General features: G+C 39.2%; 2 long non-coding RNA genes across 4 annotated transcripts; both read right to left on the minus strand.

The window, feature by feature from the left end:
• Nucleotides 1-4,523: 4,523 nt before the first annotated feature.
• Nucleotides 4,524-18,130, minus strand: LOC133068993 (uncharacterized). Its single transcript, XR_009695748.1, has 4 exons — nucleotides 18,104-18,130; nucleotides 7,921-8,006; nucleotides 7,402-7,510; nucleotides 4,524-5,738 (listed from the first exon to the last, which is right to left on the minus strand). It is a non-coding gene; the product is annotated as an uncharacterized LOC133068993 (long non-coding RNA).
• A 462-nt stretch (nucleotides 18,131-18,592) lies between these two features.
• LOC133068992 (uncharacterized) lies at nucleotides 18,593-27,789 on the minus strand. Of its 3 annotated transcripts, none has more exons than XR_009695745.1 (7): nucleotides 27,701-27,788; nucleotides 25,969-26,039; nucleotides 23,816-25,516; nucleotides 23,335-23,359; nucleotides 21,543-21,613; nucleotides 21,020-21,128; nucleotides 18,593-18,661 (listed from the first exon to the last, which is right to left on the minus strand). It is a non-coding gene; the product is annotated as an uncharacterized LOC133068992 (long non-coding RNA). The 3 variants fall into 3 exon arrangements; XR_009695746.1 differs by lacking the exon at nucleotides 27,701-27,788 and adding an exon at nucleotides 27,650-27,690; XR_009695747.1 differs by lacking the exon at nucleotides 21,020-21,128 and having other exon boundaries at nucleotides 27,701-27,789.
• Nucleotides 27,790-72,089: the final 44,300 nt, after the last annotated feature.

Here is a 72,089-nt window from a genome sequence, read left to right on the forward strand (position 1 = left end):
GAGAAATCAAAAGCTTTCCAGACTAGCAAAACTTAAGAGAATTTCACACCATAAAACCAGTTTTACAACAAATGCTAAAGGAACTTCTCTAGGAGGGAAACACAGGACAAGGAAAAGACCTACAGAAAAAACCCAAAACAGCTGAGAAAATGGCAATAGGTTTCTAATGAGCAGTCATGTTTAAAAACAACTGGACTTTCCTTTGTAGTGCAAAAGCTTTTAAGTTTCATTAGGTCCCATTTGTTTAGTTTTGCTTTTATTTCCAATATTCTGGGAGGTGGGTCATAGAGGATCTTGCTGTAAAAGCTTTTGCACTACAAAGGAAACTATAAGTAAGGTGAAAAGACAGCCCTCAGATTGGGAGAAAATAATAGCAAATGAAGAAACAGACAAAGGATTAATCTCAAAAATATACAAGCAACTCCTGCAGCTCAATTCCAGAAAAATAAATGACCCAATCAAAAAATGGGCCAAAGAACTAAGCAGACATTTCTCCAAAGAAGACATACAGATGGCTAACAAGCACATGAAAAGATGCTCAACATCACTCATTATTAGAGAAATGCAAATCAAAACCACAATGAGGTACTATTACATGCCAGTCAGGATGGCTGCTATCCAAAAGTCTACAAGCAATAAATGCTGGAGAGGGTGTGGAGAAAAGGGAACCCTCTTACACTGTTGGTGGGAATGCAAACTAGTACAGCCGCTATGGAAGACAGTGTGGAGATTTCTTAAAAAACTGGAAATAGAATTGCCATATGACCCAGCAATCCCACTTCTGGGCATACACACTGAGGAAACCAGATCTGAGAGAGACACGTGCACCCCAATGTTCATCGCAGCACTGTTTATAATAGCCAGGACATGGAAGCAACCTAGATGCCCATCAACAGACGAATGGATAAGGAAGCTGTGGTACATATACACCGTGGAATATTACTCAGCCATTAAAAAGAATTCATTTGAACCAGTCCTAATGAGATGGGTGAAACTGGAGCCCCTTGTACAGAGTGAAGTAAGCCAGAAAGATAAAGAACATTACAGCATACTAACACATATATATGGAATTTAGAAAGATAGTAACGATAACCCTATATGCAAAACAGAAAAAGAGACACAGAAATACAGAACAGACTTTTGAACTCTGTGGGAGAATGTGAGGGTGGGATATTTCAAAAGAACAGCATGTATACTATCTATGGTGAAACAGATCACCAGCCCAGGTGGGATGCATGAGACAAGTGCTCGGGCCTGGTGCACTGGGAAGACCCAGAGGAATCAGGTGGAGAGGGAGGTGGGAGCAGGGATCGGGATGGGGAATACGTGTAAATCCATGGATGATTCATATCAATGTATGACAAAACCCACTGAAATGTAAAAAAAAAAAAAAAAGACTCCCAGGTGAGCTACAATTGATAGTGATTGTTGGTTGTCACTGGAATAGGGGAGGCCAGATCTCTGTGGAAAGAGTCTTCAAACTGAACTGTTGGTGAACCCAACACAGGGCTGTGATCTGGCCCCCCTTTTTTCTAATTTGTTTATAAAAAGCACAAAACTTTGAAAAAAAAAAAAAAACAACTGGACTATATGATGATCCTTTTTTTTTTTTTATAATTTTTTTTTTTTATTAGTTGGAGGCTAATTACTTCATAACATTGCAGTGGGTTTTGTCATACATTGATATGAATCAGCCATGGATTTACACGTATTCCCCATCCTGATCCCCCCTCCCATCTCCCTCTCCACCCGATTCCTCTGGGTCTTCCCAGTGCACCAGGCCCGAGCACTTGTCTCATGCATCCCACCTGGGCTGGTGATCTGTTTCACCATAGATAGTATACATGCTGTTCTTTTGTAATATCCCACCCTCACATTCTCCCACAGAGTTCATAAGTCTGTTCTGTATTTCTGTGTCTCTTTTTCTGTTTTGCATATAGGGTTATCGTTACCATCTTTCTAAATTCCATATATATGTGTCAGTATGCTGTAATGTTCTTTATCTTTCTGGCTTACTTCACTCTGTGTAAAGGGCTCCAGTTTCATCCATCTCATTAGGACTGGTTAAAATGAATTCTTTTTAACGGCTGAGTAATATTCCACGGTGTATATGTACCACAGCTTCCTTATCCATTCGTCTGTTGATGGGCATCTAGGTTGCTTCCATGTCCTGGCTATTATAAACAGTGCTGCGATGAACATTGGGGTGCACGTGTCTCTCTCAGATCTGGTTTCCTCAGTGTGTATGCCCAGAAGTGGGATTGCTGGGTCATATGGCAATTCTATTTCCAGTTTTTTAAGAAATCTCCACACTGTCTTCCATAGCGGCTGTACTAGTTTGCATTCCCACCAACAGTGTAAGAGGGTTCCCTTTTCTCCACACCCTCTCCAGCATTTATTGCTTGTAGACTTTTGGATAGCAGCCATCCTGACTGGCATGTAATGGTACCTCATTGTGGTTTTGATTTGCATTTCTCTAATAATGAGTGATGTTGAGCATCTTTTCATGTGCTTGTTAGCCATCTGTATGTCTTCTTTGGAGAAATGTCTGTTTAGTTCTTTGGCCCATTTTTTGATTGGGTCATTTATTTTTCTGGAATTGAGCTGCAGGAGTTGCTTGTATATTTTTGAGATTAATCCTTTGTCTGTTTCTTCATTTGCTATTATTTTCTCCCAATCTGAGGGCTGTCTTTTCACCTTACTTATAGTTTCCTTTGTAGTGCAAAAGCTTTTAAGTTTCATTAGGTCCCATTTGTTTAGTTTTGCTTTTATTTCCAATATTCTGGGAGGTGGGTCATAGAGGACCTTGCTGTGATTTATGTCGGAGAGTGTTTTGCCTATGTTCTCCTCTAGGAGTTTTATAGTTTCTGGTCTTACATTTAGATCTTTAATCCATTTTGAGTTTATTTTTGTGTATGGTGTTAGAAAGTGTTCTAGTTTCATTCTTTTACAAGTGGTTGACTAGTTTTCCCAGCACCACTTTTTAAAGAGGTTGTCTTTTTTCCATTGTATATCCTTGCCTCCTTTGTCAAAGATAAGGTGTCCATAGGTTCGTGGATTTATCTCTGGGCTTTCTATTCTGTTCCATTGATCTATATTTCTGTCTTTGTGCCAGTACCATACTGTCTTGATGACTGTGGCTTTGTAGTAGAGTCTGAAGTCAGGCAGCTTGATTCCTCCATTTCCATTCTTCTTTCTCAAGATTACTTTGGCTATTTGAGGTTTTTTGTATTTCCATACAAATTGTGAAATTCTTTGGTCTAGTTCTGTGAAAAATACCGTTAGTACCTTGATAGGGATTGATCTTTTATTTTTATCTAGCTTGTTTCACTTTTTTCTATTTCATATTCAGTGATCCTATATCATTTAATTTATGTTTCCCAGTATTTCCATGTGTTCTTTTTCAATGTTCTCTCTCAAGGCTTCACCAAGTGTAGTAGAAAAACCTGTGTGTGTGTGTGTGTGTGTGTATGTATGTATAATATATGTATTTTAGAAAACATGAATTTTTGCCCAAAAACTTCATGACATTTTGATTCCTGTTGTTTGACTTGGCATGAATAGAATGCTAGATTTCTAAGTATAAAATAGATATGCAACAAGAAACAAAGGTTAACTGTATAGCCCAGGGAACTACAGAACTACAGTCAGTATCTCATAATAACATATGATAGAAAATAATATCAAAAATAAATATGCATATATGTATAGCTGAACCACCTTGCTGTGCACTTGAAACATTGTAAGTCAAATATACTTCAATTATATATATATATATATATACACACACGTGTGTGTGTGTGTGTGTGTGTGTGTGTGTGTGTGTGTGTGTGTATTGGTCAGTTCAGTTTAGTCGTGTCCAACTCTTTGCAACCCCATGGACTACAGCATACCAGGCCTCCTTGTCCATCAGCAACTCCTGGAGTTTACTCAAACTCGTGTCCATTGAGTGGGTGATAACATCCAACCATCTCACCCTCTGTTGTCCCCTTCTCCTCCCACCTTCAGTCTTTCCCAGCAGCAGGGTCTTTTCAAATGAGTCAGTTCTTCACATCACGTGGCCTATTTTTAAAAGTTTCAGAACAGAGAATATCATTTGTCTTTTTGGAGATTTATAAGAACACTGATCACACCTACATGGACAGCTACATTCTGGTACCAAGAAGTTTACAACAACCAGCAATACCTCTTCCCCCTTTAGTATAAAAAAAGCCTGAATTATAAATTGAGTAAGATGGTTCTTTGGAGTTAAACTAGTTCATCACCTTCTCCATCAGCTGGATTTCTGAAGAAATTTGTTATTCCTCACTGTAACAACTTGTCTCTGGATTTATTGTTCTATTGTGTGGTGAGCAGGATGAACTTGGTCTCTGTAGGAAAATCTACACTTTTATGCATTCCCACAGATTCTGTGTCTCTTTTCTCCATAATTTGGATTTCTAACCTTTATCATCCCAACTGAGCCAATAACACCAAAACAAATTTGCTTTCTAATCAAAATGCTTTAATTAAAATTGCTTCTACAATTTTTATAGGCATTTAAGGGTCACTGTAAATAATTCAGTTACAGAAAATAGCAACATTAGGTATTTGAGTGCATTATTGGGTAACATCTTAAGTTATATACACTAAGTACAGAGTTTTCAAAAAAAATTAAAAATAAAAATACCATAAGATCCAGAAATTCCACTTATGGGTATTTTTTCAAAGCATGTATCAAGAGATGAACAGACAAGATGTGGTATGCATGGATTATTACTCAGGCATAAAGAAAAATGAAATCTTGTCATTTGAGACAACATGGATGGACCTAGAGCATATTATGCTAAGGAAAATAAGTCAGAGTGACAAATACAGTGTGATGTCACTTGCATGTAGAAACCAGAAATCAAAATCAATGAACCAAACTACAAACAGAAATGCAGTCATTGATACAGAGAACAAAAGAGCAGTTACCAGAGAGGACAGGGTTGAGGTGATAAGAGAGCTAGGTGAAACAGACTGACTTACAAACTTTCCTTACAAACTAAATGAGTTTGGGGGACAAGACTTACATCATAAGAATATAGACGATGAGAACAGTCCTTTGGGCAGCTGGAATAAAAGAGCAGGAGAAGTATAAGGGAATAAAGACTAGAATTTTAAGAGGCTTTTTGGAGAGAAATTTTCTGTGTTAGAAGAAAAGAGAGAAACACATTTAAGTTGCACAAGAAGATCAATGATGGATCTTGAAATTTTTATCCCCAAAACAGACTGAGTTTCAAAAAATCCTGACGTGCAAGTCATGAAAGAGCTAGGATAACATTGATCTCTTATGACTAGTGGAGTGAGCAGACATGAGAAAACAGAATTCTTGAAGACAATGACATAAGGACAGATGTAAATACCTGGCTAACAACAATTCATTAAGTTCTCCTTCTGCTGAGGGTGCTATTCTATACATGTGTGTTTTTAAAAACAAATATTTTAAAAATAACAAATAGATTTTAAACATTTAATGCAAAAACTTACATATAAATATGGAACATATAGATACATATGGCACATGTAGATAAAAATAATGCTAAATCTATACAACATAACAATTGAAGCTGTACTAAATGAGGACCCTCAGGAGAGAAGCAGTGAGGCCTCCCCTGGTCTGGTCCAGAGGAGGCTCCTGGAGCTGTGGGGGCTCCATCCCCTCTGGGATCCAGGATGGGGTCCAGGTCCAGGTCTTCATGGGTTCAAGTCAGAGCCTGAAACAGCAACACAGGTGATGGAGTCCCTGGGAGGTGCAGAGTCAGACGGAGGAGGGCACCATGGGGAGGGTATGCAGGACCCAGAAGACCTACCGGGATCTAGACTTGGCTTTGGGACTCAGATCTGCAGCGCCCTGGGTCTGTTTGCTGCTGTTTGCTGAGGTTGTTTTCTGTGAGTGGGAAGTGTTTAGAAATGTCCCACAGGAGCAAGTACACTTGGGCATCTGGCAAGCAATGTTCAACTGATGGGTCCCCTGGACAGTGAGACTCAGGCGGAGGAACAGGGGACTCTGGGATCCAGGACTGAAAGCTTGGGTCCCCCCCCCGCCCCCCACTTCCCTCTAGGCCCTGGGCGGAGCAGGAGGTCAGATAACACAGAGGGTAGGAGAACCTGCCCACCCACCCTACACTCAGTACAGCTGCTCCTGAGACCTGAGCATTGGAAATGGACAGACACCTAGGGTCTCTATTTTCCAGAATAATCATTTCTAACCCCCAGCCAAACTCTCCTGAGGTTTATGATTTTAGACTGTTATTATGTTGTTATAATAAAAAGGTACATTTTATTTGTTTAGCATATTACCACATTAAAATTTGAGAGAAGACATTGCTTTTTAAACAGTAATAAAACAAGATGTGTTATTAAGGACAGAATTGGAAAAATAAAAATAAAAGGAACGTGAGTGAGTGAAATCCTGCCACTCACCCCAAGTGCACTGCTCAGACACCTCACTCATGTCCGAGTCTGTGCAACCCTATGGATGACAGCCCACCAGGCTCCTCGGTCGCTGGGATTCTCCAGGCAACACTGCAGTGGGTTGCCATTACCTTCTCCAGTCTGTCTTCCCTACCCAGAAGTTGAACTCAAGTCTCTTGTGTCTCCTGCATTGGCAGGCAGGTTTTTTACCACTAGCACCACCATCCCAAGTGCACACAGCACTGACTTGCTTTCTGGTAATTCTTAAGTTGGAGTTGGACACATACACAGAAGAATCTACAGAACCTCTACCTTCAGGTTGAGAAAAGGTACCTGAGCTGACCCAGGAACCCAGGGTTCCAGATCCTGAGGGACCGCAGACTTGGGCACCCCCAGGCTGGCTGGGACCCTCAGGATCAGGGAGCACCCACAGGGATGCAGAGCTGCCAGGTCACCCCCTGCAGGAGCTCTGGGCGCCTGTGTCTCCTTCACTCTGTTCCCAGGAGCCCAGGGCAAGGGAGGGCAGGGCCACCCCAACCTCTGTCTGCAGCTGGTGATGAAGTATGGGTGCCCCTGCTGCTTTTGGGGGGTTGGAGGGCAGAGCTGGGTCCTGCAGAGGGAGATGAGGAAGCCCCCAGGGGGGATCTTCAAAGAGAAGACTCTGGAACAGCAGCTCCTGGACTCCTGCACATGGTGGCCCCACAGTGCCCCAGCCTCCCTGCAAATGTAAGAGCTGTTGGAGGAGCCAGCCCAGCAACCTCAGGGGCATCTGTGGATGGGACCTGTGCCCTGGGGAGACGTGCTCAGGGCATCCTCCACTCGTCTGCATGGATTGTGACCACCTTCTTGTCTCCACTTTTTGGTCACACTCAGCAGCAGATCTCAGGGTTTTTTCTCATGTTTCTGAAGCACCAACAAGCGAGTTGGGGTCATGATGGAGACATGGACCCTCGTCTGCCTCACCTTTTCAGCTCAGGCCACACATTCACACTTGTTCCTCCTGGTCTTTTTCATCATCACTGATGACATTTTTGCCATTCTCCAAAGAGATGATCAGAGAGTTGTCTGACATCTGGAAGGAAGAGATCAGTCAGGCAGGTCCCAGAGCAGGAAAGGAATCATATGGAGTAGCTCAGGGCAGTGAAAACTTCATGGAGCCCCTTCAGCTGTGTGGGTCCAGACCTGGTGACTCCAGCCTCAACTCCTGTTCAGGCCACTCATGGTGACAAAGCCAGGTTCAAGGGTGCAGACGTGAGGTCAGGAGACAGGGCAATGCTAAGAAAATGGGGGAAGAGAGCTGCAGACAGATTTCATAGATTTTATATAAACTTCCAGGACCCTAAGTGCCTACAAGAGACCAAGTCCTCCAGAGGGTTAATCAAAAAAAGTTGGAAAGAGGAGATAGGAAAGGGTTACAAGGAAGAGTCCATGGATCAGAGAAAGAGAAAATTTTTGAAAGATATGAAAGAAGAAATAAATGACCTCAGTATTCTTGCTCTCCTTCTCTGAATCTTCATTATCTGCCAGGTAGTCTTCTGGTGTTAGCGGGTAGCAGTCATGTGGAGAGGCTGTGGGAAAACAAAGGGGAGACTTAGAGTCAGGATGTGACCGTGGGACTCTGGTGCTCCTCACAGCCTGGCCTTGGGACCCCTGGTGTACTTGCCTCAAGGACCTCCAAGGGCCTCAGTGTTTCACCTCTGCAATGAAAAAGTGGGCCTCTGACCTCCAACATCCTGTTGCCACCCTCAACTTGTCTAACGGCCAGGAATGAGGCCGTGACAACCTGTTCCTCCTCCAGGCGGTCACTGTCTCCATGCATCTCTGCCCACGATCTTGCTTACCTCCTTCTCCCGCTGCTTCTTCTCTACTTCCTTCCTCATTTCTCTCCTCTAGTCACTGTTCCTTTCCTTCCTCCTTGAACCTCCACCAACCCTAGAGTTTTCCAACATGGGCACATTGGAAGAAGGACCATGGGTGTATGACCAACATCTCCAATCAGTCCATTATATAATTAATCAATCCATCCCTCCCAGGGAGGACTTGGCATGGATCTGAGAGTGTGTTGAACCCTGGGAGAGGAAAGGGCAAAAATTCCACACAACAGAGACTCTCCTGTTGACTGGGGTGACCTGAGTTACCTGGGAGATGCTTAATGCTCACAAAAACACCTCGAGTTGCACAGACCCTTAGAGAGGACAGAGGCAAACACTTCCAATCTCATTTAGCCAGAGTGATGTGGCAAGCGTCCTCCATAAACACTTGGTAGCTGCCGGGTTTGCACCGAGACTTGGAAAATTGGAGGGATGAGACCTGGGAAGGTGTAAGGAAAGGAGAGAGGATGGGGCAGGCCTGGGACTGGGGAGAAAGGGCAGGACTGTCTGGATGGAGCAGTGGGTTCTGAGAGCAGCAGTGACCCCAGGACCAGCTGTGCTGGGACTGCTCAATCCCAGGAGACCAGGTTATCAGGGCTGTGAATGCAAGTGTGTGAAGAAGCCCAGTGGCCCCTTCACAGACTCTAGAATCTGCAGATATGGAGGGTCTCTAGGAGCAGCTGGACATGGACCTCTCACCCGGAAGCACCTTCAGCACATCAGCCTTGGCTGCTGCAGAGGCTGTGATGAGTCCCAGGAGACTGAGCCCAGGCAGGGACCCCAGGGCCTGTGTGCCATGACTCATCCACCCCTGGGAGCGCCCTTTACATGAGGAATCAACAGTGAGGACAAACACGAGGAGAAGTCACAAGTCCTGAAAGCACAGGAGGAGAGAGTTCACGTCTCACCCACCACCTCACATGCACTGCAAGGACGCGGTCTCCAGTGTCAAGTGACAATGAGAGTTTTGTGCCCACTAGGATATGGTCATCATAGTTCAACATGCAATAGAAAACAGCCTGCAGTGCACAATACCTGAGATGTGCTGACCAGAGAGCAGGCTTCCATATTAGTGGAAAAGCAGAAAAGAGCAGCTCTTATAGGAAAAATAATTTTTGAAGAGTAAAGCAACAAAAGGTGATTATAAACAGAGCACAATGCAAGTCCAGGACACTATTTCTCTATCATATCATTAAAATATGAAAATAGTAAGTCAGAACTCTACACACACTTCATTCTTCCTAATTTCATGTTCACCTTCCTTAGTCTCCAAGCAGAGGGTTTAACACTAAAGTCCCAGGAACCTTCTCCCAACTGAATGTTGGGATCCCAACTAAGTGTTGTTTCCTACTTGTGTCCCTTCCTCACCACTGCACCAAATGCTCTCCACAAGGCCTTCCATAGAAACACAGCCAGGAACAACAAGGTGGTTAGAATGAGCGACCCACCCACTTCTGCTCCAGCTGAGGCCCTGCTGGCTCTCACAGCATCAGCTTAACCTTTTCCCCAGGGTCCTGAAGAGACACCCACTGTGTACAACAGATGGCAGTCATCTGTGCTCTGTGCAGTCAGAGCCCTTCAGTAAGACACTGATCTCAGTTGCAAACCTAAAGACAGAGATGCTGAAAGAGTCAATATTCAACCTCTCACTTCTATAGGACCATTAGAGCTCTCACCTTCACTAAACAATCTAAAATTCCAAGTGTTTTGATACATATAAAACATGCCTTTAAGCAATTATAACAGTCACATCTGGCTAGTGGCTTCCACACTATAATACTCAGCAACCACTATATATGTTTACATATGCGTGTGTTTAATCACTCAGTTGTGTTGGACAATTTGTGACCCCATGGACTGTAGCCTGCCAGGCCCCTCTGTCATGGAATTCTCCAGGCAAGAATACTGGAGTGGGTAGTCATTTTCTTCTTCAGGGGATTTTCCTGACCCAAGGGTCAAACCCAGGTCACCTGCATTGCAGGTGAATTCTTTACTGTCTGAGTCACCCAGAAAGACTGAATGAATCTTAAGATCAACACCACTTGTTCTATCACTTTTGCTAGATTATGGGGAACAGTTTTTGGAATACCAGGGCACCTCTGTACAAGGTCGGCTATAGCGCTTCCCAGGTGGCTCAATGGTAAAGAATCTGCCTGCCAGTGCAGGAGATATGGGTTGGACCCCTGGGTTGGGAAGAGGCTTTGGAGGAGGATATGGCAAACCACGTTAATATTCTTCCCTGGAGAATAGCATGGACAGAGGAGCCTGATGGCATATGGGTCCGTGGGATCTCAAAGTGTCAGACAAAACTGAGTGATTGAGCATGCAAGGCTATATATAGGATGCTACCACCCCTCTGTTGTCTTCCTTTTCCTGGTTATTTCCTCTGCATTTTCTGGCCATTTCAAGATGGCTGTTTGCTGATCGATTAACAAGACAAGACCTCTGTCCCATCAAAGTTTAGCCTGAGGGGCTAAGAGAGGGATGTGGCCCTCTACTGGTTTCCATGGTAACCAGTTTAACCAAGGAGCCAACCTGCTGTTCATTCCCACTGTAACTGGTAGATTCCCTATCCCCCGCGAGTGGAGAATGCTACATCTGCTGCCTTCTGCCTGTCACCTGCTATCCACAATGGATGTCTCTCCAGGACCTTTTTACTTCAGACATGTAAGACATCCCATCTATCAAACCCTTGATATCTCTGTCAACTCTGGGATCTTTCTTTGGTCTAAAGTCCAGGTAAGTACAGGGCCTGCAGTCCTGTGAATTCTAGCTCAACATCTTCAAGAGTGTTTGGCTGGCCTGATATGATGGTTCATTTGTAGGTATTTCCTGGGCTCATGAACACATCCCAGGTACTCATGAGCCTTTGGGACACTGAAACAACAATGTCAACACCCAGATCTTAGAGGAATTCCCAGCAGGTGTTCCTCTTGAGGTGATAGGTATGGACAGAGGGCCCAGGGCGCCTGTGCTGAACATCATCAGAGAAGAGGTGAGGAGGGAGGGAGAGACACTGCATCTCCTCACGAGCCCATCCCTCCACCACTGACTCTGAGATCAGGGAGGGAGGGACACAGCGCCTTCAGAGAGACACGACCAAACACTGAACACCACACACCCCACTGAGAGAGTGAAACAAGGCACGCGGAATTGGCATGATATATCTTGCTCATAGACTGGAGACTTAGTACTGTTGACATTTCTACACTACCCAAAGCTAAGTAAAGATTCATTGCAATACCAATCAAAATATCAATGTCATTTTCACAGAAATAGAAAAAACAAATCCAAAAATATATATGGAACCATTAACAACTCCAAATAGACAAAATAATCTTGAGAACAAAGATCAATTCTCATCTCCTGATTTCAAAATACATTACAAAGATAAAGGAATCAAAGAGGTATAATACTGACATAAAAATAGATGCATAGCCCTAAAGACCAGAATAAAGACCCCCAAGTAAACTTAAGGATACATGGTCAAACGAAATGCACCAAGCTTCTAAGACAACAAAATATGGAAAGGGTAATCTCTTTAACAGTCAGTAGGTTGAAAAGATAGCCTACAGAAAAATTACAAACCATATATCAGACAAGGGGCTCATACTCAAAGTATATATGCAAATACCACAACTCAAAAGCAAAACAAATAAAAAAATTAAAGATAAATAAATGAGTTGAGGAGTGTGCAAAGATGGTGAGCAAAACCATCTGGAGCTTTGATCTGGAGGCAGTAGTGGGTTCTATGGGGAGCAGTGATCCTGGGTCCTGCTGCTCTGAGTCTCTGACCTAGGTCTGGTTAGTCCCAGGAGATCAGGTCAGCAGGGCTTCATGAGCAAATGTGTAAAGAAGTCAGCAGCCCCTTCATGGTCTCTAGAATCTGCAGCCATGCTGGTCTCTAGGGGCAGCTGGACATGGACTGCTCTCATGTGGAAGCACCTTCAACACAGCATCCTTGGGGAGGTGTGGTGCTGAGATGAGCTCCAGCAGACTCAGCCCAGGCAGGGATGCCAGATCACATGTGCTTTGACTCATCCAACCTGGAGCACACCCTTTACATGAGGAATAAACAGTGAGGACAAACATGAGGGGAAGCCACACATCCTGAAAATGCAGAGGGAGAGAATTCACGTCTCACCCACCACATGACATTCAAGAATTTGGTCTCCAGTGTCAAATGACTATGAGACTTTTGTGCCCACTAGGAGATGGCCATCATGGGAGAATTTAAACATGAAGCCAAAGTCCCTTGTACATAATACACTGCAGGTACTAACCAGAAGCCAAGGTTTCATATTTGGCAGTGAAAGGACAAGGGAAGAGTAGTCTATGAGAAAGGACATTTTTAAATGGAAAAGCAAAAAGAGATGACTATAAGTAAATAATAAAGCACATGGACACATAGCTCTATCATTAAAATGTGAGAGGAACAAGTCACAATTCTACAAATATTTCCTTCTTATTCCTCAGTTTGGATTCAACCTCCTTCATCACCAAAGAAGCAGGTGTAATCTGAGTGGTCCAGGAACCCTCTCCCTCCAAACCCCACCTGAGAGTTGTTCCCTACCTGAGTTATCTTCCACATCACTGCTGCTAATGGAGAAGGCACTGGCACCCCACTCCAGTACTCTTGCCTGGAAAATCCCTTAGACGGAGGAGCCTGGTAGGCTGCGGTCCATGGGGTCGCTAAGAGTCAGACACATCTGAGTGACTTCACTTTCACTTTTCACTTTCATGCATTGGAGAAGGAAATGGCAACCCACTCCAGTGTTCTTGCCTGGAGAATCCCAGGGACGGGGGAGCCTGGTGGGCTACCATCTATGGGGTTGCACAGAGTCGGACACGACTCAAGTGACTTAGCAGCACTGCTGCCAATACTCTCCAGGAAGCAGTCTGTAGAAAGACAGCCATGAGCAATAATAGAGTTATTATACAGGTTGACCCAACCATGTCTCCTGCTCCACCTGACTCACACAGCATCTCCCTGGTCATCCCTCCAGGTTCACATACCTCCCCTGTGCTCTGTGGAGTCAGAGCCCTTCTACAAGTGTTGATCACAATTGCAAAATTTCGCTTGATAGAGATGCAGAGAGAATCACCTTTTAATCTTACACTCCACAGACCCAATATAGCTCTTACCTTCAAGCTTGTGAAGATGAAATTCCAACACTTAAGGACATACTTGAAATATGTCTAGGCTAGTGTGGTCAAGCAGTTATATTGTTTTTGTGATTTTTTTAAAAAAATAGAGCAAGTTAATTATTATTTGAAATATGTTAATTATGGATATACTTTGGCTATCTGATGTGAAGAACTGACTCATTTGTAAAGACCCTGACACTGGGAAAGCTTGAGGGCAGGAAGAGAAGGGGATGACAGAGGATGAGATGGTTGGATGGTATCACCGACTCAATGGACGTGAGTTTGAGTAAACTCTGGGAGTTGGTGATGGACAGGGAGGCCTGGCATGCTACAGTCCATGGGGTTACAAAGAGTCAGACATGACTGAGTGACTGAACTGAACTCTGATTTTTTCTTTGAATATAACTAGCTGATTATGATTTGAAATATGTTACAGATAGGCAGATCTAACTACTGGCTACTATATTGGAAATTTCAATACTAAAAGCTGCAAAGAAAGGAAAGGCAACTAATTGCCTGTTCTGGTTTTTCTTTATTGCAGATGATTTGATGGCCTGATAAGATCATTCACATGTAGGTATACCTGGGGCTCTTGAACCCATGCCAGGCATTGGGACAGAGTTTGTGGACATTCCAATAGTAAGGTGAACACTCAGATTCAAAGCAAATTCCCAGTAGCGGGCTCACTTGTAGGCAGAGATGAAGGGCATGGCCCAGCACACCTATAGTACCAGTAACCAGAGAGTAGGTTCAGAGGGGAGGGAAGGGACGTTAACTCTCTTCGTGAGCCAATCTTTCCCATCCCTGACTCTAGAGGACCCAAGCAAGACAACAAAAAATTCTCCTTAGGAAGTGAAAGATTTATGAACTGAAAACCATAGAACACTTTTGGAAAAAAAAAAAAGAGACAAGTACTTGGAATGACAAAATCACTGCAGATGGTGACTGCAGCCATGAAATTAAAAGATGCTTACTCCTTGAAAAAAAAGTTATGACCAACCTAGACAGCATATTAAAAAGCAGAGACATTACGTTGCCAACAAAGGTCCGTCTAGTCAAGGCTATCGTTTTTCCAGTAGTCATGTATGGATGTGAGAGTTGGACTATAAAGAAAACCAAGCACCAAAGAATTGATGCTTTGAACTGTGGTTCTGGAGAAGACTCTTGGGCATCGCTTGGACTGCAAGGAGATCCAATCAGTCCATCCTAAAGGAGATCAGTCCTGAATATTCATTGGAAGGACTGATGCTGAAGCTGTAGCTCCAATACTTTAGCCACCTGATGCAAAGAACTGACTCATTTGAAAAGACCCTGATCCTGGGAAGGATTGAAGGTGGGAGGAAAAGGGGATGACAGAGGATGAGATGGTTGGATGGCATCACCAACTCAATGGACATGAGTTTGAGTAAACTCTGGGAGTTGGTAATCAACAGGAAGGCCTGGCATGCTGCAGTCCATGGGTTCACAAAGAGTTGGACATGACTGAGTGAGTGAACTGAATTAAACTGAGCCATATTCACACACTGGAATATTTAGTTCTGTTGACCTTCCTATACTCCTAAAAGTGATGTACATATATATTGAAACCACTCACAAAATCCCATGCCATTTTTATAGAAATGGAAAAAAAGAAATAAGATCCCAAAATACTGAGAGGGTAACAGGCAGGAAGGCCAGGGATCACTAAATGAAGGAAATAGGCTACAAGTGTCATACATTTTTTCTCTCTCCCTTAAAAGGCAGGAGGAAACACACTACAAGTGTCAGATTTTTTTCTCTTAAAATTCTGTGCTGCCAGAATGATACCAGGTTCCACCTGAACTTAACTTCTCTCAAACCTTGAGCTAACCAGTACATTTTTTTTATGGAAATGTTTTTCTTAAGTTATGTTAATGAAATTATGTATTTGCTTTGGAATTTGCCTTTCTTCAAAATGGTTCCACCTAAGACTAACTTTTGGCTGATAACAGCTCAACAAACCAATATTCATATCAATTGTTTTATGGCTGGGGGATGACACACCTTGAGCCATCCTATCTCAAAGATGCAAGTTGTGGGAGAGGGGCCTGGTGAAACTCCCTCAGCCTTGAGGTGTCTCTCTTATCTGCTTAATATCTTTCTAACAGACATAAAACATCCAGCTGAAGACTAGCACTCTCTGTCCCCCTTCTGATGTCTGCATCTGAGGCTTTCTCTGTCCCTTTTTATACTTTAATAAAACTCTGCTATACAAAAGCTCTTGAGTGATCAAGACTGGTCCATGGTTCCAAAGTTAAATCCTCTTCTTCGGAGATTCAACACCGTTCACCGTAAGCTATCAATATTAGAACTTATGGAACTCAAAAGAGGCCCAAAGAGAAAAAACAATCTTGAGAGCAAAGCACAACAATGGGGCCTTCAGGCTTCCTGAATTCAAAACAGGTAAGAATGCCACAACAGTCAAAAGGGTGTTCTACGTGCAGCAAAATAGGCAGAGAGACCAATAAATCGTAAGGAGGGAATCTTGAAAAAATTCACACATGTGTGGCCAAATGAGCTTTGCCAAGGTTTTAAAATTACCAGGTGAAGAAAGGATGGTCTCCTCAATAATCAAAAGAAAGGTAACCTATAGAATGAGAGGAAGTATCTGCAAACTTTGTATCTGAATAAGGGGTCAATATCCAGAATATGCAGGCAACTACCACAAACTTCAAAACAACAGCAGTCAAATAACTAACAGATTTTGAAAAACGTGTAAAAAGCGTCAGTGGATGTTTCTTCATAGAATACAGAGAAGTGATCAATGTACATAGGAAATGTGCTCAGCATTACTAAGTACCAGTGAAATGGAAACCAGGTCAAAGGAGATATCACATTTCAGGATGTGTATTATAAAAAAATAACAGGTGGCTGGCAAGGATGTAGAGAATTGGAACTTTTGTGGCCTGTTTGTAGGAATGTAAAATGGCATAGCCATTATGGAAAAGTTTGGAAGTCCCTCAAAAAATTATTAAGAGAAGTATCATAAGATCTAGGAAATATTCTTTTGAGTTTATGTCCAAAGGAGATAAAACGAGAATGTCCAGGAGACACCAACAGTCTCATAGCCATTGCTGCATTGTACACAAGAACCAAGATAGAAAAACTGCCCAGTGTTCACGGGCAGATAAATCAATAAAGAAAATGTGGTGTAAACATACACTGCAGTATGATTCAACATTTAAAAATGAAGGCTATCTTGTCATTTGCAGCAGTATGAATGAAGCTGGCAGATATTGGTTAAGAGTGACATAAGTTAGTCACAGGAGGAGAAAAACTGCACAATTCCAATTACCTGAGGTATCGAAAGGAAAATTCAGAGAAGCAGAAAGTAGAAGGATGGTTCCAAGAACTGGGAGGAGGTTGACACAGGAGTGTCCGCCAAGTGATTATAAAATTTTAATTGCAGGATGGAAAAATTCTGGGGACTTGCTGCACAACAGAGGGCACTGAGTTAACAGGACTGACTGCACATTTCAAAGCTTAAGAGGCAAAGCTGGACTGAACTTCCTCCATCTATGCCTGGAGGCTCCTCCTTTCTCAGATTCCATAGAATTGGGTGTGGCATGTGGGTTCCGCCAGGGGCTCCCTGTAGAAGGAAGGAGCCTCACCCCGGGGACCTTGGGTGAGGGGGAGGGACTAATTCTGAGGCTCAAATAGGAAAGAGTTTAAATGAGGGAAGTGGGAGAGTGATGAATCATGACCAATCAAAATGCTATAAGACCTACTAAGGGAGAAGATTTATGATTACATGAAGGTGTGATTGACACAGTAAGGGCGATTCTGAAACACAGGTTTGTTCATTAAGAATCCTATAGGGCTTCCCTGGTGGCTCAGTAGTTAATAATCTACCTGCCAATGCAGGAGATACGAGCTCAATCCCTGGTCTGGAAAGATTCCACATGCCATCGAACAACTAAAATGTGCACCACAATGACTGCGCCCACATGCCAAGATTACTGAAGGTCAAGATCCCTGGAAGCCACACTCTGCACCAAATAAGTCACCAAGGAGATAAGCCTACATTCCACAACTAGAGAGCTGCCCTGGCTCTCCACAAGTAGAAACACCTGCACAGCAATGAAGACCCAGCAGAGTAAAATAATAATAATAATTAAAAAGAATCCTGTGAACATTTTCCTGGGTAGTGATGGCATTCATCTTCCAGGTTAAAGGATTTCACTTGGTATAAAATCAATGGATACAGTGAATGTGTATATTTTGTTTAATTTTTATATACATACACATTCATGGTACATGATGATGGGAAATTTGGGGGAGAAGTTGACACCAGCAACAGTGATGTTTCAGATGACAAAAATTGAGGAAAACACAGCACAAAAAATCACAGACACACAAAGAATCACACTATTCATTACACATAGAGACACACCCAGTCCCATGGATGCAAACCTACACTATTAACCATAATACAGCTTCTTCTTGGGACTACAGTAATCAGCCACATTGCTCTACCTATAAATTACTTTCTATCACCATGGCCCTATACTCATTCTCAACAGGAATTTGGAATTAGTTTGCCCTCTACACTAAAACCAGAAAGAAAGCCCCAGCTTTCTTATCTACAAAGTTTTTTCTCCCAAAGTGAATGATTCTAGAATACATACCACTTTCACACTCTGAAAAGGCCACCTGCAAGTACAGAAGAGAAGACACTATGAGGATAAGATCACACAGATGCACAGTCTTTGGTTCATTTGGTGACAGTAGAAAACCTGTGGTGGGGCAGTGGTGGAGTCCTGGGAACCCAGCAAGGGCAGAGCACACATACTCAGGATGAAAGGCAACACCTTTGCTTGGAGGATGGAACTTCCAAGTCCATTTGGGTTGGAAATTGCATAATTCTTTTCCTAGAAGAAATGTTGCTGCAGGAGAGAGAACTCTGTATTCTACTATATATAATGGATGCTAACAATTTTAATATCCTGCAAACTGAGGCATCATGAGTCCATAATAAGATTCTCACTCCACGTTATCCCAACCAAGGAAATCATCTCTATCTGAAACAAACACCCTCAAATACTCACAACTTAATTCTACTGAAAGAGATATGAAAAAATATTTATATCTCAGACCAGAAAAAGGAAGACAGCTTGCCTTGGAGAAACACTGAGTCTCTTCTGTCTTGTGGCAAAGTAAGTTGACTGACAGGTCATCAGTGAAACCTAGGGGACACAGAGTGACTGTTAGAACACTAGTGAGGTGGCTCAAGAATCATTCAAGGGGTTCTCTCTTTGTGTGGACATGCGGTGGTGTGTATTCATGTGGGACATTAGTAAGTATGGACTGAACTTGTCTTCATCCATCCTCTTTGGTGGAGAAAGGAAAGTAAAGGGGAGGAGGAAGGAAATGAAAACAGAGCTTTGGCTTTTTAGCAAAGAACTTAATCAAAAGGAAATATTCAATCTAAAAAAAGGAAAATTCTAAAATGTGTGTACTGTTCAATGAAAGAGACCCATAACTTCTCCTGCTTAATTTGAGCTCCTGCTAAATTGCCACTGTTTCTTGATTTTTCACAGATCACTCTTCCTCCAGGACCCACAGTTGCTGCTACTCTACTCATCATGTTTTCTATGAGATTTTGTACTTGATTAAAAGTAAACTTGGTTAGAAGACTGAATTCAATGTTGGGAAAAGTATGCTACTCTATTAATTCACTAATCACTCGTCTTAAAGAAAATCAAATATACAAGATCTGATAATACTGAATTCCTACCATTTAAAAACAGCCACGATGAATAATATCATAATTTTCTATCAACATTTGTTTTCTGTACAATGTGTGCATGTCCACTGAGTTAGCTGTTGTCCATCCTCACAGGTGCCATATGTTTAGTGGGATAGTTGATTATAAAAAGCACAGTTCCTCCACCAGGTCTTCCTGGGGAACTAGAGGGACAAAGAATAGCTGTCAGGACACTGGTGAGGCTGCTCACCACTCACTCAACATTTTTTTTTTTTTTTTGAAGGTGACATGGGGTACAGTGCATGCGTGAGGGAGGTTAGCAAATATGGACTAAGCTGCTGTTGAATAATCCTCTTTGCTGGAGGACAGCAAAGGAGAGGAGTGGAAAGAAATTAAACAGAGATTCCTCGCTTAAACTTGTGGTAACCTAACCAATGGGGAAAAAGGAAACATTAAAATGCATACCAGCTTTAATGACAGAGACTCATAATGCCCCTGCCTGTTTCAAGCATATGCTAAATCACCTGTCTTCTAGAATTTTTTTTTTTTTTTTTTTAGATCATTGCCTCCCTAAGACCCACAGATGCAGCTATTGAACTGACCAACTCTTCTATGACACTTTGTTCTTGAATAAAAGCAAGCTCTATTAGAGGACTGAGTTCAATCCTACCTTGCCAAATAGCTATTATCAGTCATGTGATATTCTTTCCTAGTCTTCATTTTCCAAACAATGCTTCCATGTCCACTGAGTCAGTGGCTGTCCACACTCACAGAAATCATTTAGTGGGAGAATTCATTATGAGAGGAAGTATGGGATGAACACTGTCTCTGACCCACCTGTGCAGGAGATTTACAACAAGAGTCATGGTCAGTAGGCTAACTATCAACTTCCACTGTGAGATCTATTTGAAACATTCCCTTGAGTGTGTGCTACAGGGTTTAATTACTGTAAGGCTTATGGTAAAGTCACCCAGTACAATGAAATATTTCCCTGATCATAATCTGTTCTTGTCCTTGTTTAAGCAATGACTATAACACCAACAGATAGGACCTACATTGTCTACACAATGCCACAGAACTCTTAGACTCTGTGAGCTGACCAGGAGGATGCGACCCCATGATGCCTTTCACCCTAATGACTGTGCCTCATTTGGCTGTTAATCCACATTTGGTTGCCCTGAGTTCCATGACCACTGAGCCCACCTTATAATGACGGGCACGGTCTGGACCTCTGGAGCTGTTAGAACCTCTAGGCATGGACATAGATGCAGGGACCCCCTTGCTTCATGACTAGGATTTCAAGGCTGAGTGATAAGTGCAGGTCAGGGGTCCAGAGCAGACACACTGGGACGACCCCTAGGTTGTCAGTTTGGCTTTTCCACATAGGAGGTCAAGAGCTTGGGCCGTTTTTCTCAGCACCATTTCTGTTTGAGAAGAGTGATTATTAACCAAATTTGAGGAATGACTGAGCTGAGGAAAGAATCAGGTAATGTATAGCCAGTGAGCAGTGGTGATGAGAAGTGCTTAGAAAGTTCCCAGTTGACTTGTGCTGTGTAAGAGGGAAACATCTCCTGAGGAGAAACACACACACAGAGTTTCAAAATCACACCACATGGGCTTACACATGGGCCCCCAACCCTGATTCACACAAACCCACAGCATCTAAATGATGTAGTTGTTTTAGAGACCACAGAACACAAACACTGTTCTTTCCTGGGCCATCAGTCTCTTCTCTGTACCCCCATCCCACATCCCCTGGAGGAATCCAGCATCAGGGCGACTCTCCAAACAGAGCTGTCAAGATTCCTCAGCAGAGGGATGATCCCTGAATATTTACCGTGTTCATAGACTGCTCCATATGCATGTGATTAGAGAGAAGCAAACAGTGTGAGGATATCAGGATCTTGTGTTCTCTGGAGTAAGTTTTCTGTTCTCTGATTTTGGACCTTAGGAAACCAAAACTCTTTAAGTCAATACCCACGCCCCCCTCCAAAACAAACAAACAAACAAACGAACAACAACAACAACAAAAACAGAGAGGACCTATGTTGAAAAACCTGGACTCTTTCATGTAAGATCACTCAGTTTTAATTTGACCAACAATTACAAAATTATTTTTTAAGTAGGAAAAATTTCTACTGAGGAAAATACCTACAGTAGTAACTGATACTGTCTTTTTTTAATGTCCTTTTGAATCAGTTCTGTGCTGATAACAGATTTATCCTCAATATATCACCAGCCAAGGAATTGCATATATCAGTGATAATGTACATTAACAGATTACTATAACTATATTTGATTGAATAAAAAATAAGAAGTGAAGCAACTGCCTTATCCCGGATAAAGACAGCTGAGCTTACCTTCAGGATACTTAGACATTATTCATCAGCCCAGGCTGCTTGCCATTTCACCACCAGGTTGTCCTGGGGAGCTAGAGGGACAGAGAATAGCCCTCAGTACACAGGTGAGGCTGCTCACCAATCACTCAGCGATTTTTTTTTGTTTGTTTGTTTTTGTTTTTTTTGATGGGGACACAGGGTGGAATGTATGCATGAGGGAGGTTAGTAACTATGGACTGAGCTGCTATTGAATCATCCTCTCTGCTGGATGAAGGAGAGAAAGGAGAGAAGCAGGAAAAAAAATGAAAAAGTTTCTGTATTTAACTAGTGATAATCTAATCAATGGGGAAAAAAGAAAGACTAAAATACATGCCACCTTTCAATGACAGAGACCCATAACCCTTGTGCCTACTTTGAACATCTGCTACTTCTTCCCCTGTCTTCTGGATTTCTTCCTAGATCACTGCCTCCCTGGGATCCACAGTTGTAGCTGTTGGATTCATAGAAGAACAAATCTTCTATGAGACTTTGTTCTTGATTAAAAGCAAGTCCTCTTGAATTAGAGGACTGAATTCAATCTTATCTTTCCAAATACCTATTATCAATCATGTGATATTTTCCCCAATCTTCATTTTCCAAACAAGGTTTGCCTGTCCACTGACCCAGTGGCTGTTCACACTCACAGAAGTCATATATTTAGTGGGACAGTTCATTATGGAGAGGAAGCATGGGGTGAATGCTGACTGTCTCTGACCCAACTGAGAAGGAGATTTACAACAAGAGTCATGGTCAGTAGGCTAACTATCAATCTCCACTGTGAGATCTATTTGACACCTTCCCTTGAGTGTGTGCTACCACGTTTAATCAATGTAAGGCTTATGGTAATGTCACCCAGTACAATGAAATAACTCTCTGATGAAAATCTGCTTTTTCCCTTGTTTAAACAGTGACACTACCACCAAGAAATATGACCTATATTATGACCTAATATATGACCAAGTAATATGACCTGTCTACACAAGGCCACACAACTCTCAGAATCCAAATTGAACAGGACAAAAGTCTTGAGGTGCGTTTCACACTAATGACTTTCCAAAGTTAACTGTTAATCCACCTATTCTTGCCCTGTGTTGTGTGACCACTGAGCCCAGCTTATAATGATGGCATGGTCTGGAATTCTGGAGCTGCTAGTATCTCCAGGTATAAACATAGATGCAGGGACCCCCTTGCTCCATGACTAGGATTTCAAGGCTGAGTGATAAGTGCAGGTCAGGGGTCCAGAGCAGCCACACTGGGACCACCCCCAAGATTCTCATTTTGGCTTTTCCACTTAGGAGGTCAGGAGACTGGGCCATTTTTCTCAGCACCATCTCCATCTGAAGAAAATGAATATTAAGCAAACTTGAGGAATGACTGAGTTAAGGAAAGAATCAGATAATGTATAGACAGTGTGCAGTGGCAATGAGAAGTATTTAGAAAGTTTGCAGTTGACTTGTGCTGTGTAAGAGGGAAATGTCTCCTGAGGAATCAAACACACACATAGAATTTCAAAGTAACACCACATGGGCCCACATACTGGCCCCCAACCCTGATTCACACAAACCCACAGCCTCTAAAATGATGTAGCTGTTTCCAGGAATCATAGAACACAGACATTGCTCTTTCCTTGAGACCAGTCTCTTCTCTGCACCCCCAGCCCTCACCCCTTGTAGGAATCCAGCATTAGGGCACCTCTGTACCCAGATCCAGCAATGAAGTCCCACCTTCATAACTAGATTGTTCCTCAGCAAAGGCACAATCCCCGAATACTTACCGTGTTCATGGAATGCTCCGCATGCCTGTGATTAGAGAGAAGAAAACAGTGTGAGGGTGTCAGCATCATGTGGTCTCTGCAGTAAGTCTCCTGTTATCTGATTTTTGTCCTCCAATAACTAAAACTCTGTAAGTCAATGGCTCCAAAAGAAAGCAGAGAGGACTCACGTTGAAAAGCCTGGACTGTTTCAAGAAAGAGCTCTCAATTTCAATGTTACCAAGAATTACAAAACTATTTTTCAAGGAGGAAAATTTCTACTGAAAAAAATACCTACAGTAGTAACTGATGCTGTCTTTTTTTTTAATGCCCTTCTGAATCACATCTGTTTTTATAAAAGATTTATCTCAATATTTCTCCAGCCAAGGAATTGTATACATCAGTGATAATGTATGTTGTCAAATTACTATAACTGTTTTCCACTGACTAAAAAATAAAGAAGTGAAGAAGCAAGCTCCTCTGAGATAAAGACAGTTGAGTTTACCTTCTGGGTCCTCAGAGGTTCTTCCTCAGCCCAGGCCTGGTGCACTTCCACCACCAGGTCCTCCTGGGAAGCTAGAAGGACAAAGAATAGCCATCAGGACTCAGGTGAGGCTGCGCACCAATCTCTCAGAGTTTTTTGTTTGTTTTTGTTTGATGGGGACATGGAGTGCAGTGTATGCATGAGGAAGGTTAGTAACTATGGGCTGAGTTGCTGTTGAATCATCCTTTTTGCTGAAGGAAGGAGAGCAAAGGAGAGGAACAGGGAAGAAATGAAATAGAGTTTATGTCTTTTATCTAGTGATAACCTAACCGATGAGGAAAAAAGAAACACTAAAATGCATGCTAGTTTTCAATGACAGAGGCCTGTGACTCTCCTGTCTGGTTAGAGCTTCTGCAAATCTCCCCTGTCTTCTGGATTTTTTCCTAGATCACTGCCTCCCCAGGATCCACAGTTACACTATTATACTTACCAAGTTTTCTATGAGACTTTGTTCTTCATTAAAAGCAAACTCTGCTAGAGGACTGCATTCAATCTTACCTTTCCAAAAAGCTATTATCAATCAAATGATCTTTTTATTCCATCTTCATTTTCCAAACAATATTTGCATGTCCACTGAGTCAGTGGTTGTCCACACTCACAGAAGCCTTACTTTTTTGGGACAGTTCATTATGGAGAGAAACCATGAGGTGAATGCTGACTGTCTCTGACCCAGCTGTGCAGGAGATTTACAACAAAAGTCATGGTCACTAGGTGAACTATCAAGTTCCACTGTGAGATCTACTGACACCTTTCTTTGACAGTGTGCTATAGGGTTTAATCAATTTAAGGCTTATGGTAACTTCACCCAATACAATGAAATATCTCTCTGATTATAATCTGCTTTTGTCCTTGTTTAAGCAATGACTATAACACCAACAGATATGACCTACATTGTCTACCCAAGGCCGCACAACCCTCAGAATCTGTGAGTTGGCCAGGAGGATGTGAGTCCTGAGGTGACTTTCACACTAATGACTGTGCCAAAGCTGGCTGTTAAGCCACTTATGGTTGTCCTGGGTTCTGTGACCACTGAGCCCGTATTATAATGAGGGGCAGGATCTGGACCTCTGGAGCTACTAGTACCTCCAGGTGTAAACATAGATGCAGGGACCCCCTTGGTAAATGACTGAGGATGCCATTGGGACCACCCCTAGGTTCTCAGTATGGCTTTTCCACTTAGGGGGTCAAGAACTTGGGCCATTTGTCTCATTGCCATCTCCATTTGAGGAAAATAAATATTAACCCAACTTGAGGGATGACTGAGTTGAGGAAAGAATCAGCTAATGTATACGAGTATGCAGTGTGACAAGAAGTGTTTAGAAAGTTCACACTTGACTTGTGCTAAGAGGGAAACATGTCCTGAGGAAACACACACACATAGAGCTTTAGAATCACACCACATGGGCCCACACTTGAGCCCCCAAATCTGATTCACACAAAGCCACAGCATCTAATTGATGCAGTTGTTTCTGGGTACCATAGAACACAGACATTGTTCTTCCTGGGAGATCAGTCTCTTCTCCTCACCCCCAGCCCTCACTCCCTGTAGGAATCCAGCATCAGGGCGCCTCTCCAACCAGAGCCAGCGAGAGAGCCCCACAGTCATCAGCTAGATTGTTCCTCAGCAGAGGGATGATCCCTGAAAATTTCAGCTGCAGATGCCTGTGATTTGAGAGAAGAAAACAGTGTGAAGGTGTTAACATCTTATGTTCTCTGCAGTAAGTTTTCTTTTATTTATTTTTTGTCCTCAGATAACTAAAACTCTAAGTCATTGGCCCCAAAATAAAACAGAGAGGCCCCTGTTGAAAAGACTGGTCTGTTTCACATAAGATCTCTCAGTTTCAACTTGACCAACAATTGCAAAATTATTTTTCAAGAAGGAAAAATTTCTGCTGAGCAGAGACCTACAATAGTAACTAATGCTGTCTTTTCTTAATGTCCTTTTGAGTCAGGTCTGTGTTGATAATGGATTTATCCTCAATGTTTCACCAAGCAAGGAATTACATACATCAGTGCCAATGTACATTGTCAGATTACTATAACTGTAATAAACTAAATAAAAAGTAAAAAAGTGAAGCAACAGTCTCATCCCATTTTAAGAAAGGTGAGCTTACCTTCAGGGTATTCAGAGGTCTTGCCTCAGTGCAGTCCTGGGGCAGTTCTACCCCTAGGGCCTTCTGGGGAGCTAGAGGAACACAGAGTATCTGTTAGATCACAGGTGAGACTGCTCACCCATCACTCAGTTTTTTTTTTTTTTTCTTTTATTTTTGATGGGGACAGGTGGTGGAGTGTATGCATAAGATCTTAATAACTATGGACTAAGCTGCTGTTGAATCATCCTCGTTGCTGGATGAAGGAAAGCAAAGCAAAGGAGCAGGAAATAGTGAAATAGAACTTCTGTATTTTAACTAGTGATAACATAACAGCTCAGAAAAAAAGAAACACTAAAATGAATCCCAGTTTTCAATGACAGAGACTCATGAGCCTCCTGCCTATTCAGAGCTTCTGCTAAATCATCCTTGTCTTCTGCATTTCTTCCTAGATCACTGCCTCCCCAGGATTTAGGTTATAGCTATTGCACTTATCAAATTTTCTTTGAGACTTTGTTCTTGATTAAAAGCAAGCTCTGTTAGAGGACTGAATTAAATTCTACCTTGCCAAATAGCTATCATCAATCCCCAGTCTTTTTCCCAGTCTTCATTTTCCAAAAAAATATTTGCATGTCCACAGAGTTAGTGGCTGTTCATACTCACAGAAGTCATACATTTAGTGGGACAGTTTATAGTGAAGAGGAAGCATGGGGGAACTTCTCAGACCCAGGTGTGCAGAGATTTACAGCCAGTGTCATGGTCACTAGGCTAACTACCAAGTTCCACTGTGAACCTATTTGACACCTTCCCTTGAGAGTGTGCTGCCAGCTTTAATCTGTGTAAGTCTTATGGTAATGTCACCCAGTACAGTGAAATATCTCCCTAATGATAATCTGTTCTTGTCCTTGTTTAAGCAATGACAGAGGGACCAACAGATACGACCTATATTGTCTACACAAGGCCACACAACTCTCTGAATCTGTGAGTTGATCAGGCAGATGCAAGTCCCGGGGTGCCTTTCACAATAATGACTGTGCCAAAGTTGGCGTTAAGCCACATGTGGCTGTCCTGGGTTCTGTGACCACTAAGCCCATCTTATAATGATGGGCATGGTCTGAACTTCTAGAGCTGCTAGTACCTCCAGGCATGGACATAGATGCAGGGACCGCATGGCTGCATGAATGAGGATCGCATGGCTGAGTGATAAGTGCAAGTCAGGAGTTCAGCGCTGTCACAATGGACTACCCCTAGGTTCTCAGTTTGGCTGCTCAATATTGGAGGTCAGAAGCTTGGGCCTTTTATCTCAACAAAATCTCCGTTTGAGGAAAATAACTATTAACCAAACTTGAGGAATGACTGAGTTAAGGACAGAATCAGGTAATGTGTAGTCAGTGTGCAGTGGTGATGAGAAGTGCTGAGAAAGTTCACAGGTGACTTGTGCTGTGTAAGAGGGAAACATCTCCTGAGGAAACACACAGAGACACAGAGCTTCAGAATCATACCAGTGGGCCCACACATGGGCCCCCAACCCCGATTCACACAAACCCACAGCATCGAAATGATGTCGTTGCCTCCAGGTACCATAGAACAAAGACACTGTTCTTTCCTGGGAGATCAGCCTCTTCTCTGCACCTGCCGCCCGCACCCCAAGTAGGAATCCAACATGATGGCCCCTCTCCAAACAGAGCTGGCAAGAAAACCTTACCTTCATGAACTAGATTATTCCTCAGCAGAGGGATGATCCCTGAATACTTACCGTGTTCATAGACTGCTCTGTATGCCTGTGATTAGAGAGAAGAAAACAGTGGAAGTATATCAATATCCTGTGTTCTCTGAACTAGGTCTTCTGTTATCTGATGTTTGTTCTCAGATAACTAAAACGATTTAGTCAATGGCCCCATAAGAAAACAGAGAGGTCCCCTGTTGTAAAGGTTATACTGCTTCATGTAAGATCTTTCAGTTTCAATTTGGCTAATAATTACAAAATTATTTTTCAAGAAGGAAAAATTTCTGCTGAACAAAGTACCTAATGCTGTCTGATGCAGTACCTGATGCTGTCTTTTTTCAATGTCCTTTTGAGTAAGATCTGTGTTGACAGTAGATCTATGCTTAATATTTCACCATCCAAAGAATTGCATACATCAGTGATAATGTACATTATCAAATTACTATAACAATATCCAGCTGAATAAACAATAAAGAAGTGAAGCAACAGTCATGTCCCAGATAAAGGCAGATGAGCTTACCTTCAGGGTATTCAGAAATGGTTCCTCAGCCCAGGCCTGGCTCAGTTCCTCAGTCAGGTCCTCCTGGATATCTGGAGGGTCACAGAGTAACTATCAGGACACTGGTGAGCCTGTTCACCAGTAACTTGGCATTTTTTTGCTTAAATGGGGACATGTGGTACAGTGTATGCATAAGGGAGGCTAGTAACCATGGACTGAGCTGCTGCTAAATAATCCTCTTTCCTGGATGAAGGAGAGTAAAAGAGAGGAGCAGGAAAAAAAAAAAAAAAAAAAAAAGAAACAGAACTTCTGCATTTAACTAGCGATAATCTAACCAATGGGGATAAAAGAAACACTAAAATGCATGCCAGCTTTCAATGGCAGAGGCCCATGACCCTCTTGCCTGGTTAGAGCTTCTGCTAAATTGCTCCTCTCTTCTGGATTTCTTCCTAGATCCCTGCCTCCCCAGGATCCACAGTTACACTATTGTACTTACCAAGTTTTCTATGAGACTTTGTTATTGATGAAAAGCAAACTCTGTTAGAGGACTGATTTTAATCCTAACTTTCCAAATAGCTATAATCAATCATGCAGTACTTTTTTTCAATCTTCATTTTTGAAACAAGTTTTGCATGTCCACTGAATTAGTGGCTATCCACACTCACAGAGCCTTACTTTTTTGGGACAGATAAAAAGATCTGTCCTTTATCATGGTTATGGAGAGAAACCATGAGGTGAATGCTGACTGTCTCTGACCCAGCTGTGCAGGAGATTTACAACAAAAGTCATGGTCACTAGGCGAACTATCAAGTTCCACTGTGAGATCTAATTGACACCTTCCCTTGAGTGTGTGCTATAGAACTTAATCAATGTAAGGCTTATGGTAATGTCACCCAATACAATAAAATATCTCCCTGATTATAATCTCCTTTTGTCCTTGTTTATTTTATTTTTATTTGTTTATTTATTTTGTCCTTGTTTAAGCAATGACTATACCAGCAACAGATATTACCTACATTGCCTACACAAGGCCACACAACCGTCACAATGTGTGAGTTGACCAGGAGGGTGTGAGTCCTGAGGTGACTTTCACATGAATGATTCTGCCAAAGATGGTGTTAACCCACTTTCTGCTTGCCCTGGGTTCCATGACCACTAAGCCCACCTCATAATGATGGATGGGCATGGTCTGGAACTCCGAAGGTGCTAGTATGTCCAGGCATAAACACAGATGCAGGGACCCCCTTGCTCCATGACTAGGATTTCCAGACTGAGTGATAAGTGCAGGTAGGGGGTCCAGCGCCGTCACACTGGGGCCACACCTAGGTTCTCAGTTTGGCTTTTCCACTTACGAGGTCAAGAGCTTGGGACATTTTCTTCAGTACCACCTCCATTTGGGGAGAATGAATATTAACCAAACTTGAGGAATGGCTGAGTTGAGGAAAGAATCAGGTAATATATAGCCAGTGTGCAGTGGTGATGAGAAGTGTTTAGAAAGCTCACAGTTGACTTGCGCTGTGTAACAGGGAAACCTCTGAGGAAACACACACACATGCAGAGAGCTTCAGAATCACAACACATGGGCCCACATGTGGGACCTGATTCACACAAACCCACAGCATCTAAATGATGTAGTTTTTTTCCAGGGACCATAGAACACAGGCATCCTGGTATATCAGTCTCTTCTCTGCACCCCCAGCCCTCACCCCTGTAGGAATACAGCATCAGGGGGCCTCTCAAACCAGAGCCAGAGAAAGAGTCCCACCTTCATCAACTGCATTGCTCCTCAGTAGAAGGAAGATCCCTGAGTACTTACCATGTTCATTGTCTGCTTCGCATGCCTGTGATTAGAGAGAAGAAAAGAGTGTGAGGCTGTCAACATCTTGAGTACCATGCATTCAGGTCTTTTTTGTTCTCTTTTTGTTCTCAGAAAACCAAATGGGAAAGTGTTGTTGAGTCCTTAGCCCCAAAAGAAAACATAGAGGACTTCTGTAGGAAAGGTTGAAGATTTTCTTGGAAGATCTCTCAAGCCCATTTTGACCAGCAATTAAAAAATTTTATTTCAAAATAGAATATTTTCAGAAAATATTTCAGAAAATATTCACAAAATATTCACAAAATATTTCAGAAAACTTCCCGTGACTACAGTTTTTTAATTTACATTGTCATCGTTTAAAAATGCCATTTTGAATTATTTATCTGCTGGGAAAGACTCAACACTCATCCATTGAATTAAAAACTGTATATATCAGTTGTCTTGAATGTTTTGAATTCAGATAAAAAAATAAAGTCATGAAACAACACTTTTATCTCAGATAAATAAGGGATACTTACCACGGAGTTGGACAAAACCTCTTCCTCTGATGATCAAATGGATAGCTCCTCCACCTGGTCCTCAGGGAGCTCTGGAAGGATATGGAGGAATTGTCAGGACAACTGTGATGCTGATCTGAAGACCTTACTAATGTGGACACGGGTGGGGGGGAGTGTGTGGATGAGGGTGGTTAATAAGTGTGGGCTGATCTGTTGAACAACCTTCCTCATGGGTGGAGAAAGGCTAAGGAGATGAACATTTCAGAAATGAGTCAGAGAGCCTATAACTTTCTCACTAAGGGGAACTGCTGAGGAAACTGCTCCAGACTATAGTTTGTAATTTACATTGTCATTTTTAAAAAATGCCCTTTTGAATTATTTATCTGCTGGGAAAGACTCAGCATTCATCCATCAAATTAAAAACTATATATATTAGCTGTCTTGGATATTTTGAACCTTTATTTGAATTCAGCTAAAAAATAAAGTCATGAAGCAACAGTTTCAACTTGAAATTGTCAGTCTAACAAGTGGAAACACTAAAATTCACACTATGCTTCAGTAGTCATGTACAGTTGAGAGGCTTGCAACATAAAGAAGGCTGAGTGCCAAAGAATTGATGCTTTAGAATAGTGGTGCTGAAGAGACTCTTGAGAGCTTCTTGGACAGCAAGGAGATCAAACCAGTCAATTCTAAAGGAAATCAATACTGAATATTCATTGGAAGGACTGATGCTGAAGCATCAATACTTTGGCCACCTGATGTGAAAGGCAGACTCACTGGAAAAGCCCCTGATGCTGGGAAATATTGAGGGCAAGAGGAAAGGGTTGGGGGGCCACAGAGGATGAGATAGTTGGATAGCATCATCGACTCAGTGGACATGAATTTGAGCAAACACTGGGAGATGGTGAAGGACAGGGAAGCCTGGTGTGCTGCTGTCCATGGGCTCACAAACAGTCAGACGCAACTTAGCAGTTGAGCATTGTGATCAAGGATACATTGTATTTATTCTTCTCATAATTTTTAGGAATTAAAAAGTTCCATATAATTTTCTACATTCACAGTGCTGTGTATCTATCAATACCATCTACATCTAAATCATTTTCATCAGATCAAATATAACCTCTGTACCCACCTTCCCTCTTGCCTCTTGGCTCTGGTAATTTCTATTTCCAGTTTCTGTGAGTTAACCTATTCTATGTACCTTAAGCCAGTAGAATCATATAATATTTGTCTTTTTGTGCATGCCTTATTTCACTAACTATAGTAATTTTTTATATTATTTGGTCATCCATTTTGTAGCATATTTCAATCCTTAATTCATTTTTATGTCTGAATAGTATTCCATTCTGAATATATATCATATTTTATTTATCCATTCATCACATGATTGTCTTCGGGTTGTTTCTATCATTTCAGTACTAATAATGGACTGTGAATACTAGAGTACAGATTTCTGTATGATACCATAACAAGCATCACTAAAAACAAGGCTAGTGGAGGTGATGGAATTCCAATTGAGCTATTTCAAATTCAGACAGGTGATGCTGTAAAAGTGCTGCACTCAATGTGCCAGCACATTTGGAAAACTCAGCAGTGGCCACAGGGCTGGAAAAGGTCAGTTTTCATTCCAATCCCAAAGAAAGGCAATGCCAAAGAATGCTCGAACTACTGCACAATTGCACTCATCTTACACACTAGTAAAGTAATGCTCAAAATTCTCCAAGTCAGGCTTCAGCAATAGTGAACTGTGAACTTCCAGATGTTCAAGATGATTTTAGAAAAGGCAGAGGAACCAGAGATCAAATTGGCAACATCTGCTGGATCATCAAAAAGGCAAGAGAGTTTCAGAAAAACGTCTATTTCTGCTTTATTGACTATGCCAAAGCCTTTGACTGTGTAGCCTTTTCACAATAAACTGTGGAAAATTCTGAAGGAGATGGGAATACCAGACCATCCTACCTGTCTCTTGAGAAACCTGTATGCAGGTGAGGAAGCAACAGTTAGAACTGGCCATGGAAAAATAGACTGGTTCCAAATAGGAAAAAGAGTATGTCAAGGCTGTATAGTGTCACCCTGCTTATTTAACTTACATGCAGAGTACATCATGAGAAACGCTGGGCTGGAAGAAGCACAAGCTGGAATCAAGATTGCTGGGAGAAATATCAATAACCTCAGATATGCAGATGACACCATCCTTATGGCAGAAAGTGAAGATGAACTAAAAAGTCTCCTGATGAAAGTGAAAGGAGTGAAAAAGTTGGCTTAAAGCTCAACATTCAGAAAACTAGGATCATGGCATCTGGTCCCATCACTTCATGGGAAATAGATGGGGAGACAGTGGAAACAGAGTCAGATTTTATTTTTGGGGGCTCCAAAATCACTGCAGATGGTGATTGCAGCCATGAAATTAAAAGATGCTTACTCCTTGGAAGGAAAGTTATGACCAACCTAGATAGCATATTAAAAAGCAGAGACATTGCTTTGCCAACAAAGGTCCATCTAGTTAAGGCTATGGTTTTTCCAGTGGTCATTTATGGATGTGAGAGCTGGGCTGTGAAGAAAGCTGAGCAACGAAAAATTGATGCTTTTGAACTGTGGTGTTGGAGAAGACTCTTGAGAGTCCCTTGGACTGCAAGGAGATCCAACCAGTCCATCCTAAAGGAGATCAGTCCTGGCTGTTCATTGGAAGGACTGATGCTGAAGCTGAAACTCCAATACTTTGGCCACCTGATGCAAAGAGTTGACTCATTGGAAGAGACCCTGATGCTGGGAGGAATTGGGGACAGGAGGAGAAGGGGATGACTAAGGATGAGATGGCTGGATGGCACCACTGACTCGATGGATATGAGTTTTAGGAAACTCCGGGAGTTGGTGATAGAAAGGGAGGCCTGGCGTGCTTCAATTCATGGGGTCTCAAAAAGTCGGACATGACTGAGCAACTGAACTGAAATGAACTGAAGACCTCAGATTCTTCTTTGTGTCCTTATCAAGGATCAAGGCCCACAAGGGAGGAACGTCTTTGACCCTCCCCAAACCTGGTAACAATACTAATAAGTAAAAGATCTCAACTTGAGGGGGAGAGAGCTATTTGAATGCAAATATTTTATTGACAATACAGTGCCATGGGTCAAAATATGAAACCAGGTCATATTCAAGGGTGGTAACCAATTATCTCAGATCTGTCTGCTTACATTTGAATGTTATGATGCTATCTTGAGAACAGTATCTATGGGTTTTCTGCAATATCTAATATCTGTAAGGGAGGAACTTGCTACTGTTTTATTGCTTGGTAAAAAAAGTCATTATTATGTCTTTTGACTCCCATCTTTGAGTGACTGTTTTTATTCTTGGGAAGAAAGGTAAAAGAAAGCTGAGTTGCTTCTTTACTTATAGCTATCAAGGATACTAGATGTCTGGGATTTCATCAGGAGTTTTTTAAATGTATGCTAAAAACCTGCTCAATATGTTATTAAGAGCAATATGCATATTATGTTGGATTTAACAATATCAGCATTACTGTAAGAACAGGAGAAATCACATTAAGGTTAAATGGGAGAAGGTTTCTTTATCAGTTTTACAGGTAGATACACTGACAATGAAACTATATAACAATAATTCTAAGATTCTCATCTTTCTCAAATTAGTCACTAAGTTTTGTGAATTTTGCTTATAAATATACATCTTCCATTCATATAACTTAACTCCCACTAACTTTTTATCCTCACTTTCACCATGTTTTTGTACATATTGTAAATAGAAGTTACTTGTACAACATGGAAAGCAAGTATATTTCAAACTCATCCTATTTATTTAAGACCTGTGTCTGAGTTGCTTTTTGGTTTGAAATGTCTTTCTCACCACTTTGACATGGAATTCTCGGTGACACTTCAAGAATCAGCTTGTGCTTCATTCTTCTTATTCTCACATTTGCCCTCCATCTAATCCTCCATGGTACAAAAATAATTTCAACATAAACCAAGGGTCCTTTCCATGGAATTTTGGATTCTACTGTCAGATTATGGGATTAGACTTACTCCTTATCTTCTACTATTGTTAAAGGGGGTGATAAATGTATAGTGATGATTAGATTAGGTGACAATTATAAAAGGCTTAGGAACATAAAAATGCCATGTGTCTATTATATGTCTATTTATTTTATTGTAATATAATTGTTGATTTTTCTTGTCTTACATTTGTGAGATATTATGAGCTCATTAAGGAAGATTCTGACTTGTTTGGCACAGGTCAGTTTTCATGTAATCTAAAGAATTGATGCTTTTTAACTGTGGTGTTGGAGAAGACTCTTGAGAGTCCCTTGGACAACAAGGAGATCCAAGCAGTCCATCCTAAAGGAGTTGAGTCCTGGATGTTCTTTGGAAGGACTGATGTTGAAGCTTAAACTCCAATACTTTGGCTACCTAATGAGAAGGCCTGACTCATTGGAAAAGACCCTGATGCTGGGAAAGATTGAGGGCAGAAAGAGAATGGGAAGACAGAGGATACAACTGAATGACTGAACTGACCTGAAAGTGATGCCTAGTGCTAAAATTATGTTTACTAATCTTTATAATTAACAGACTCTACCTAATCAGAAGGTTGGACTTAATGCTCAGATAATGTATGTTAATAATATTTGCAAAATACAATGTGCTATAGGAATTTAAATATATACACATATGTATATAAGCACCAAAATTTACTTTGCATTTTTCCTATCTAACCTCTAAAAAGAAAGAAAAAAAAAAAAAGGAATATTTTTCTTTCTTCATGAAAATTGTATGAGTAATGCTGTTAAATTTAAGACAAATTCTGAAAAGCTTTAGAATGAGCTCTCTGGAGAAAATATGCAAAAGCCACCATATGTTTTCTTGTTTTTACCTTTCAAGATTCATGAGTCCAGAGACAGTTGTTACAGACATAAACTCCATATGAAACTAGACGACTTATTTATTTTCAGTAAGAAAAATGGTTAATGCCTCATGTTAGCTGCTTTTAGGACTTTGAGAAAATGTTTTTGGAACTCTCTTCTTACCAATACACATTCTCACCTGTGATATTATAAGAAAAAACATTTTAGTGATACAACATTAGTACTCACAGATATTTTATAATTATAAAAATCACACACGTGTGTGTGTATATATATATATATTTATATAAATATTTATATATCCTAATAATACAGTCAAAATTCTCAAGCAGATTTAAGATATTTACACTTTACCACTTACATAGCATAAACTAGATTTTTACATACTGAGAAAATTATATAAGTAAAAAATGTAATGACTATATTTGACTAACATATTTGAGGATATCCAGGGCAACACAGCTGCCCAGATAGGTTGTTGTGCCAAATTCTTAATATGCTAAGGAACTTCTGCTGAAAAAAGAGAAAGAAATTGTGAGCAGGTGGTATTTTTACTCTTTATTTTATATTGTTCTCTGGTTTCTTCCCTTTGGCTACCATTTCCTACCAGATGTGCTTTTTATTTTTCCTTTTAATTAAAAAAAACCTTTAATGTGATCTATATCTTTAGTTGGCTTCATACCCCAGAAAAAAAAAAAAATTATATATATATATAAGCTTACATATTATTTAATCACCATAAGAAAATTTATTGTAGAGTTAAAGAAAATAATACTAAGTTAATTAAACATGTAGAAAATAATTATTTAATAAATATTAGATACATTGGGTATTATTTTCAAAACAAAAAATTGGGGGCCAAAGTCACTTTTTAATTTCTGGTTACAACATATTTCATAGTTATATATTTCTAACAGTCAATAAAATACAGTTGTATCACTGTATATCAGCCTTCTGATGGTAGATGGAATATATTTTCAATATTAAAATGTCTTAGCATCTGTGCATGATATCATTCTCAAACATGTAGACTTAGTGATTTTATTCTCTTTTGGAATTAATTTTATGACAGTATCATAAATTAACTCTTAGTCTTAAATAGTGGAAGATTGAGGAAAAAATCTTCTTTAAGAAGTCACAGTCCTTAACAGGGTTTATTTTCTATTCAGGGCAAATGCAAATAATTTAGCCATTATTTTAATCATACTTTTTAAATTAATATATTTAGAAATTAAAAAGCTAAATAGAAAAGCATATAGTGAATGGAATGGCTGCCAATTGTGTTAAATCTAATAACTATTCAGAAATAAACAGTCATTCCTTGACCACGGTAGGTGATGGAGCAGTTGTAAATAGAGAGATGGATTCCATATATAAAACTTGAATAGAATGATGCTAAATGCTGTCTGAGTGTTACTGAGCCCTAAATTTAAAAAGTGACACAAACTAAAGGAATAAAGGAAAATGTCTCCTAGGAAATAAGAATGTCTCTATCTCTAAACTTGAGAAAAAAATTCAATATAATTTAATAGAAGGGAGCCATGTATGAGGGAGTTCTGGGAAAGGGCAGTCCTAGAAGTTGAAGGATTTCTTACCATCTAAAAGTGTTTGCATGAATAGGAAACACAGATGTCGTTAAAATCACAATGTGTTTTCTAATATTTACACACACACACAGAGACCCATATCCTTTTTTTTTTTTTTTTAATTCTGTGACCAAGTTAAATGAACAACTGAGTAGAGATAAGAAAGGAAATCTTCCTATGATTTAAATGTGGGGGTATATAGGGAAATGAACATGGCACTTAGATGTTTATCTATTTCTCTTAATAATTTCTATCTCAGACTAAACACATACACACAGGTTCTTCAAAACAATAAGAAGCATAGTTCTCATTGCACTAGAGATGCCATACTGGTTTCCAAAATGCTCAAAAAACATAAAAATTAGAGTGAAAAACTCTATCATGGAACAATACTTTTGCAAAACCTCCAATCCTCTCTTTTTTGCACGGTCTCAACTCCTTCTATAAAATCTCCTTCCTTCATATTTAGAACTTCTGCTGTCTAGATGCATTGTAAGTCAAGTTCTGGCTGTGAGTCTGCAGCAGTGAGTGTTGGAGGTTTCTGAAGCAATCAGCATCCTTTTGCAAAGCTCTGCCTCAGGCCAAGGCATTATAAAGACTGAAGTAAGAGTACTCTAGGGCTTCCCAGGTGGTAAAGAATCAGCCTGCAATGCAGGAGACTCGGTTCAATGCCTGGGTTGGGAAGATCCCCTGGAGAAGGAAACGACAACCCTCCCCAGTATTCTTGCCTGGGAAATCCCATGGACAAAGAAACCCGGCAGGCTATAGTCCATGGGGTTGCAAATGAGTTGAACATGACTAGTGACTAAACTACAAACAGAAGAGACTTCTAAGCTCCCCAAAGGAGGGAGAAGAGGTGGAAGTGAGGTGGGATGCAATCAGGTTGATAGGAGTCTATCAAAGTTGTAATTCATTCTCAGGGCCTTCTTTCCCAATCTAAGCTAGAAATTTCAAATAAAACAACATTTAAAATTACATTATAATTTTGCTACTTTAATGACTAATTTGGAGAACTTAAATTCAGATAGATGTATTTTTCCAAGAAATAAGAGACTCTTAGAGTGCCCACAGAAGTGTGGTTCTTTGATTTGTACTGAACATCTCATTTTCTTCACTATGAGATCTTCAAGTTAGTAAAGAGTGGACATCTGATCTAGGAATTTTTACTGTCTACAGTTTCACCAAAATATGATGCAATAGCTGTTGTTCTTCAGAATCTGTAGCATGCTTGCAGAAAAGTACGGGTGATTTTTTTTTTTTTTTTTTTTTTGCTACTGAATTACATTGACTTCCAATCTCCCAGTTCCATGAAGAATAAAACCATTACCACTTTCTAATCTAAACACATTAGACAACCAATTCCAGATTCCCAGATTTAAAGGTCTCTTTCTTGGAATTACTTCAGTAGCATGTACTTTTTATTTTGTCTCTTTTTGTCCTTGATTAATTTATCAAGACCAAAGTATTTTATACTTGATCACATTAATTCTCATATAACTCAACATACAGGTAGCTGTATAATTTTTCTTCTCATTTCTCCTTCAAATATAAATTTAAATGTAAACATTTATGTGGTAATTCTTCTGAAGAGGAAAGTGTATGAGAAACATATATACATATATATATGTGTTTATATACACACACACATATATGAATTATCCCCTCATATTTGAAGGTGACATAGTTGACAAAATTTCAATATCAGCATTCTTTTTTGTGATTTTTAAAATTAATGACTGATTCATGTCAATGTATGACAAAATTAGCCTCCAACTAATAAAAATAAATGAAAAAAAAATAATAAAAAAATAAAGAAATTGATCAGAAAAAAAAATAAAAATAATTTTTATTGGGTTGTAGTTGCTTTACAATGTTGTGTTAGTTTATAATGTATAGCAAAATGAATCAGCATACTAATACATATATTTCCACCCTTTTGCACTTCCTTCTTACTCAGGTCACCACAGAGAATTAAGTAGAGTTTCCTGTGCTGTACATTACGTTCTCATTATTTATGTTTTTAAAATATATAAATATTACATTATACTACTATTGAGTTGTCTTAATAGTAATTGTTGTTGCTGTTATTCAGTCGCTCAATTGTGTCTGACACTGCAACCCCATGGACTGCAGCATGCCAGGCTACACCAATTCTTGTCACAGTCTCAGAGGCATGACATCCCTGGAAGGATCAGCCTGTTGTCTAAAACTGTGGATAGGGAAACAATTTCAGGCAAGACCCTAAATTGTATATATCTCTTCTAGTTCATGTTAAAAATGAGTGCTCAATTTAAAAGACAGCTCCATTATTTCAGGAAACTCATAAAGATCATTTTCAATTACTTCCATGTAATCAATTGCTTCCCCAAAGGGCAATTCCATTCATGGGACTGGAGATGTGCTGAATTCATGGTGACTTAGAAGGAAAGGAAGAAGTGAGTTGAATGTCCACAGATGTGTAGTTAGTTTAAACCAACATTCATCTCTTCTAATAATGCCCTGTGAACACATAGACCAGGTGTCAAATATTGTGAAAGGAAAATAAGGTAATGATTATCCTGGGGAACCAGAGAGAAATAAGAGGTCAATGGAAGCATTCCACACTATTCCGTTTAATGCATATTCAATATTCACTGTAGTACTAATGCATAGTTTTAAGTTACTTTTTTCCACCCTGAGTTTCTTTTCTGAACATTTTTGTACTTAAGCCTTTACATAAGAGCAATTATAGGGTATATATCTGGAAATGGAGTTTTGGGGTCATGTATAAGGACATCTTAAAGTTTCTCAGATATTAGCTAAATGTAATCTAAAGTACCATAAAATATTTCTATTTTTATGCCAGCAGTGTGTTAGAGTTCCCTTTACATCTTTACAAAATTTAATATTTTAAACTCTTTTATATCAATATTATAGGTGTGTAATAGTATCATTGTTGTTGTCGTTCAGTTGCTAAGACATGTCTGAGTCTTTGCAACCCATGGACTGCAGCACGCCAGGCTTCCGTGTCCTTCACCATTTCCTGGAGCTTGCTCAAACTCATGTCCATTGAGTCGCTGATGCCATCCAACCACCTGGTCCTCTGTTATACCCTTTCTCTCCTCGCCTTCAATCTTTCCCAGCATCAGGGTCTTTTCCAATGAGTCGGCTCTTTACATTAGGTGGCCAAAGTATTGGAGCTTCAGCTTCAGCATCAGTCCTTCCAATGAATAATCAGGATTGATTTCCTTTAAGATTGAATGGTTTAATGTCATTGCAGTTCAAGGAACTCTCAAGAGCCTTCTCCAATGTCGTGGTTCAAAAGCATCAATCCTTCTGCATTCAGACTTCTTTATGATCTAACTCTTACATCCATAATCTTTTAATTTGAATATTCCTAATCATCAGAGTGAAAGATTATTCTTTTATTTGTTTTATGACTGTTTTGTTTATTCTGCTGCAGATTAGCTGCCAACACAAAGATTTTATCAATTGTGTTATTCAATTGTGTCCTTTATTTTTTTTCTTTCTTGTGTGTACATATTTAATGTGTGTCTTTGAAACTATATGCACATTGCATATCCATCATAGTATTTAAGGTCAATTTTTAAAAGTAAATTCTTATATAATGTTATTTTTTTGAATGTAAAGTATAATAGTTCAAATGATTCACCCTTTATACTTCTCTCTTGCTGATTGGAATTATGTTTACTCTAGAGATTATTTAGGAAAAATCATTCTATCATGATACAGTTACTATATCACCTATCCCCATTATTTTTTGCTAGAACACATTTTTTTCTGACTTTAATGTTACTTCTGAGTATTTTAAAATTGGTATTTTAATGTTTCATTCTTGTGTGTTATATTATTTTTATGGTTTTCCATTTCCCCATCTCTTTTTTCCAGTTTTAACATTCACAATATATAGAGAACTAACCTGGCATGTTTATTTAATTTAATTATTTAATATATCTTTTTTATTCCTTAGAACAAGCTTTCTGTATGTATCTTTTGGACATGCCAAGTGCATGTGGGATCTTAGTTCCCCAACTAGAAATCAAATCTGTGCCCCTGCAGTGGAAGCTCAGAGTCCTAACAAATGGATCTCCGGTGAAATCCCTAACCTGGCAGGTTTTTAATAAGCTTTATTTGTGACAAATAATAACTAAAAAACAATTAAAAAACTTATTCAGAGTCGGTTTACTTTTACAGTATTTTGCTATCTTTTATGTAATATATTTATATAAATAATGAAGCATGGTTAGAAAATGAACATTTAACAGCAATTTCAATAATTACAAAAGTATCACTAGTATTAAATCTAGATGTCTGTTCTAGTGTAATTTAATTTCATCTTATTATGCTTTATAGTTTATTGCTCTTTTAAATGTAAGTTATGTTTTCAGATGTAACTTTGAATATATTTTTCACACTTATTTCAAGAGTTTGAAATGTTAATATTATTCTTTAAAGATTAATTTTATCAGAAATAAATTTTTAGCTTTCAACTTTATTGACATTTTCAGCATTACATTTCTTGTTGTTTTGTTTTTAACTTTTATTGAGAGTTCATTTTCAGTGAGAGATTTTGGGTTTTTCTCTCTTTTCTTCTGTTAAGCATTTTGAAGTTATGTACCTCATGGGTAAATACAGTTTTAAGATATGTTCGAGCGAGTGAGTGCTCAGACACTCACTCATGTCAGACTATTTGCATCCCCAATGGACTATAGCATGCCAGGCTTCTCTTTTGATGGAATTTCCAGGTGGGAGTACTGGAGTGGGTTGCCATTTCCTACTCCAGGGGATCTTCCCAATCCAGGGAGATATATTGTATTGAATGTATTCATGTGCTCAGTAGTATTTTTTCCCCCTTCTTTTATTCACTGATAGAAGTGGAAATGCAGACTTCAAGCATTGAGTCAACGTCAGGTCCCCATAATCATAATCAGTAAAGTAGGGCACCAACCAAGAAGGAGCAGTACTCATGTGATAAACAAGTTTCCTATTCTCAGAGATTTACCTCATATGTGAACCCAACTGGTTTTTTGTTTGTTTGTTTGTTTAGTTTTCTTCATATTTATAGTTGCTCTGATTTTAAAGCAAAGGGCAACATCAAAGCTAGAAATAACTTGCTGTACTGTCCCAGATGTTTGGGTTGAGTTTCAACATTGCTTCAGAATGAGGTAGAAAAAGCAATTTTCAATTATTGGAAAGAAATTCAATATATCTTGAGAATATAATAGGTAACCAAAGATGGCATACAAAGGACATTCTATATCATACTGGCTTCAACTTTATGATTGCAAGGAACCACTGAAAATTTTCTCTTTTTTTTCTCATTTATTTTTATTAGTTGGAGGCTAATTACTTTACAATATTGTAGTGCATTTTGCCATACATTGTCATGAATCAGCCATGGATTTACATGGGTTCCCCATCCCAATCCCCCCCTCCTGCCTCCCTCTCCATCCCATCCCTCTGGGTCTTCCCAGTGCACCAACCCTGAGCACTTGTCTCACGCATCCAACCTGGCCTGGTGATCTGTTTCACCCTTGATTGTATACTCGTTTCAATGCTATTCTCTCAGAACATCCCACCCTCGCCTTCTCCCACAGAGTCCAAAAGTCTGTTCTGTACATCTGTGACTCTTTTTCTGTTTTGCATATTGGGTTAACGTTACCATCTTTTTAAATTCCATATGTATGCATTAGTATACTGTATTGGTCTTTATCTTTCTGGCTTACTTCACTCTGTATAATAGGCTCCAGTTACATCCATCTCATTAGAACTGATTCAAATGAATTCTTTTTAATGGCTGAGTAATATTCCATGGTGTATATGTACCACAGCTTCCTTATCCATTCGTCTGCTGATGGACATCTAGGTTGCTTCCATATCATGGCAATTATAAACAGTGCTGTGATGAACATTGGGGTGCACGTGTCTCTTTCAGATCTGGTTTCCTCAGTGTGTATGCCCAGGAGTGGGATTGCTGGGTCATATGGCAGTTCTATTTCCAGTTTTTTAAGGAATCTCCATGCTGTTCTCGATAGTGGCTGTACTAGTTTGCATTCCCACCAACAGTGTAAGAGGGTTCCCTTTCCTCCACACCCTCTCCAGCATTTATTGCTTGCAGACTTTTGGATAGCAGCCATCCTGACTGGCGTGTAATGGTACCTCATTGAGATTTCAATTTGCATTTCTCTGATAATGAGTGATGTTGAGCATCTTTTCATGTGTTTGTTAGCCATCTGTATGTCTTCTTTGGAGAAATGTCTGTTTAGATCTGTGGCCCATTTTTTGATTGGGTCATTTATTTTTCTAAAATTGAGCTGAAGGTGTTGCTTATATATTTTTTAGATTAATCCTTTGTTTCTTAATTTGCTATTATTTTCTCCCATTCTGAAGGCTATCTTTTTACCTTGCTTATAGTTTCCTTTGTTGTGCAAAAGCTTTTAAGTTTAATTAGCTCCCATTTGTTTATTTTTGCTTTTATTTCCAATATTCTGGGAGGTGGGTCATAGAGGATCCTGCTGTGATTTATGTTGAAGAGTGTTTTGCCTATGTTCTCCTCTAGGAGTTTTATAGTCTCTGGTCTTACATTTAGATCCTTAATCCATTTTGAGTTTATTTTTGTGTATGGTGTTAGAAACTGTTCTAGTTTCATTCTTTTGCAAGTGGTTGACCAGTTTTCCCAGCACCACTTGTTAAAGAGGTTGTCTTTTTTCCATGGTATATTCTTGCCTCCTTTGTAGAAGATAAGGTTTTTCTAGATATGTGGATTTATCTCTGGGCTTTCTATTTTGTTCCATTGGTCTATATTTCTGTCTTTGTGCCAGTACCATACTGTCTTGATGACTGTGGCTTTATAGTAGAGACTGAAGTCAGGCAGGTTGACCCCTCAGTTCCATTCTTCTTTCTCAAGGTTGCTTTGGCTATTTGATGTTTTTTGTATTTCCATACAAATTGTGAAATTATTTGTTCTAGTTCTCGGAAAAATACTGTTGGTAGCTTGATAGGGATTGCATTGAATCTATAGATTGTTTTGGGTAGTATACTCATTTTCACCATATTGATTCTTCCAATCCATGAACATAGTATATTTCTCCATTTATTTGTGTCCTATTTGATTTCTTTCATCAATGTTTTATAGTTTTCTATGTATAGGTCTTTTGTGTCTTTAAGTAGATATACTTCTAAGTATTTTATTCTTTTTGTTGTAATGGTGAATGGTATTGTTTCCTTAATTTCTCTTTCTGTTTTCTCATTGTTAGTGTATAGGAATTCAAGAGATTTCTGTGTGTTAATTTTATATCCTGCAACTTTACTATATTCATTGATTATCTCTAGTAATTTCCTGGTAGAGTCTTTAGGGTTTTCTATGTAGAGGATCATATCATCTGCAAATGCTACATGAGAATTTTCATGTAGCATTAATAACATTTTAGCCTATGCTAATCTGGTTATTTAGTAATCTAAAAAAATGTTTTATGTTTTCTAGGTTTGTGGATAACTTTCTTAATAATTTCTTTGGGTAATCATGTACACCAGTATGTATTTTATATCAGCAGCTTCTTTTTTTTAGTTTGAACTATTTCTATTATGTATATTTTATTTCTTTTTTCTTCTTGAGAAAATTTACAGTAAGTGACATAAAAATAAATTTACTTAAATTTACAAAATAACTCATAAGAGCCACAAAATTGGTGTCTCTCACTTTGGTCTATACAGACACCACTGGAGACTGAAATGCTGTAAGAAAGCAATATTCTTGGAGAAGACTCTGCTTATGCTCTTATCTAACATTAGTGTTCATGTGATAAGTGTACTCAATTATTCATGAATTATGATGTTCGCTTAACAGTAAGAACTACCTAGTCAAATACTTTACCTTACCACTAAGAAAAACAAGTAGCAATTGTGACATTTGTTTATAAAATGTCACAGCAAACAGGAATGCATTATTGAGATGATAAGAATTTATAAATAAATGGATATAATTCTTTGACATTAAGCATTGTAAACTGTAAAACTCCTACATTAACAGTTAAAGCTTATATTCAAATTTAAGAACTGTTATAATTTTTAACCTGATATTTATTATATAATACAGTACTCTGTAATTGGATTACTACCATCAAATAATTCAGTTTTAAGAAAACATAATTTATGATAATGGACTGAAATATATAACAGCTGCTTCTATGTACTATCTTGCTTGAGTGCATGCTCAGTCGTGTTTGATTCTTGGTGACACCAAGGACTGCAACCTGCCAGGCTCCTCTGTCCATGGGAGTTTTCAGCAAGAATACTGGAGTGGGTTGCCATTTCCTCCTCCAGGGGATCTTCCTGACCCAGGGATGGAACCCGAGTCTCCTGTGTCTCTTGCAAAGCAGGCAGATTCTTTACCCCTGACCCACCTGGGTACTACAATGCATTATTTTACTAAGGCATTTAAATGTCTCTGGGAGGAAAACCTACTATATCAAAATGATAGCTTGATGGTACATAAATTTCTTTACTCTTTGTCTGCAATGTCAGTTATGCTGACTTTGCTATTATCACAATTTTTCATTTCTTACAACAGTGCTGGTCTACACAAAACAGATTACATATTCAGCTACCCTCATTGTCCTAAACTAATGTCAGCCATGAAGTCTCCTGAATAACAGTTTTTACCTTTGTTAGGAAAATTATGTGGGATAACAATTCAGAGCTGACTTACCGAGCAATAAATAATAGCCTGTTTTATTTTGGTTGGGCAATGCAATTTCAAAAAGAAAAGGTTTAAAAACATTTCATAAAATGGTTATTTTCTGCATTATATAGATGTTCTGGAATAAAGGTTTTAGTCAGTACTTTTTATACATATCAGAAGACAGAATACAAACAAAATTTCCTCTTGAAGTTGAAAGATTAACTATATTAATTTAGTTTCACAAAATGTGTTTTCTAAGTATGAATGAGTGTTCTCCAATTTTATGTTTCTTTCTATGAAAATGATATTTCTTGTCTTAAAATCTGCTCTTTGATACATGCCTTACTCTTTTTCAGAGAGTTAATATGGTTTGCATCATTTCTCAGCCAGGACTCTTGGTATCTCTTTCATCTGGACTGGTGTGAGTTTCGACCTTTTATAAGGTCTGTAATGACACAGGAGTCTTACAGAAAAATATACTTTAAGTAGCCTTGTAAAGAAACACAAGTGATGTTCTGTTCTTCTTGGTCACATTTCTCTGTGTGTGTGTGTGTGTGTGTGTGTTTACATTTCTGTCTTATATCATAACTTGTTGGTTTGATTCTGATAAACAGAAGTGATATTTATTATGCCTTATCAGTTATTTTATTTTTCACTTTAAATTTCACTTAATTATACTTGCAAAGTTACTTGTTCATATATTTTCTGCATTGAAATCTAATTCTACATTGTTTCTTTTTTATATTTTCCCTTTGTATAGGAATAATAATAATTACATGTATAGCTGTTAGATGTACCAACTATTTTAGACACACACACATTATTTTTCACAACACCTCTATGAAATACATGTTATTATGTCTCAGATTAGGATGACAAGGTATGAAAAGTATAACTAACCAATCCTAGGTTACAGACCAAGAAAATAGTAAGGTAAGAATTCATTCTCAAGGAACATAATTTCAGAGTTCATGTTTTATTTTATTTTATATCTCACATAGTGGTTTTACTACTTTCTGCATTAAAATTGCATATAATATAAAATAAAACAAAGTACATTTTTTAAATCAACTGAGGTTTTACTTACGTTTTATTAAGAGTCAAAATTAAGTAAGATTTTCACAATATAAAGCAAGGTCAGAAAAGGATATTAAATAGGGAACAATTCATAGGAATCATTTTTTTTAATTTTATTAAATGTATTTTATGTGCACATAATAACTACTTTTATACAAATTTATAAGAGAAATAAAGCATATGGATTTAAAACCTACCAGCAAATCACACAAATAACAAAAAAAATGTAAAGTTCATGGAACTACTAAACTGCTTATTAATTACAACTGCAAGAGAAAAGTAATGAGGGAATTGATTTCTGTATTAATATACTAATTAAAAGTTACGAACTAGACTTCTGCTTCTTGCAATAATCAAGTAAAATGTCCAGATTTAATTTCAATCATGAACAATTAGAGAATAGGGGGAAAAACACAAGCAAACAAATATAGAGATTATTTAATTGACAACATAGGACTGTGATCCCCCAAAGTGGGAAAAAAGTCATGTGAGAAATAAAATTGCCTAAAGACACATTATAGGTCACAGTACAGAAACAGAGATCCCAAGTAGAGCACAGTAATATTACTGAGCTAAGCATGTAGGTAAAGAATCTTCCTGCAATGCAAGAGATGTGGGTTCGATCTCTGGGTCGGGAAGATCCCCTGGAGGAGGGCGTGGCAACCCACTAAAGAATTCTTAACTGGAAAATCCCCAGGACAGAGGAGTCTGGAGGGCAACGGTCCATAGGGTCACAAAGAGTCAGACAGGATTGAAGTGACAGCACGGGCGCAAAGCATATAGAGATTAAAGTTTAGGTCACTGAGGTAGTTGTAAGTTGCAAGGCATAGGTCAACATAAGACAAGCCTACATAGAAAAAGAGCACTGAAACTTTGCATAGCAATTGCACCAAGTCTTCGCAGAATACTAAATTACATGTGCGTACAATGAAGCTTTATGAAACTAGGAAAAAATGATAGGGTGATGGTATAAGCTACATAATTCTCCAAGATTACATGAGGTGCAGAAATATTCAAGAATCCAAACAACATTACTGGAGAGTCAACTGTCAGTAACCTTGGGCATTCAGTAAGGTACACAGAAGGTTAATATTTTAGTAGTAAAACAATAAGAGTAGTATGTCTAATTTGTCTAGCCTAGAAGGAAGATTACTGGTAGTAATAAGCCTAAATTTTCTCCAGAGAAAAACTTATTTTATACTCAAAAAGCAATGCTTAAAAATAGAGAAAAATCAACCTGATGTGGAAATCATTTAGTTGCCTTCTAGAACCTATTAGCAGAAAACTGGATTAAAGATTTACTGACCATGGACTTGCTCATCAGAGCAAGACCCAGTTTTCCCCACAGCCAGTTCCTCCCACCAGGAAGCTTCCACAAGCCTCTTATACTCATCCATAAGAGGAGAGACAGTATGAAAACCACAATCACAAAAAAAAACTAATTAAACTGAGGACATGGGTCACAGCCTTGTCCAACTCAGTCAAACTATGAGGCATGCTGTGTAGGGCCAACCAAGACAGACAGGTCATGGTCAAGAGTTCTGACAAAACTAGAGAAGGGAATGTCAAATCACTTCAGTATTCTCACCTTGTTCAGAATCCCATAAACAGTATGAAAAGGCAAAAATAAATGACACTGAAGATGAACCCTCCAGGTTGTTAGGTGCCCGATATGCCACTGAAGAGTAGAGAAATAGCTCCAGAAAGAATGAAGACATTGAGCCGAAGCAGAAACAACACCCAGTTGTGAATATGTCTGATGGTGAAAGTAAGTTCGATACCATAAAGGGCAATATCGCATAGGAACCTGGAATGTTAGATCCATGAATCAAGGTAAATTGAAAGTGGTCAAACAGGAAACAACAAGAGTGAACAGCAACATTCTAGGAATCAGTGAACTAAAATGGACTGGAATGGGTGGATTTTATTCAGCTGACCATTATATCTATGCTGGTGGGCAAGAACCCCTTAGAAGAAATGGAGTAGCCATCATAATCAACAAAAGAGCTGGAGATGCAGTACAAACCATTCACTATTACAATAATCCAAGTCCATGCCCTAACCACTAATGCTGAAGAGGCTGAAGTTGAACAGTTCTATGAAGACCCACAAAACCTTCTAGAACTAACATCCAAAAAAGAAGTCTTCTTCATTATAGGGGACTGGAATGCAAAAGTAGGAAGTCAAGAGCTACCTGGAGTAACAGGCAAATCTGGCCTTGGAATAAAAATAAAGTAGGTCAAAGGCTAGCAGAGTTTTGCCAAGAGAACACACTGGTCATAGCAAACACCCTCTTCCAACAACACAAGAGAAGACTCTACACATGGACATCACCAGATGGTCAATATTGAAATCAGATTGATATATTATTTGCAGCCAAAGATGGAGATGCTCTTTACAATCAGTGAAACAAGACCAGGAACTGACTGTGGCTCAGACCATGAACTCTTTATTGCCAAATTCAGACTTAAAATTAAGAAAGTAGGGAAAACCACTAGGTCATTCAGGTATAACCTAAATCAAATCCCTTATGATTATTCAGTGGAAATGACAAATAGATTCAAGGGATTTGATCTGATAGACAGAATGTCTGAAGAACTATGCACAGAGAATCATGATATTGTACAGGAGGCAGTGATCAAGACCATCCCAAGAAAAAGAAATGCAAAAACGCAAAATGGTTGTCTGAGGAGGGCTTATAAATAGCTGTGAAAAGAAAAGAAGCTAAAGGAAAAGGAGAAATGAAAAGATATGCTCATCCAATTGCAGAGTTCCAGAGAATAGCTAGGAGAGAAAAGAAAGCCTTCCTAAGTGAACAATGTAAAGAAATATAGGAAAACAATAGAATGGGAAAGACAAGAGATCTCTTCAAGAAAATTAGAGATATCAAGGGAAGATTTCATGCAAAGATGGGCACAATAAAGGACATAAATGATATGGACCTAATAGAAGCAGAAGATATTAAAAAGAGGTGGCAGGAATACACACACACACACACACACATACACACACACACACACACACACACACACACAAACCTTACAAAAAAGATCTTCATGACCTAAATAAGCACGATGGTTTGATTACTCACCTAGAGACAGACATCCTGGAGTGAGAAGTCAAGTGGGCCTTAGGAAACATCACTAAAAACAAAGCTAGTGGAGGTGATGTAATTCCAGCTGAGCTATTTCAAATCCTAAAAGATGATGCTGTGAAAGTGATACACTTATTATGCCAACAAATTTGGAAAACTCAGCAATGGCCACAGGACAAGAAAAGGTCAGTTTTCATTCCAATCCCAAAGAAGGACAATGCCAAAAAATGTTCAAACTACCTCACAATTGCACTCATTTCACATGTTAGCAAAGTGATACTCAAAATTCTCCAAGCTAAGCTTCAACAGTGTGTAAACTGAGAACTTTCAGATGTTCAAACTGGATTTATAAAAGGCAGAGGAGCCAGAAATCAAATTGCCAACATTCATTGAATTATAGAAAAAGCAAGGAAATTCCAAAAAAACATCTACTTCTGCTTTATTGACTACACTAAAGCCTTTGGCTGCATGGGTCACAATAAACTGGAAAATTCTTCAAGAGATGGGAATACCAGACCACCTTACCTACCTCCTGCAAAACATGTATGCATGTCAAGAAGCAACAGTTAGAATCACTCATGGTACCACGAACTGGTTCCAAATTGGGAAAGAGTGCATATTGTCACCCTGCTTATTTAACTTATATGCAGAGTACATCATGCTAAATGCCAGGCTGGATGAAACAAAATCTGGGATCAATATTGCTGGGAGAAATATCAATGACATCAGATATGCAGATGACACTACCCTTATGGCAGAAAGCAAAGAGGAATGAAACAGCCTCTTGATGAAGGTGCAAGAGGAGAGTGAAAAAGCTGGCTAAAACTCAACGTTCAGAAAACTAAGATCATAGCATTTTGTTCCATCACTTCATGCCCAATAGATAGGGAAACAATAGAAACAGTGACTGTGTTTATTTTCTTGTGCTCCAAAATCATCACAAATGGTGACTGTAGCCATGAAATTAAAAGATGCTTGCTCATTGGAGAAAAAGCTCTGACAAACCTAGACAGTGTATTAAAATGCAGAGACATTAGTTTGTTGACAAAGGTCTGTCTAGTCAAAGCTATGGTTTTTCTAGTAGTCATGTATGGATGTGAGAGTTGGACCATAAAATGGCTGAACACCAAAGAATTGATACTTTTGCATGGTAGTGTTGTAGAAGACTCTTGAGTGTCCCTTGTACTGCAAGGACATCAAATCAGTCAATCTTAGAGGAAATTGATCCTGAATATTCATTGGAAGGGCTGATGCTGAAGCTGAAGCTCCACTATTTTGACCAGCTTATGTGAAAAGCTGACTCGTTAGAAAAGACCCTGATGCTGGGAAAGATTGAAGACAGGAGAAGGGGAGGACAGAGGATGAGAAGTTTGGATGGCATCTCTGACTTCATGGTCATGAGTTTGAGCAAACTCTGGGAGATGGTGAAGGACAGGATGGCCTGGTGGACTGCAGTCCATGCAATCACAGAGAGTCAGACATTACTCAGCACACACACAAGGCAAATACTATATATAAAATAGATTAAAAAACTAAAAGGAAAAAAAAATTTGAAAAAGAATATATATGTGTGTATATGTGTATATGTGTATATGTGTGTATATATATATATATACACACACACACATATAAAACTGAATTACTGGGCTGTACACCTGAAACTAACAAAACATTGTAAATCAACTATAATTTTTAAAATATGGTAATATTTAAAATAAACAGTAAAGAAATCTAGGAGACTTTTTTATGGACTAATTTATCAGTTAATTAAGCATGCTAAACTAGGCTAGTCTTACATAATAAAAGAACCAGATATCAGTATGTCCCTATGCTATATATATAATACCATTTATCTAGATAAATGACCAGAATTGTAGACTTGGTAGCTTCGTTTTATCGGTCAGTCAGTCAGTTATCATCTTTGAGGTCACTCTTCTACACTTCTTGAAGGTTTCAGTTCCTGATTCACTGTGACTCTTGCCAGCCCTGCTTCTACCATAATTCTCAATGATTTCAAAAATCCTGGGCAGATGGTCCTTTCAATATCTGTCCTTAGTTACCCATTCTCAAGGTCATTGGAGAATCAATAGTTTCCATTCCAAAATCTGAGTTTTATTCAACTCTCTGAGCACTGCTTCTTATTTTCTATGTGATTTCTTCTCACATCACCAACTCTGATCTGTCCTTTTTCACTGGAATCTACTGTCCACTATACTGTCCTTAGTCTCCTGAGGGCTCTTCTTCCTTCCTTTCCCAGATTCAGTTCCAAGATCAATCATCATAAAGAGTCCTGTGCTGATCCTCTAAACAATCACTGATGATCTACTGCAAGCTAACACCAGTCTCAACTATGCTTCCCTTTTCTCTCTTCCTCCTACTCCCAGTTTTCTGAGCTTTCAGGTTTTCTATCTACCACCTTGAATGAAATTTCTTGAGGCAGATGACAAATTGCAGAGGGAAGATCCAGTTACTCTTATAGTAAGAATCAAGCTCCCAGAAGTCCAGTCAGTGTGTGGATTGAAGACTAATAGGATAGTATTAGCAGATATTAGGATAAAAGCCTAGGACCCCACCTTCAAGGGAACTAGATTCTTACACACTGAGTTTGCAGGAGGGAATACAACAATTTTATTGTTGCTGTTGTTCAATCATTAAGTCACGCCCTGCTCTTTGCAACCCCATGATCTGCAGCATGCCGGGCTCCTCTGTCCTTCACTATCCCTGGAGTTTGCTCAAATTCATGTCCATTGATCAGTGATGCTATCAAACTATCTCATCCTCTGCTGCCTCCTTCTCCTCTTGCCTTCAATCTTTCCCAGCATCAGGGTCTTTTCCAATGAGTCAGTTCTTCACATCAGGTGGCCAAAGTATTGGCGCTTCAGCTTCATTATCAGTACTTCTAATAAATATTCATGGTTGAGTTCCTTCAGGATGGACTGGTTTCATGTCCTTGCTGTCAAAGGGACTCACAAGAGTTTCCTCCAGCTCCGCAGTTCTAAAACATCAATTCTTTGGTGCTCAGCCTTATTGATGATCAAACTTTCACATTCTTATATGACTACTGGAAAACCCATAAAAGTTATTAAAGAAGACAATTTAATACAACTTGATACAAACAAATGTTAACACTTCATGAAGTAAGCAGTCTCCATTCCCAAGGGTCCAGAGAACTCCAAAATGGGATGCTGTGCTGTGCTTAGTCATCAGTCATGTCTGACTCTTTGTGACCCCATGAATTGTAACCCACCAGGCTCTTCTTTCCATGGGATTCTTCAGGCAAGAATACTGGAATGGGTCATTATTTCCTACTTCAGGGGATCTTCTTGACGCAGGGATTGAACCCATGTCTCCTGTGTCTCCTCCATTGCAGGCATATTTTTTACTTGCTGAGCCATGGGGTGGGAGGAAGGAAGTTTTAAAGCTTAAATAATAAGAAATAAGGAATAGAAACAAATAGAGAATGAATAAGGAAATAAGTACAGAGCACAGAGTTGGCTTGGCATTGGGGATTGGTGTACTGGAATTAATCTATTTTTGGTCAAGTGGGACATTTACTGGGACAGGAACAAGATGTAAGTTTTGGTTTGCATTTATGGCACCAGGGCAGGAGCCATTCCACCTTGGAACTAGAGTTTATTTCAACAATAGTATCTCTAAAATATCTCAGCCAGCCCTTGCATTTTAATGACCATGATTCATTTCCACAAAAGACAGCCAGTTCTAATTAGTAAGACACACAGTGTCCAGTATTCTTGCCTGGAGAATCCCATGGACAGAGGAGCTTGGCAGGCTACAGTCCATGGAGTCGCTAGAGCTGGACACTATTTAGAAACTAAACCACAACCACAGTGTTGGTAGAAGCTAATAGAAGACATTTCAATTCTGGGATGTACATTCTCTGATTAAAAAAAAAAAAAAAACTGAGCCACGCTGGGTGGTGAAATTAAATGCTTGCTGCACCTGGAATTTATCTTAAACCTACCTTTGAACCTATCACACTGTTTATACTGAAGTAGTTTAACATAAGAGATAGCCTAAGAGTCATTCAGCTGACATTGATGGAGTTTGGGATTTAAATCAGAAGAGTTCTAGAATCTAACATCAACTTGACTTTAATCTAGGCAGTCTGAATGGACCCAAACTCTTGCATTGTCCTTCCAAGCAAGGCTGTTGGAAGGACTAAATGAGATGATTTCTGAGAATTATATAATCAGGAGACAATAATTGGCAGTTGCTGCTTATTAAAAGAATGTGTCTTCAAATTGCTGTTTCTAAAATACTATGGCCATCAAAATGTGTAAGCAAATGTTATTATTAGTTTATTAATTACAAAATTGGGACAAGAGTTTAGATGCATTATTTCTTTGGCATATATAACAAATAAATAATATTTACATAGTAATATAAATAATATTCCTAGGAGACAATCAAATCTTCTGATCTGCTTGATATTTGGATGTTTAGACAAATAAAAATATCTGTATTCTGTTACTTTATATAGGGCAATGCTACATTTTATGTTAGCATTTCTGTCTACATAGCAGTTTGAGCCATGCCATTTTAACTTTATTATTTTGGTATTTTGTTTGGATGTGAAGCCTTTTGAATATTACACTTTCAACTTTTAAAACTATGAAGGAATATGTTAGAAAAATCTTCAACTTGTCCTTATATTAGAGACAAAAAAGGATAGAATTCAATTATGAAATGAAAGTAAGAGTGCTCTAGTTCACAGCTTTCTAATATAATTGATATGACCAGGCTGGAATAAGGTTGAGTTTGCTATTCATAAGCTCAGACTGATCACTTGAGCTCCTACCCACCCAGCTTGCTAGGTCACACAGCTTCACCGGCCAGGGTTCTCTTCTCCCTGAATTGTCCAAGGAGGATTTAGGGGGTTCTGGGGGATTTGGGTAGAATCCCTTCCACCTGGAGTTGCATCTGAAACATAGTTTTGTATTTGAACACTGGACAACACAGCTTAATGTATCTTCATCCAGTGTGACAGTTACCTGTTTTGGTCCCAAAATACCCACCCAGGAAGCGATTCATCTTTAGCATGAAGTTTAGAGCGAGGTACCCAGAGTGCACCCTTGAGGTGTGTGCTAGGATGACTGAACCAAAAGGAACCTCCAGACTCAGCCAGGCTTTGTGCCAGCACGCAGTGTCTTTGCAGAAGGACCTGAGCTGGTCCTTACCCAGATGCATGCCTCTCCCCTGGGAGTTTTCCTTTGTGGGCTCTTAGTAGTGCCACAGAGCAGCAAACTTCCTCTGGGATGACCTCTAGCCCAAAGGTTGCCAGATCCCCTGCACTGCTTTGCTCAGAAGAGACTGTTGAAATCCCTGGCAACTGGCCTACCTGCTCCCCTAAGGGCCATTTCAGAGCACAGAAGACATTAGCAGATAAGGTCTTTGTCAAGGTGTTGTTGTTACTTAGTTGCTCAGTCGTCCAACTCTTTTGCAACCCTTAGACTGCAGCCCGCCAAGCTGCTCCATCCACAGGCTTTCCTAAGGCAAAAATACTAGAGTGTGTTGCCATTTCCTTCTCCAGAAGGAAAGCTTCCTAGAGATTGGGAAGGATCTTCCCAATCCAGGAATGGAACCAGTGTCTCCTGTGTCACTTGCATTGGCCTGAGCCATCGGGGAAACCCCCTTTGTCAATTTAAATCTTTTAAAATTTCTCTTCCACTTGCCTAAGCACCTTTCCTTACTCACTCTGGTGTGTCTTCCAGGCAGAAAGATTCCTTTAAAAGTTTCCAAATTTAAAGAAAAGCTGGCCTCACTTTTAAATTTAAATTTCTCTTGCTAACATGACACTCTGTATATCTGGAAGATGTTGAAGGCTTTCACATTTTTTATGAACGAGTGTTAGTATCTAAATTCAACTTAAATAGGCACAAACAAATGTGCCTTGAATAAAAAACAACCATTTCAAATGCCAAAGACATTTTGAAGTGGCAAGTTTTGCTCCAATTTACAAGGAAAGTATTAAGCAAGTCATTTAAGGATTTTATTAGAAGGATTATGTTTGGCAACTGATGAAAGAAAATAGAAGAATTTATGTGATCCAGTTCAGGGGGTTGGAGAAGGAAATGGCGACCCACTCCAATATTCTTGCCTGGGGAATCCCAGGGACAGAGAGGCGTGGTGGGCTGCTATCTATAGGGTCGCACAGTGTCGGACACGACTGAAGCAACTTAGCGGCAGCAGCAACAATCCAGTGGGTGAAGGAATGCCTCCCTGAGGAATTGATATCCCGTCTTCAACTAGAAGGGCATCCCAGGTGGCACAGTGGCAAAGAAGTGAAGTGAAGTGAAGTCGCTCAGTTGTTACCGACTCTTTGCACCCCATGGACTGTAGCCCACAAGGCTCCTCGGTCTATGGGATTTTTCCAGGCATGAATACTGGAGTGGGTTGCCGTTTCCTTCTCCAGGAGACCTTCCCAACCCAGGGACTGAACCTGGGTCTCCACCATTGTAGGCAGACGCTTTGCCGTCTGAGCTCCCAGGGAAGCCCAGGAGATGCAGGTTCAACTCCTGGATCAGGAAGATCCCCTCGAGGAGGGAATGGCAACCCACTCCAGTATTCTTGCCTGAGAAATCCCTTGGACAGAGGAGCATGGTGAGCTATAGTTCATGGGGTTACAAAGCTACAGACACAGCTGAGTAACTGAGCATAAGCACTTTTACTAGAAAAAGAGACTGAGCGGGCATAGAGATTAGCAGAGCATTCCAAAAGAGGACAGCAAATACCAAGATTCTGGGAATTAAACACACCATGGAGCAGAGCGAGGGAAAGTCTTAGCTGGTGGTGCTGGGAAAACTGGTCAACCACTTGCAAAAGAATGAAACTAGAACACTTTCTAACACCATACACAAAAATAAACTCAAAATGGATTAAAGATCTAAATGTAAGGCCAGAAACTATAAAACTCCTAGAGGAGAATATAGGCAAAACACTCTCTGACATAAATCACAGCAGGATCCTCTATGACCCACCTCTCAGAATATTAGAAATAAAAGCAAAAATAAACAAATGGGACCTAATGAAACTTAAAAGCTTTTGCACAACAAAGGAAACTATAAGCAAGGTGAAAAGACAGCCTTCAGAATGGGATAAAATAATATCAAACGAAGCAACAGACAAAGGATTAATCTCAAAAATATACAAGCAACTCCTGCAGCTCAATTCCAGAAAAATAAATGACCCAATCAAAAAATGGGCCAAAGAACTAAACAGACATTTCTCCAAAGAAGACATAAATATGGCTAACAAACACATGAAAAGATGCTCAACATCACTCATTATCAGAGAAATGCAAATCAAAACCACAATGAGGTACCATTACACTCCAGTCAGGATGGCTGCTATCCAAAAGTCTACAAGCAATAAATGCTGGAGAGGGTGTGGAGAAAAGGGAACCCTCTTACACTGTTGGTGGGAATGCAAACTAGTACAGCCACTATGGAGAATAGTGTGGAGATTCCTTAAAAAACTGGAAATAGAACTGCCATATGACCCAGCAATCCCACTCTTGGGCATACACACCGAGGAAAACAGATCTGAAAGAGACACGCGTACCCCAGTGTTCATTGCAGCGCTGTTTATAATAGCCAGGACATGGAAGCAACCTAGATGCCCATCAGCAGATGAATGGATAAGGGAGCTGTCGTACATATACAGAATGGACTATTACTCAGCCATTAAAAAGAATTCATTTGGCTCAGTTCTAATGAGACGGATGAAACTGGAGCCCATTATACAGAGTGAAGTAAGCCAGAAAGATAAAGACCAATACAGTATACTAACGCATACATATGGAATTTAGAAAGATGGTAACGATAACCCTATATGCAAAATAGAAAAAGAGTCACAGATGTACAGAACAGACTTTGGGACTCCATGGGAGAAGGCGAGGGTGGGATGTTCGGAGAGAATAGCATTGAAACAAGTATACTATCAAGGGTGAAACAGATCACCAGGCCAGGTTGGATGCGTGAGACAAGTGCTCAGGGTTGGTGCACTGGGAAGACCCAGAGGGATGGGATGGGGAGGGAGGCGGAAGGGGGGATTGGGATGGGGAACACATGTAAATCCATGGTTGATTCATGTAAGTGTATGGCAAAAACCACTACAATATTGTAAAGTAATTAGCCTCCAACTAATAAAGATAAATGAAAAAAAAAAAAAAAAAAAGTCTGACAGGCTGAAATGGAAATCAGAAGCCTGACTATTCATGGTTTAGAAGAGCACTTTAATGAGTTACACTTTATTTTATGACTAACAGGAAATTATTGAAAGATACAGGATTTTAAAATATTAAATACATGAAACTGCAAAGTGATGTTGAAACTAATTTAAAAAATGAAATAATAAAATATTATTTTAGCTACAATGTGAAGAATGGTATGAAGAAAAGTGAAAGCTAGTGACAACCAACCAATTAGAAGACTCTTGAATTGGACTATAGCAGGAAAAACGTTATGTTAAAAATGAAAATATAAAAGGAATATTATCTCTAACTTGACACTAACAGTTACAGTCTTACTAAAGAAATAAGAACCATAGGCACTTGGGGAATGATGTAATTCAAGAATACTGATATAGAAAAAGTATCAATGCAAGAGCAATTCCTTTTATAGTGCAAAATGTAGGTTTTTTTTTCCATTATTTTTATTAGTTGGAGGCTAATTACTTTACAATATTGTAGTGGTTTTTGCCATACATTGACATGAATCAGCCTTGGATTTACATGTGTTCCCCATCCCGATCCCCCCTCCCACCTCCCTCCCCATCCCATCCCTCTGGATCTTCCCAGTGCACCAGCCCCGAGCACTTGTCTCATGCATCCAACCTGGGCTGGTGGTCTGTTTCACCCTTGATAGTATACTTGTTTCAATGTTATTCTCTCCGAACATCTCACCCTCGCCTTCTCCCACAGAGTCCCAAAGTCTGTTCTGTACATCTGTGTCTCTTTTTCTGTTTTGCATATAGGGTTATCATTACCATCTTTCTAAATTCCATATATATGTGTTAGTATACTGTATTGGTCTTTATCTTTCTGGCTTACTTCACTCTGTATAATGGGCTCCAGTTTCATCCATCTCATTAGAACTGAGTTAAATGAATTCTTTTTAATGGCTGAGTAATATGGTTTAATATTTTGTTTGGTTTACATGGATTAAAATGTTAAAAAAAATAGGACATATATGATGTTTACTATGTGAAAGTGAGTCACTCAGTCATGTCTGACTCTTTGTGACCCTATGGACTGTATAGTCCATAGAATTCTCCAGGCCAGAATACTGGAGTGGGTAATTTTCCCAACCCAGGGGTCGAAACCAGGTCTCCCACATTGCAGGTGGATTCTTTACTGGGAAGCCTGAGAATACTGGAGTGGGTATCCTATCTCTTCTCCAGGGGATATTCCTGACCCAGGGATCAAACCTAGGTCTCCTGCATTGCAGGTGGATTCTTTACCAACTGAGCTATGAGGGAAGCCCATTTACTGTATGGTCATTTAACTACTAACCCAGACTCAGATCTAAAGTATTTTAAAAACATTCGTGAAAAAATAAAATATTTTCTTATTGGTTTTAGTGCCAATATTCAGTAACAGTCTAAAACTGAGATCTCAAGTTTTTGTGTGTCTATATACCTTATATAATAATATATAGCCCTTGTGATTTAGAAGCATCAGTCCCAGCTACCACAGATCAAAATTTACAGACTGACACACTAGCTTAGTAATATTTTATTAAATATATTTTCCAGATTTTTATGTTCTTATTTTGATTGTTTTGCTTTAATATATAATGCAACTAGTTTCAGGCTTCTCCCAGTTTGTGAAATATAGTGTATGGTATATTTTTCATCTTTGTGTTGGTTAGCATACCTGAGCATGTCAGAACTATTTATTAAATGAATTAATTCAGGCAGATAACTATTCCATAGGTATTTTACACAATTATACTTGTATCACTGGATAAATTTAAATAGGCACATCAAAATATGCCTTGAATAAAAAATAACTTCAAATGCTAAAGGCATTTTGGGGTAGCAAGTTTTGCTCCAATATACAAAGAAAGAATTAAATAATTCATTTTAAGGTTTAACTACAGAATTAACTAGAGAAGTAATTGTAGAACATTTTTAGATAAAACAAAGTACTTTATTTTAATTACTATGATGCTTTATGATGATCCTAGGATCTAGGGAAAAGAGACATGCTGTTCAGTAGCTAAGTCATGTCTGATTCTTTGTGACCCCATGAGCTGCAACATGCCAGGCTTCCGTTTCCTTCACTATCTCCTGGAGTTTGCGCAAACTCATGTCCATTGAGTCAGTTATGCCATCCAACCATCTTATCCTCTGTCACCTTCTTCTCTTCCTGCCCTCAATCTTTCCCATCATCAGGGTCTTCTCCAATGAGTTGGCTGTTATTCACAATAGGTGGCCAAAGTATTGGAACTTCAGCTTAAGCATCAATTCTTCCAAGGAATATTCAGGGTTGATTTTTTTTAGGATTGATTGGTTTGATCTCCTTGCAGTCCAAAGGACTCTCAAGAGTCTTCTCCAGCACAATTTGAAAGCATCAATTCTTTGGCACTCATTCTTCTTGACGGTCCAACTCTCACATCCTTACATGACTACTAGAAAAAACATAGCGTTAACAATACACACACTTGTCTGCAAACTGATGTTTCTGTTTTTTAATATGATCACTATGTTTATCACAGCTTTTTTTTGTTTGTTTTTTTGAAGGAGCAAGCGTCTTTTAATTTCATGGCTGCAGTCACTATCCACAGTGATTTTGGAGCCCAAGAGAATAAAGTCCGTCACTTTTTCTATTTTTTTCCCCATCTATTTGCCATGAAGTAATGGGACCAGATGCCATGATCTTAGTTTTTTTTTTTTGTTTGTTTTGTTTTTAATGTTGAGTTTTAAGACAGCTTTTTAACCCTCCTCTTTCATCTTCATCAAGAGGTTCTTTAGTTCCTCTTCACTTCCTGCATTAGGGTACTATCATTTGCATATCTGAAGTTGTTGATATTTCTCTTCACAATCTTGGTCCAGCCTAGCATTTCCCATGATGTACTCTGCATAGAAGTTAAATAAACAGGGTGACAATATACAGCCTTGCTATATACTCCTTTCCCAAGTTTGAAACAGTCTGTTTTTCCATGTCCAGTTCTAACTGTTGCTTCTTGACCTGCATACAGATTTCTCAGGAGGCAGGTAATGTGGTCCAGTATTTCCATCTCTTGAATAATTTTCTGTAGTTTGTTGTGATCCACATAGTCAAAGGCTTTGGTATAGTCAATGAAGCAGAAGTAGATATTTCTCTGGAATTCCCTTGCTTTCTCTATGATCCAACGGATGTTGGCAACTTGATCTCTGGTTTCTCTCCCTCTTCTAAATCTAACTTGCTTATCAACTCTGAAAAGAAGATGCTAATATATTGCTGCCCTCAATATGCCAGCAAATTTGGAAAACTCTGGAGTTTCTTGGTTAAGGTACTATTGAAGCCAGGCTTGAAGGATTTTGAGCGTTACCTTGCTAGCATGTGATATGAGTGCAATTGTGCATATTTTGAACATTCTTTGACATTTCCTTTCTTTGAAATTGGAATGAAAACAAACCTTTTCCACTGTTGGACAATTTTTTTAACCTTCCAAAAGATTTTTTTTTTAAGTGAGCAAATAAAACACTCTTAGGTCAGTTAATTTGCCTTTTCAGAAGCTCCGATCATGGATATGCCATTTATTTTCCAAGCGAGTCTCTGCTTTATCTTCACTGTCCATTTTGCTACTATTATGTATTCATTTTAGTTGACTGAATATTGTCTGTGACAGACCATATCATGCTAAATATCTTTAGTGACATGGTTGTTATAAAATATTTTTTAAATGAAGACTTTTGAAACTTCCAGATGGTTTGAGATTTGTCATTTGGTGGTATTCCCTAGGCTTACCAGATGGAGTGGTACCAGCCGAAAAGTCAATTGATATTTTTTGCCATTAGGCCACTCTTCTAATTTTTCAGGCTTCCCTGGTGGCTCAGATGGTAAAGAGACCCAGGTTTGAAGTGGCTGCCATGGAGAATCTCAAAATATGTGAACCAGGAGAGCTACCAGTGATATAGAGACATCAACCAAAGGTCAGATCACCAACCACAGCAACAGTAAGGCATTTGCTGTGGTTTTATCTTGCTCCATTTTTCTGGGGAAAAAATAAAGTGTGTGTATGTGTGTGTATGTGTGTGCATGTACACAAGTGCACCTGGCTTTGTGGAGGAGGAGGTAAATAGGAAGAAAGCTTACGTAAAACTCTAGGATGAGTGGAAATTCTCAGGATTCTTCTAGAATAGCACTATCCATTGAGCTTTGTCCTCAATTCATTACAATGAGTTGTTATTTCAATAGCAATATTTGCTCTTCTCAGAAGTTCACTGTAATAAGATTTGACATTTAAAAGCACATACTGTGAGAACAGAGAGCCATAGGAAATCTTAGATGTCACATTATGGACCATAAGCTCATTGTGGGAAATTTTTGCCAATCTTCATATTCATCTTATAAATTTATAGCTCAGTATTATTCACAAGGTAAATTCTTCAATCACCTTTATGAGATTGTAGCGAGAAAATGCCTCATAAAACCTAAATTACTGAATTTATTTTTCTTACGGTGCTAAAATGTTGGTTAAAATATTCCTTGGAAATAAGCATTGCATTTCGCTTCCACAAAACAGTTTATGTTGCATGACCTGCTCTCATAATTGCATGTAGTTTATTGCAGCTAGAAATCACTTGCTCCTAAACCTGTTGTTATAAAAAGCACCATTCTGGATTGTTAGTGTAATGCAAATATTTCTTTGAAATGTAGGTTGTTTTCCACTCTCAGTATCATCACAAAGCTCACCCACCCAGCCAACATAAGATTCCTGCAATTCAGAGTCAAAGACCATTACTCCCTTGCTCTTTCAAAGCTGGAAAAGCTAAGATGTCACATTATCAAGTAAATTACATTTAACCTTTTGGGTTGAAAGAGAAAGAAATGTCATGAAATATTAAACATAAAAATGCTGCTTTGAATTCCTATGTGGGCGCTAAAATTTTCATTTATAAGATTTTTTTTTTTTTTTTTTTTTTATGCTGCATCCAGTCCTATGATTAAGGCAACCTCAGTTTCTCCATGCTGGCCAAAAATTTCAACAGTTTATTCAATAATGTTTAGATTTATAAGATTTTTAATTTAATTTTTAATTTAATGTATGTTGATGGATTTGAACCATTGATATTACAAGTGAACATGATGGAAATATCTCATTCTGGCATCATTAATCATAAATTGAAAGCATGACTTATGAAAGAATTAAATGCATAATTTGAAGAATTAAACATATATATATGTTTATTAAACATATATACATGTTATTAAACATATATATATATATACACACACACTCAAATATGATATTTTGATATTTATTTAGATAGTGTCATTAGTACTATGTCAAGACATCTGTGTCAAGACAGTCATGTCTGACTGTTTATGACCTCATTGACTATACAGTCCATGGAATTCTCCAGGGCAGATTACTGGAGTGGGTAGCTGTTCCCTTCTCCAGGGGATCAAACCCAGATCTCCCACATTGCTGATATATTCTTTACCAGCTGATCCACCAGGGAAGCCCAAGAATACTGGAGTGGATAGCCTGTTCCTTCTCCAGATGCAGGAATTGAACCAGAGTCTCCTGCATTGCAGGTGGATTCTTTACCAACTGAGCTACAGGGAGGCAAGGGAACCCTAAATACTCATTGGAAGGACAGAACTAAAGCTGAAGCTCCAATACTTGGCCACCTGATGCAAACAGCTGACTCAATGAAAAAGACCTTGATGCTGGGAAAGATTGAAAGAAGAAGGAGGAGAAGGCAACAGAGGATGAGATGGTTAGATGGCATCCTGATTCCATGGACGTTAACTTGGGCAAATTCTAGGAGACAGTAGGGGGCAGGGAAACGTGATGTGTTGCAGTCCATGGGTTTGCAAAGAATTGGACATGACTTGGTGACTGAACAACAAAGTAAGGAGAGTTGTTTTTGCTTTGTTTATAAATATTTATTAAAATTAAAAGTTGTTTGGTCTTTTGTCCCATGAGCATCCATCCAACTGCGTATCAACTGCTAAGATGTATGGCTGCTGTCATAAATGCCCCTGAAATCCTCAGGATAATAGATCATCTTCCTTTACTTAAAACTCCTGTTCCTTGCCTTGTGGTCAGCACCTCTCTTCATAATGTTATTTAAAAAGTGTCTAAAATTTGTGTCCCAAGTGAGCCATCCATGGATAAAAATGTATGTGCCAAATGCTAAGTTGCTTCAGTCATGTCCGACTCTTTGCAATGCTATGAACAGTAGCTCACCAGGCTCCTCTGTCCATGGGGTTCTCTAAGCAAGAATATTGGAGTGGGTTGCCATGCCCTCCTCCAGGGGATCTTCCCAACCCAGGGATATAATCCATGTCTCTTAAATTTCTTGCATTGGTAGGCAGGTTCTTTACCACTAGTGCCACCTGGGAAGCCCTACAAAATGTATACCTGTGATCAAAAAGACATTGGCCCTGACATGTCAAAGAGTCAAGTCTACCTGAGAAGAGTGGTTTTAAAATAGCCAAAGATGGATTTTCTCAGCACAAATATAAAATATGCCTGAAATCAGATAGAGCTAATTAAAACTCAAGAGAGGTTTGTCAATACATTGGAGTGGGGGAAGGAAGGTCAACGTCTATCAAGAACTGAGAATTTTATTGAATGAGGCTCTTTCCACATGGGAACTTATTAGGATTGAGAGGATATTAGAATAATGCTAAGGGAGACAGTTGCATTATTGTATGGTCATGTTATGGAGATAGAAAGGTGCAATTTTCATTCTCAGTGTCCAGGCTGCCTGTGGGGATAAACAGATTTTGCATTCAAGGTGTACTTGACACTAGTATACTGGGAGAATTCAATGTAAGAGAAAAAATAAGATCCAGTCTTATACATGTTAAAATGTGTCAAATCTATGTCATGTTCTTTATTTGTAATATTACAAGGTAGAGATAAGGATGGCTTGTGTTTTTTTTTTTTTTTTTTTTGGTTAGTTTTTTCTCTCACTTTATTTCAATTCCCTATTATGCCAGGCAATGCCTGAACCCTGGGTGACATATAGTTGAGCGAGGGCTCTTCTATGCTCTTTTCTGGTGATTTTCATCTTCAATGCTGGTCACGTACATTATGTTAGTAAAGTCTTAGCCTTGCTTGTTTATAAGCACAGTTACATTGTTGTTAGAGACTGCTTCCAGATGAGGTAACTGAGTTTAAGACAGATTAAATCACTTTTTTTTTTTTTTTCAAGGTCAGATAGCTGTCAATGTTGTTGGAACCAATTGGTATGCCTATCACACAGTGAGGCCAAACAAACAAAAAGGTTGGAGTTTGGAGTGGAGAAAGTTTTACTGAAGGGCCATGCAAGGAGAAAGGGGAGGCTTCTGCCCTAAAAACCTGAACTCTCTGATGGTTTTCCAAGACTTTTTATAGGCAAAATTGGGAGGGGGACTGCAGGGTGTGTAACTCTCATCTGCTTGGTTGGAGGCTGTGTTCCAGAAATCTCAATGGTCAGCCTTCTGCTTCTAATTAGTCTGGAGTTCAGGAGCTTGTGCTAAGTCTGAAGTTACCATCTTCCATCAGGGTGGGGCCTTAGTTCCTATAGAACTCAGAGGTGGATCAGATTGTATGCACATCCCCCAGGGAGGAGCCTGGACCAGAACCCATAGCTGTACTATCCTTTTCTTTCCTTTGTTTATTGAAGTATAGTCGATATAAAGTATGGTGAGTCATAATTTTTAAAGTTTATGCAAATTAGTGAATATGAAAAAAATAACACGAACAGATATGCAGAACAAACTAGCTGGTGCCAGTGGGGCAAGGAAGGAGGGAGGGGCAAGATAGGGATATAGGGATTAAGAGGTAGAAACTCTTAGGTATAAAATAAGCTGTAAGGATATATTGTATAACACAAGGAATACAGACAATATTTTATAATAGCTTTAAATGGAGCACTGTTGTTTCTTTTGCATTACTTCACTCCCCTAATTAGTAACTGAATCTGCCTTTTGGAAATGGAGGGAGGTCTAGGAAGCTTTAAAAAAAAAAAAAGGCAGGGCTGCTCAGTTTCATCTAGTCGGTGCACAAGAGAAACATAAAGCCTTTCGTGTTCAGAAAACGTTCCTTGTGTCATACACGGCCTCAACACCAAGGGTAGGAATCAGAGCTGAATGGCTCAACATCCACAGACAAACCCAGGAGTAAGCAGCCACTGGAATGGATGCTGTCCTGGTGTGGCACGGTCTCCTTCATGACATGTAAGGGAGGATCTCCCTATGATGAAGCAGACAGGTTCTGCAGTCAGATCACCCATGGCTCTACTGCTGTCTAGGAATGGAACCTGGATAAAACATTTACACCTTCATAGCCCTTGTCAGTTGCTCTGGAAAATAGTGATGATAGTCAAATGATAGGGTCATTGCAAATAACACATCACACAATCTAGACACAATATTTAGCCCAGTTTGGGCATATAATCAGTGCTCAAATAAATAGTCCCAAAAGCATAATTATGAATCAGTATTGTTGACATCATCACTAATAAATATTCTATTGTTGTTGTTCAGTCACTAAGTCATGCAACCCCATCAACTGCAGCACATAAGACTTCCCTGCCCTCCACTAACTCCCAAAGAGTGCTCAAGGTCACGTCCACTTAATCAGTGATGCCATCCAACCATCTCACCCTCTTCTCCTTCTACCCTCAATCTTTCCCAGCATCAGGGTCTTTCTATGTGTATTTAATTTTATGCCAGGTCAGTTGATATAGTAAGGTCATAATTGTGGAAGTTATTTTCAGTATTGGTGAATCTGTGTGTCTATATTATTGTGACAATTGTGTTAGGGGAGAAGAAAAAACAAGATGAAATTTTGACCTGTGTTGGGGAATTAATTAAAAATAAAAACTTTCCTCCAACCTAAAAATCCTCTTCACTAATGTAGAAAGGTTTTGTTTGAATAAGCTTTAAATCAAACTATGATATGCATCTGAGCAATCCACTAAAGAAATATCATCTGTTTATATAGCTGGGCAGATACAATTATTTACATACATGTTAATGGTCTTAATCCAAAGGAAAGATAAAATGTCTTCTATCTTTGCAGCAAACAAGAATTTACAACTTGGAGTCTGGCATCTAGGCTAAACTCCCAAAGAGACAGACATGGTACTTTATGTTCACATTTAAAGAAAATAGTTCCAAGGCCCTGAAGACATTCCTGGAATTCAAAGCTGGCTAGAGGTTATTCATGTTTTCAAAAGTTCTGGATCTATCTTTAAGAGACAAGGAAATGATTTGCAATTGCAAACTTTGTAAAAGGAAACCCTCTAGGAAAAAGAAGAAGGAGAGAGTTTTCCTTCTTTGGGGCATTAGGGAACTCATTTATTTCTTGAGATTTATATTTACCCCTGCATCTTTTGAGGGCCTTCCATGGTGCCTCAGATGATAAAGAATCTGCCTGCAATGCAGGAGACCTGGGTTTGGTCCCGGACTTGGGAAGATCCCCTGGCATAGGAAATGGCAACCCATGCCTGTATTCTTGCCTGGAAAATCCCATAGACAGAGGAGCCTGGCAGACCTGAGGATCCATGGGGCCACAAAGAGACAGACATGACTAAACAACTAACACCTTTGCTTCACTTTCTTTCACTTGCATTTTCTAGACTTTTTCCAAGAAGAATACAAAATAATATATTACCAAATTATTAAGAATAGAGGAGTTAAGGGAAGAGGAATTGAAATCAATGGTTTGAATGTTATAAAGCCATGGAAAGTCCACTAAAATTCACTAACTGAATTTTCATTCACTTAGTGTCAGTTACATCCATTGAAATAGGATTGTCACATAGGAACATTTAGGCTGTTGAACTACTATGAGTTGAATTGTGACCCTCTCACCCCTCCAAAAAATGTGATGGATGTTAGCTCCACTAGTTCAGAATGTGAAATTCTTTAAAGAAAAGTGTTTTGTTTTTTTTTTTAATTAATTTATTTATTTTACTTTACAACATTGTATTGGTTTTGCCACACATTGACTTGAATCTGCCACGGATGCACATGTGTTCCCAATCTTGAAACTCCCACCTACCTCCCTCCCCATCCCATCCCTCTGAGTCATCCCAGTGCACCAGCCCCGAGCTTTCTGTATTATGTATCGAACCTGGACTGGCGATTCATTTCACATATGATAATTTACATGTTTCAATGACATTCTCCCATATCATCCCACCCTCGCCCTCTCCCAGACAGTCTAAAAGACTGTTCAACACATCCGTGTCTCTCTTGCTGTCTCGAATACGGGGTTATCATTACCATCTTTCTAAATTCCATATATATGCATTAGTATACTGTATTGGTGTTTTTCTTTCTGGCTTACTTCACTCTGTATAATAGGCTCCAGTTTCATCCACCTCATTAGAACTGATTCAAATGTATTCTTTTTAATGGCTGAGTAATATTCCATTGTATATATGTACCACAGCATTTTTATACATTCATCTGCTGATGGACATCTAGGTTGCTTCCATGCCCTTGCTATTATAAACAATGCTGGGATGAACATTGGGGTACACGTGTCTCTTTCAATTCTGGTTTCCTAGGTGGGTATGGCCAAGAGTGGGATTGCTGGGTCATATGGCAGTTCTATTTCCAGTTTTTTAAGGAATCTCCACACTGTTCTCCATAGTGGCTGTACTAGTTTGCATTCTCATCAACAGGGTAAGAGGGTTCCCTTTTCTCCACATCCTCTCCAGCATTTATTGCTTGTAGATTTTGGATAGTAGCCATTCTGACTGGCATGTAATGGTACCTCATTGTGGTTTTGATTTGCATTTCTCTGATAATGAGTGATGTTGAGCATCTTTTTCATGTGTTTGTTAACCATCTGTATGTATTCTTTGGGGAAATGTCTGCTTAGTTCTTCAGCCCACTTTTTGATTGGCTCATTTATTTTTCTGGAATTGAGCTGGAGAAGTTGCTTGTATATCTTTGAGATTAATTCTTTGTCCATTGCTTCATCTGCTATTATTTTCTCCCATTCTGAAGGTTTTCTTTTCACCTTGCTTATAGTTTCTTTTGTAGTGCAGAAGCTTTTAAATTTAATTAGGTCCCATTTGATTATTTTTGCTTTTATTTCCAATATTCTTGGAGGTGGGTCATAGACGATCCTGCTATGGTTTATGTTGGAGTGTGTTTTGCCTATGTTTTCCTCTAGGAGTTTTATAGTTTCTGGTCTTACATTTAGATCTTTAATCTATTTTGAGTTTATTTTTGTGTATGGTGTTAGAAAGTGTTCTAGTTTCAGTTTTTTTTTTTTTTTTACAAGTGGTTCACCAGTTTTCCCAGCACCACTTGTGGAAGATTGTCTTCTCCATTGTATATCCTTGCCTCCTTTGTCAAAGATAAGGTGTCCATAGGTGCATGGATTTATCTCTGGGTTTTCTATGTTGTTCCATTAATCTATATTTCTGTCTTTGTGTCAGTACCATACTGTCTTGATGACTGTGGCTTTGTAGTAGAGACTGAAGTCAGGCAGGCTGATTCCTCCAGTTCCATTCTTTTTTCTCAAGATTGCTTTGGCTATTCGAGGTTTTTTGTATTTCTATACAAATTGTGAAATTATTTGTTCTAGTTCTAGGAAAAATACTGTTGGTAGCTTGATAGGGATTGTATTGAATCTATAGATTGCTTTGGGTAGTATACACATTTCCACTATATTGATTTTTCCCATCCATGAACACGGTATGTTTCTCCATCTATTTGTGTCCTCTTTGATTTCTTTCATCAGTGTTTTATAGTTTTCTATATATAGGTATTTTGTTTCTTTAGGTAGATTTATTCCTAAGTATTTTATTCTTTTCGTTGCAATGGTGAATGGAATTGTTTTCTTAATTTCTCTTTCTGTTTTCTCATTGTTAGTGTATAGGAATGCAAGGGATTTCTGTGTGTTAACTTTATATCCTGCAATTTTACTATATTCATGATTAGCTCTATTAATTTTCTGGTGGTGTCTTTAGGGTTTTCTACATAGAGGATCATGTCATCTGCAAATAGTGAGAGTTTTACTTCTTCTTTTCCTATCTGGATTCCTTTTATTTCTTTTTCTGCTCTGATTGCTGTGGCCAAAGCTTCCAAAACTATATTGAATAGTAGTGGTGAGAGTGGGCACCCTTGTCTTGTTCCTGACTTTAGGGAAAATGCTTTCAATTTTTCACCATTGAGGATAATGCTTGCTGAGGGTTTGTCATATATAGCTTTTATTATGTTGAGGTCTGTTCCTTCTATTCCTGCTTTCTGGAGGGTTTTTTTTTTTTATCATAAATAGATGTTGAATTTTGTCAAAGGCTTTCTCTGCATCTATTGAGATAATCATATGTTTTTGTTTTGTTTTGTTTTGTTTTCAATTTGTTAATGTGCTGTATTACATTGATTGATTTGCAGATATGGAAGAATCCTTGCATCCTGGGATAAATCCCACTAGGTCATGATGTATGATCTTTTTAATATGTTGTTGGATTCTGTTTGCTAGAATTTTGTTAAGGATTTTTGTATCTATGTTCATCAGTGATATTGGCCTATAGGTTTCTTTTTTTGTGACATCTTTGTCAGGTTTTGGCATTAAGGTGATGGTGGCCTCATAGAATGTGTTTGGAAGTGTACCTTCCTCTGCAATTTTCTGGAAGAGTTTGAGTAGGATACATGTTAGCTCCTCTCTACATTTTTGGTAGAATTCAGTTGTGAAGGCGTCTGGTCCTGGGCTTTTATTTGTTGGAAGATTTCTGATTACCATTTCAATTTCCATGCTTGTGATGAGTTTCTTGAGATTTTCTATTTCTTCCTGGTTCAATTTTGGAAAGTTGTACTTTTCTAAGAATTTTTCCATTTCTTCCAAGTTGTTCATTTTATTTGCATATAGATGCTGATAATAGTCTCTTATGATCCTTTGTATTTCTGTGCTATCTGTTGTGATCTCTCCATTTTCATTTCTAATTTTGTTGATCTGATTTTTCTCCCTTTGTTTCTTGATGAGTCTGGCTAATGGTTTGTCAATTTTATTTACTTTCTCAAAGAACCAGCTTTTGGTTTTGTTGATTTTTACTATGGTCTCTTTTGCTTCTTTTGCAATTATTTCTGCCCTAATTTTTAAGATTTCTTTCCTTCTACTAACTCTGGCGTTCATAATTTCTTCCTTTTTAATTTGCTTTACGTGTAGTGTTAGGTTGTTTATTTGACATTTTTCTTGTTTCTTGAGGTAAGCCTGTATTGCTATGAACCTTCCCCTTAGCACTGCTTTTACAGTGTCCCATATTACCAGCGTAAGCAAGCTAATGAAGACTATTAGCCCATCTCTAATCCAGAATGATTGGCATCCTTATAAAACGGATAAATTCAGATATAGAGACAGACACATGTAAAGGGAAGATAGCCATCCACAAGTCAAGAATAGAAGCCTGGAACAAATCGATCATTCAGAGTCCTCAGAAGGAACAAAAACGGTCAACACCTTAATTTTAGACTCTGAGCTTCCAGAACTGAGAGGCAATAAATCAATATTATTTTAGCCACTCTGTTTACTTCCTTATTGCAGAGCTGGTAATCTTGCACACATGCCATCAGTGATAATAGTAACTGTTCATTTCTATCTGGTCCTTTTTATCACTGAACTGTAGTGCTGGAGAAGGTTCTTGAGAGTCCCCTGAACAGCAAGGAGATCCAACCAGTCAGTCATAAAGGCAATCAGTCCTGAATATTCATTGAAAGGACTGACCTTGAAGCCAAAGCTCCAATATTTTGGCCACGTGATCCAAAGAAAAGACCATGATGCTGGTAAAGACTGAAGGCAGAAGGAGAAGGTGGTGACAGAGGATGAGATGGCTGGATGGCATCACCAAATCTATGGACATGAGTTTGAGCAAACTCCAGAAGTTAGTAAAGGACAGGGAAGCCTGGCATGCTTCCGTCCATGGGGTCACAAACAGTCAGACACAACCAAGTAATTGAACAATAAAAATGCGGCATGAGAGGTCTAAATTCCCTGACCAGGTATAGAACTAGCTCCCCCAGCATTAGAAGGCAGATTCTCAACCACTAGGCTACCAGGGAAGTCCCCTTTTACTACGTTTATAAGCTACTTCTTGCTTGTGCAAGTTAAGA

The sequence above is a fragment of the Dama dama genome, chromosome 14, assembly GCF_033118175.1.
Source record: "Dama dama isolate Ldn47 chromosome 14, ASM3311817v1, whole genome shotgun sequence".
Classification (NCBI taxonomy): domain Eukaryota; kingdom Metazoa; phylum Chordata; class Mammalia; order Artiodactyla; family Cervidae; genus Dama; species Dama dama.